The following is a 72,089-nucleotide window of genomic DNA, read 5'->3' as shown; positions in this document are numbered from 1 at the left end:
CAGGCGTCTTTACTTGCCAAATCAAGCGTTTCAGGGCGCTGGGAGCTTGTTTGACGGAGTTATAGCAGATTCATCTGTATTCAAGCCAAAAATGCTTTCTCAGCTTAGATTTTGCTCAAAATGTATGAATTTGACCTAAACATGATGTGGAAACATGGTTTCACTTGTTTCATCACTCATTTCAGTCAGACGTCTTTACTTGCCAAATCAAGCGTTTCAGGGCGCTGGGAGCTTGTTTGACGGAGTTAGAGCAGATTCATCTGTATTCAAGCCAAAAATGCTTTCTTAGCTTAGATTTTGCTCAAAATGTATGAATTTGACCTAAACATGATGTAGAAACATTGTTTTACTTGTTTCATCATTGTTTTCATTAAAACATGTTTTCTTGCCAAATCAAGCATTTCACGGCGCTGGGAGCTTGTTTTAGGCAGTTATAACAGATTCATCTGTATTCAAGCCAAAAATGCTTACTCAGCTTAGATTTTGCTCAAAATGTATGAATTTGACCTAAACATGATGTGGAAACAACGTTTCACTTGTTTCATCACTCATTTCAGTCAGACATCTTTATTTGCCAAATCAAGCGTTTCAGGGCGCTGGGAGCTTGTTTGACGGAGTTAGAGCAGATTCATCTGTATTCAAGCCAAAAATGCTTTCTCAGCTTAGATTTTGCTCAAAATGTATGAATTTGACCTAAACATGATGTGGAAAGATGGTTTCACTTGTTTCCTCACTCATTTCAGTCAGACGTCTTTACTTGCCAAATCAAGCGTTTCAGGGCGCTGAGAGCTTTTTTAAGGGAGTTAGAGCAGATTCATCTGTATTCAAGCCAAAAATGCTTTCTCATCTTAGATTTTGCTGAAAATGTATGAATTTGACCTAAACATGATGTGGAAACATCGTTTCACTTGTTTCCTCACTCATTTCAGTCAGACGTTTTTACTTGCCAAATCAAGCATTTCAGGGCGCTGGGAGCTTGTTTTAGGCAGTTATAGCAGATTCATCTGTATTCAAGCCAAAAATGCTTTCTCAGCTTAGATTTTGCTCAAAATGTATGAATTTGACCTAAACATGATGTGGAAACATCGTTTCACTTCTTTCATCACTAATTTCAGTCAGACGTCTTTCTTGCCAAATCAAGCGTTTCAGGGCGCTGGGAGCTTGTTTGACGGAGTTAGAGCAGATTCATCTGTATTCAAGCCAAAAATGCTTTCTCAGCTTAGATTTTGCTCAAAATGTATGAATTTGACCTAAACATGATGTGGAAACATGGTTTCACTTGTTTCATCACTCATTTCAGTCAGACGTCTTTCTTGCCAAATCAAGCGTTTCAGGGCGCTGGGAGCTTGTTTGACGGAGTTAGAGCAGATTCATCTGTATTCAAGCCAAAAATGCTTTCTCAGCTTAGATTTTGCTCAAAATGTATGAATTTGACCTAAACATGATGTGGAAACATGGTTTCACTTGTTTCATACTCATTTCAGTCAGACGTCTTTACTTGCCAAATCAAGCATTTCAGGGCGCTGGGAGCTTGTTTTAGGCAGTTAGAGCAGATTCATCTGTATTCAAGCCAAAAATGCTTTCTCAGCTTAGATTTTGCTCAAAATGTATGAATTTGACCTAAACATGATGTGGAAACATGGTTTCACTTGTTTCATCACTCATTTCAGTCAGACGTCTTTACTTGCCAAATCAAGCGTTTCAGGGCGCTGGGAGCTTGTTTGACGGAGTTAGAGCAGATTCATCTGTATTCAAGCCAAAAATGCTTACTCAGCTTAGATTTTGCTCAAAATGTATGAATTTGACCTAAACATGATGTGGAAACATCGTTTCACTTGTTTCATCACTCATTTCAGTCAGACGTCTTTACTTGCCAAACAGGCGTTTCAGGGCGCTGGGAGCTTGTTTGACGGAGTTAGAGCAGATTCATCTGTATTCAAGCCAAAAATGCTTTCTCAGCTTAGATTTTGCTCAAAATGTATGAATTTGACCCAAACATGATGTGGAAAGATGGTTTCACTTGTTTCCTCACTCATTTCAGTCAGACGTCTTTACTTGCCAAATCAAGCGTTTCAGGGCGCTGGGAGCTTTTTTTAGGGAGTTAGAGCAGATTCATCTGTATTCAAGCCAAAAATGCTTTCTCATCTTAGATTTTGCTGAAAATGTATGAATTTGACCTAAACATGATGTGGAAACATCGTTTCACTTGTTTCCTCACTCATTTCAGTCAGACGTTTTTACTTGCCAAATCAAGCATTTCATGGCGCTGGGAGCTTGTTTTAGGCAGTTATAGCAGATTCATCTGTATTCAAGCCAAAAATGCTTTCTCAGCTTAGATTTTGCTCAAAATGTATGAATTTCACCTAAACATAGTGTGGATACATGGTTTCACTTGTTTCAACATTGTTTTCATTAAGACGTGTTTTCTTGCCAAATCAAGCGATTTAGAGCGCTGGGAGCTTGTTTTAGGGAGTTAGAGCAGATTCATCTGTATTCAAGCCAAAAATGCTTTCTCAGCTTAGATGTTGCTCAAAATGTATGAATTTGACCTAAACATGATGTGGAAACATGGTTTCACTTGTTTCCTCACTCATTTCAGTCAGACGTCTTTACTTGCCAAATCAAGCGTTTCAGGGCGCTGGGAGCTTTTTTTAGGGAGTTAGAGCAGATTCATCTGTATTCAAGCCAAAAATGCTTTCTCAGCTTAGATTTTGCTCAAAATGTATGAATTTGACCTAAACATGATGTGGAAACATGGTTTCACTTGTTTCATCACTCATTTCAGTCAGACGTCTTTACTTGCCAAATCAAGCGTTTCAGGGCGCTGGGAGCTTGTTTTAGGCAGTTAAAGCAGATTCATCTGTATTCAAGCCAAAAATGCTTTCTCAGCTTAGATTTTGCTCAAAATGTATGAATTTGACCTAAACATAGTGTGGAAAGAAGGTTTCACTTGTTTCATCATTGTTATCATCAAGACGTCTTTTCTTGCCAAATCAAGCGATTTAGAGCGCTGGGAGCTTGTTTGACGGAGTTAGAGCAGATTCATCTGTATTCAAGCCAAAAATGCTTTCTCAGCTTAGATTTTGCTCAAAATGTATGAATTTGACCTAAACATAGTGTGGATACATGGTTTCACTTGTTTCAACATCGTTTTCATTAAGACGTGTTTTCTTGCCAAATCAAGCGATTTAGAGCGCTGGGAGCTTGTTTGACGGAGTTATAGCAGATTCATCTGTATTCAAGCCAAAAATGCTTTCTCAGCTTAGATTTTGCTCAAAATGTATGAATTTGACCTAAACATAGTGTGGAAACATGGTTTCACTTGTTTCATCATTCATTTCAGTCAGACGTGTTTTCTTGCCAAATCAAGCGATTTAGAGCGCTGGGAGCTTGTTTGACGGAGTTAGAGCAGATTCATCTGTATTCAAGCCAAAAATGCTTTCTCAGCTTAGATTTTGCTCAAAATGTATGAATTTGACCTAAACATGATGTGGAAACATGGTTTCACTTGTTTCATCACTCATTTCAGTCAGACGTCTTTACTTGCCAAATCAAGCGTTTCAGGGCGCTGGGAGCTTGTTTTAGGGAGTTAGAGCAGATTCATCTGTATTCAAGCCAAAAATGCTTACTCAGCTTAGATTTTGCTCAAAATGTATGAATTTGACCTAAACATAGTGTGGATACATGGTTTCACTTGTTTCAACATTGTTTTCATTAAGACGTGTTTTCTTGCCAAATCAAGCGATTTAGAGCGCTGGGAGCTTGTTTGACGGAGTTAGAACATATTCATCTGTATTCAAGACAAAAATGCTTTCTCAGCTTAGATTTTGCTCAAAATGTATGAATTTGACCTAAACATAGTGTGGATACATGGTTTCACTTGTTTCAACATTGTTTTCATTAAGACGTGTTTTCTTGCCAAATCAAGCGATTTAGAGCGCTGGGAGCTTGTTTTAGGGAGTTAGAGCAGAGTCATCTGTATTCAAGCCAAAAATGCTTTCTCAGTTTCGATTTTGCTCAACAAGTATGAATTTGACCTAAAGAAAGTGTGGAAACATGGTTTCACTTGTTTCATCAGTCATTTGAGTCAGAAGTGTTTTCTTGCCAAATCAAGCGATTTAGAGCGCTTGGGAGCTTGTTTGACGCAGTTAGAGCAGAGTCATCTGTATTCAAGCCAAAAATGCTTTCTCAGCTTAGATTTTGCTCAAAATGTATGAACTTGACCTCAACAAAGTGTGGAAACATGGTTTCACTTGTTTCATCATTCATTTCAGTCAGACGTGTTTTCTTGCCAAATCAAGCGATTTAGAGCGCTGGGAGATTGTTTGACGGAGTTAGAGCAGATTCATCTGTATTCAAGCCAAAAATGCTTTCTCAGCTTAGATTTTGCTCAAAATGTATGAATTTGACCTAAACATATTGTGGAAACATGATTTCACTTGTTTCATCATTCATTTCAGTCAGACGTGTTTTCTTGCCAAATCAAGCGATTTAGAGCGCTGGGAGCTTGTTTGACGGAGTTGGAACAGATTCATCTGTATTCAAGCCAAAAATGCTTTCTCAGCTTAGATTTTGCTCAAAATGTATGAATTTGATCTAAACATAGTGTGGATACATGGTTTCACTTGTTTCAACATTGTTTTCATTAAGACGTGTTTTCTTGCCAAATCAAGCGATTTAGAGCGCTGGGAGCTTGTTTTAGGGAGTTAGAGCAGATTCATCTGTATTCAAGCCAAAAATGCTTTCTCAGTTTCGATTTTGCTCGACAAGTATGAATTTGACCTAAACAAAGTGTGGAAACATGGTTTCACTTTTTTCATCAGTCATTTGATTCAGACGTGTTTTCTTGCCAAATCAAGCGATTTAGAGCGCTTGGGAGCTTGTTTGACGGAGTTAGAGCAGAGTCATCTGTATTCAAGCCAAAAATGCTTTCTCAGCTTAGATTTTGCTCAAAATGTATGAATTTGACCTAAACAAAGTGTGGAAACATGGTTTCACTTGTTTCATCATTCATTTCAGTCAGACGTGTTTTCTTGCCAAATCAAGCGATTTAGAGCGCTGGGAGCTTGTTTGACGGAGTTGGAACAGATTCATCTGTATTCAAGCCAAAAATGCTTTCTCAGCTTAGATTTTGCTCAAAATGTATGAATTGGACCTAATAATAGTGTGGATACATGGTTTCACTTGTTTCAGCATTGTTTTCATTAAGACGTGTTTTCTTGCCAAATCAAGCGATTTAGAGCGCTGGGAGCTTATTTGACGGAGTTAGAGCAGATTCATCTGTATTCAAGCCAAAAATGCTTTCTCAGTTTCGATTTTGCTCAACAAGTATGAATTTGACCTAAACAAAGTGTGGAAACATGGTTTCACTTGTTTCATCATTCATTGGAGTCAGACGTGTTTTCTTGCCAAATCAAGCAATTTAGAGAGCTGGGAGCTTGTTTGACGGAGTCAGAGCAGATTCATCTGTATTCAAGCCAAAAATGCTTTCTCAGTTTAGATGTTGCTCAAAATGTATGCATTTGACCTAAACATAGTGTGGATACATGGTTTCACTTGTTTCAACATTGTTTTCATTAAGACGTGTTTTCTTGCCAAATCAAGCGATTTAGAGCGCTGGGAGCTTGTTTTAGGGAGTTAGAGCAGATTCATCTGTATTCAAGCCAAAAATGCTTTCTCAGCTTAGATTTTGATCAAAATTCATGAATTTGACCTAAATATATTGTGGAAACATGGCTTCACTTGTTTCATCATTCATTTCAGTCAGACGTGTTTTCTTGCCAAATCAAGCGATTTAGAGCGCTGGGAGCTTGTTTGACGGAGTTATAGCAGATTCATCTGTATTCAAGCCAAAAATGCTTTCTTAGCTTAGATTTTGCTCAAAATGTATGAATTTGACCTAATAATAGTGTGGATACATGGTTTCACTTGTTTCAGCATTGTTTTCATTAAGACGTGTTTTCTTGCCAAATCAAGCGATTTAGAGCGCTGGGAGCTTATTTGACGGAGTTAGAGCAGATTCATCTGTATTCAAGCCAAAAATGCTTTCGCAGCTTAGATTTTGCTCAAAAAGTATGAATTTGACATAAACAAAGTGTGGAAACATGGTTTCACTTGTCTCATCATTCATTTGAGTCAGACGTGTTTTCTTGCCAAATCACGCGATTTAGAGCGCTGGGAGCTTGTTTTAGGCAGTTAGAGCAGATTATGCTGTATTCTGCCAAAAATGCTTTCTCAGCTTAGATTTTGCTCTAAATGTATGAATTTGACCTAAAGAAATTGTGGAAACTTGGTTTCACTTGTTTCATAAGTTATTTCAGGCGTCTTTTCTTGCCAAGTCAAGCGATTTAGAGCGCTGGGAGCTTGTTTTAGGCAGGTAGAGCAGATTCATCTGTATTCAAGCCAAAAATGCTTTCTCAGCTTAGATTTTGCTCAAAATGTATGAATTTGACCTAAACAAAGTGTGCAAACTTGGTTCCACTTGTTTCATCATTCATTTCAGTCAGACGTCTTTTCTTGCCAAATCAAGCGATTTTGAGTGCTGGGAGCTTGTTTTAGGCAGGTAGAGCAGATTAAGCTGTATTCAAGCCAAAAATGCTTTCTCATCTTAGAATTTGCTCAAAATGTGTGAATTTCACCTAAACATAGTGTGGAAACATGGTTTCACTTGTTTCATCATTCATTTCAGTCAGACATCTTTTCTTGCCAAATCAAGCGATTTAGGGCTGGGAGCTTGTTTTAGGCAGTTGCAGCAGATTAAGTTGTATTCAAGCCAAAAATGCTTTCTCATCTGAGATTTTGCTCAAAATGTATGAATTTGACCTAAACATAGTGGAAACATGGTTTCACCTGTTTCATCATTCATTTCAGTCAGACATCTTTTCTTGCCTCATCAAGCGATTTAGAGCGCTGGGAGCTTCTTTTAGGCAGTTAGAGCAGATTAAGCTGTATTCAAGCCAAAAATGCCTTCTCAGCTTAGATTTTGTTCAAAATGTATGAATTTGACCTAAACATAGTGTGGAAACATGGTTTCACTTGTTTCATCATTCATTTCAGTCAGACGTCTTTTCTTGCCAAATCAAGCGATTTAGCGCTGGGAGCTTGTTTTAGTCAGTTACAGCAGTTTTTTAAGCTGTACTCAAGCCAAAAATGCTTATTCAGCTTAGATTTTGTTCAAAATGTATGAATTTGACCTAAACATAGTGTGGAAACATGGTTTCACTTGTTTCATCATTCATTTCAGTCAGACGTCTTTTCTTGCCAAATCAAGCGATTTAGCGCTGGGAGCTTGTTTTAGTCAGTTACAGCAGTTTTTTAAGCTGTACTCAAGCCAAAAATGCTTATTCAGCTTAGATTTTGTTCAAAATGTATGAATTTGACCTAAACATAGTGTGGAAACATGGTTTCACTTGTTTCATCATTCATTTCAGTCAGACATCTTTTCTTGCCAAATCAAGCGATTTAGCGCTGGGAGCTTGTTTTAGGCAGTTACAGCCGTTTTTTAAGCTGTATTCAAGCCAAAAATGCTTATTCAGCTTAGATTTTGTTCAAAATGTATGAATTTGACCTAAACACAGTGTGGAAACATGGTTTCACCTGTTTCATCATTCATTTCAGTCAGACGTCTTTTCTTGCCAAATCAAGCAATTTAGAGCGCTGGGAGCTTGTTTTAGGCAGTTAGAGCAGATTAAGCTGTATTCAAGCCAAAAATGCTTTCTCAGCTTAGATTTTGCTCAAAATGTATGAATTTGACCTAAACATAGTGTGGAAAGATGGTTTCACTTGTTTCATCATTCACTTCATTCAGATGTCGTTTCTTGCCAAATCAAGTGATTTAGAGCGCTGGGAGCTTGTTTTAGGCATTCAGAGCAGATTAAGCTGTATTCAAGCCAAAAATGCCTTCTCAGCTTAGATTTTGCTCAAAATGTATGAATTTGACCTGAACATAGTGTGGAAACACGGTTTCACTTGTTTCATCATTCATTTCAGTCAGACGTCTTACCTTGCCTCATCAAGCGATTTAGAGCGCTGGGAGCTTGTTTTAGGCAGTTAGAGCAGATGAAGCTGTATTCATGCCAAAATATATGAATTTGATAAATTGATAAATGATAAATATAATCTTGAAACATGGTTTCAGTTGTTCCATCATTCATTTCAGTCAGTTGTCTTTTCTTGTCAAATCAAACGATTCAGAGCGCTGGGAGCTTGTTTTAGGCAGTTAGAGCAGATGAAGCTGTATTCAAGCCAAAAATGGTTTCTCAGCTTAAAGTTTGCTCAAAATGTATGAATTTGACTTAATCCTAGTGTGGAAACATGGTTTCACTTGTTCCATCATTCATTTCAGTCAGACGTCTCTTCTTGCCAAATCAAGCGATTCAGAGTGCTGGGAGCTTGTTTTAGGCAGTGTGGGGTAAATTTCTGTCAATAAAAGAGTAAAGTCAGATCTGTCTTTTCTGTAAGTTTAATCCAACCATCTGCAGATGGACTCACCACACAGTCAAATTCATGAGCTGAGTGAATGAGCCCAGAGTAAAGGAGTGTTCACAATTTATACACAGATATCAACAAGGTCAGGGGAAGAGACAAGCACTCTCGGCGCCAGCAGTGATTAAGCTACACACATATGTATATACGGCTATCCCAATCAGACAGGCTTCGACACAAGACATAAAGTTAAAACTTCATGACGCATGACCTGGGACTCTGTGCAAAGCATAAAACTATCAGACATAAAACATGAGACAAGAGGGCGACTTTCTAGCTTAGTTTTGGCTGGTTCGTGACTCTATTACAATCATATAGGGCAGAGGTTAGGTTCATACATTTGCATAAGATATCAGTCACATGAAGCAAGTTAGATAAATGTTTTTAAGAAATCATATTCAACAAAATAGTTAAAAATTCATCAACCCATAATGAAAAGGAATTTTTCCATCACAATTCCTCCCTTTGAGCATACTATGCTCACTACAGACTAGATTTAAAAAAATTCCTTCGCAAGTAATAGTGAAGGATAAAAAAAAATCAAGTCAGCTTGGAAAACAGATTCTTTTCACAGCTCAAAAGACATGCTCAAACATCAGTCATGATTATCCTACAATAAAGCACTTTGGTGATTACATTGGATTATATAGTTGCAGGGGTAAATATTGAAACACACATTTCAGAGAAGCACAGTTTTCTACCCATTTCAGTTGCATCTTATGCTGTGGTACTTAAATCATCCACCTCGCTGTAAGGTGGAATCCACTCCCGTGACTCCTCAGCGAACGGAGGGGCACCTCGAGGTGTGTGCAGGGCAACAGTCACACAAGAGTATTGACCTACTGTGGTTCTGATCAGAGATGTGAACATGAGTTTAAAGCATGGGAGCACACAACACAGATTACAGCAACAGTCAGAACAGGAGACAACAGTTTCAGCATGGCGGCTTTCCAGCCCCCCTCCATCAGCCAGGACCAAATGTCCCAGCCTCCTCCCCCTCCTTGGGAGTCTTTGCTCTTCTCCTCATGTAGCAGTTCGTTCAGATGTGAGACAACATGTGTCATGTTGTCCGAAATGTCAGGAACATAGGTGCAGCAGTCAGTGCCTATAATGTGACAGACTCCTCCTTGGGAAGCAAGAGTCATGTCAAGGGCCATCCGGTTCTGCAGAGCCACATTTCTGAGGCCCTGTAGTGCGGGGGAAAGTGTTGCGAACCCAGTCTCAGTGAGGGCTGTCAGATTTTCGAGCTCCAAGGCAATAAAGCCCGGACACTCTCGTTGTGGAGCGTTGGGCTTTGTGTGGGTGTAGTGAGTGTGATGGTAGGTGAGGTTTGGCACAATAGTAACAGAGGGCAACAATTTTGTGAGATAGCAGGACCCGCACCAACCTGGCCTGAGGGCTTGGTAGACATGGGGGCCACACACCCACACGTGCTGACGCAGTGCCCCGAAACCGTCGCTGGAAGGTATGGCTACGACTGGATTGTCGTCGCCATCGCGGTACAGGCTGGTTGTGCCAGTGAGGTTGAGCCGCCCCAAGAGTGGAGACTCGCATCTGCACTCTGAGGGCTGGGTGCTTTCCCAGACCTCGCCGCAGGTGGCTGCAACGCACTGCCTGCACGCAGATGTCCCCAGATAGTGATCATCAAGTGTCCAACATGTTCTGGTAAAACACATCTCACCTCTCTGTTGTGTTGGGTTTGTGGTCATGACAGATTCATAGACTCCGGGTGGTGTGTGTGTCACGTTCCAGAACCTCACCACATTGTAATTGACGATGCTGATGCTGAGTGCGTCTACCCAGTCGTCGTGGCTGTTGGTGAAGGCAACCATGACCCCCCATGTCTTGGTCTCGGAGATGTTTAGTGGCCACGGTTTAGCTGGAATGGCGGTGCCCACACCGTGGGGGATCTGTGTGCAGACGTAGCAACTTTCATTGGTTATTTGTCTCACTGCTGTTGTGACTGCTCGATACCAGGCGTTCTCCGGTTTGCTGACTGGTTTCGGGTGGCTGGTGTCGAGCTGCAGGTGTCTTTTGTCTCTGCCGTTGCGGCCTCGGCCATCGGTGTGAGCGTTGAACTGCGGCAGCAGCAAAGGCAGGATGATGACGACAGCCAGCTCTGATTCTCATGTGCATGAGGACGGTTGGCAAGGCTTTGGTCCATGACAGACCTGTTTCTTCGCAACATTTAGCAAGCTTGTTTTTCAGGGTGCCATTTTCTCTTTCTACGGCACCTCCGCTTGCTGGGTGGTAGGCGCAGTGCTGTTTCAGGTCAATACCTAAGTAGTCCCCCACACTTTTCAGGGCTGTATTTACAAAAGGTGTGCCATTATCACTGGAAATTTTAGCTGGAATTCCCCAACGTGGGATGATTTCTGTGATTAAAGCTTTTGCAACTGCTGCCGCATCCTGTTTGGATGTAGGGAAAGCTTCCACCCACTTAGAAAACATGTCGACCACCACGAGACAGTATTTCTTTCCCTCACTAGGTGTTAGTTCAATGAAATCCATTTGTAAATGATCAAATGGTCTTTTAGGGGGTGGATGGGCGCCCTGTTGCGTCCGAAGACCTCCCCCTGCATTGTTTGTGGCACAGATCACACACCTTTTGCAAAAAGTTTGGGAGTAGGCTGAGAAGCCCTTTGTGAACCAATATCTTTGTATCTCACTCATCACTCCCCCTTTTGACACATGATCTCGTCCATGTGTCAAGCATAGTGAGGAAAAAGATATTTGGGCAAGCACGGTTTGTTGTTAGGACCATACCAAACATTCTCTTTGACAGCGCAACCAGCTTGCCTCCAGTTGGCCTTCTCCTGTGGAGTGGCTTTCGCTTGTAGTTTCTGCAGATCTGCGAAAGGTGTCAGTGGTGAGGCAGGGATAACAACACATTGTTTTGTTAGTCGCTGCTTAGCTGCTGTCTTCGCAGCAGCGTCTTCTCTGGTGTTTCCCTGTGAAATGAAGTCGGGTTTGTTAGTGTGAGCTTCACATTTACAGACAGCGATTTGTTTTGGTAGCAGCAGAGCATCTAGGAGGGAGGCAACCAATGTGTGATGTGCAATTGGCTTTCCTGAAGCCATCAGGTATTTTCTGTTTGCCCAAATTTGGCCAAATGAATGACAAACTCCCCAGGCATAACGACTGTCTGTGAAAATGTTAACAGACTTGTCCTTGGCCAACGCGCATGCTTTTGTTAAGGCTACAAGCTCTGCGGCTTGAGCGGAGTAGTTTGAGGGGAGAGGTTCAGCTAGAACAATGTCATGTAATGTTGTGACTGCAAAACCTGTTTGGTTCTTTCCTGTCCCTGGGTCCCTTGATGCTGAGCCATCCACAAACAGTTCCAGGTCTGCATTCTGAAGTGGCACTTCCTGCAGATCAGATCTGGGAGAGCAGACTTCATTAATGATAGCAACACAGTCGTGCGCCTCTCCATCATCAGCTATGGGAAGAAGGGTAGCAGGATTAAGAACTGTACATCGTTTCACAGTAATGTTTGGGAGCTCAAGCAGAATGGTGTTGTATCTCAGCCACCTAGCAGCTGAGAGATGAGAGGTTTTCTGCTTGAGCAAAATCAAGGAGACAGCGTGGGGTACCTGCAGTGTCAGATCAGAATACCCTACAATGCCATCGCTGCTTTCTCTGCAGCAGCCACAGCTCTGAGGCAGGCAGGCAAGCCTGGCACCACTGAATCAAGTTTTGATGAAAAGTACGCTACAGGCCTGTTGCGGCCCCCGTGGTCTTGTAGCAATACAGAAGTCATGTACCCACCCTTTTCGTCGAATGTCTGGGTGAAAGGTCGTGAGCAGTCGGGCAGGCCCAGAGTCAGGGGAGACTGCAGGGCCAGTTTGAGGTCAGTGAATGCTTTGTCAGCGTCAGTCGTCCACTCAACTTTGTCGTTCGCATTGAGGCCTTTCCCATGGGCAATTGCTGCCAATGGTGCGACTATTTCTGCGTAGTTCAGGATCCATTGTCTGCAATATGACGTCATACCCAAAAAACTCATCACTTGCTTTTTGGTGAGAGGCCTCGGAATAGACTGGATTGCAGCTATTCTGGAGGGAGAGAGAGTCTTCCCTTCCCTTGTGATCACATGACCTAGGAAAACAACTTTCTCACAGACAAACTGCAGCTTTGACAGGCTTGCTTTGTGTCCGTTATCAGCCAAATGGGAGAGCAAGGCCACTGTGTCTGCTACACAGGCTTCTCTGGTGGGAGAGCAAATCAGCAGATCATCCACATAAATCAACAGTGCACTATTGCTGGGCAGCTTTAAAGAATCCAAATTGTCGCGCAGTGCTGCGTTAAAAATTGTTGGTGACTCGGACAGGCCCTGGCACAAGCGCGTGAATGTGTAGGTCTTATTTTCAAACGTAAACGCAAACCAGAATTGGCTGTCTGGGTGAACAGGAATGCTGAAGAAAGCATTGGCTAGATCAACAACAGAGAACCACTTACTGCCGGGTGGAACTTGTGAGAGAATGGCGTGAGGGTTAGGGACGGTTGGCGCGCATGCATGAATGGCTGCATTTACTGCTTGTAGGTCTTGTACAAACCTCCATTCGTCGGGCTGGCCCACTGGTTTGATCTTTTTGACTGGGAAGATTGGCGTGCGCACGGGTGAATTTTCACACGGAACGATGACGCCGGCCTTGCGGAGTGCCTCAAACACTGGTTTGATGCCCTCCACATCCTCTTTTTTCAGGGGATACTGGTTCTGGCACGGCCTGTGGGAAGATTTTGGAGTGATTATTACAGGTTCTGCATTTTTGATAAGCCCAACATCATGTTTATGCTGTGCCCATAAGTGTGCTGGCATCTGGCTTAACTCTGGTACCTCAGTGATGTCATCAACAAAAAATCTTTCATGACAAGCATCTAAAGGATCAAAACAACCCTTATTTGACCTGACAAATTTTGACAAATCCCATTTTGTGTCAGGTATGAGCTCGTCAGATCATACTGCAGTTACTACAGCTGAAAACTGTTTTCTGTATGTCCTCAAACTGCGGTGATACTCAACATGTGGACCTGAGAACTGTCAGGTCGGGGTTTAAAAGGGGAAAGACTATGGAGAGGGAGGTGGACCCAAATGCAGTTAATGGAGGCAAGATAATGAGAACAAAGGGCGAGCTTTATTTAAAGCTGTTACCAAAAAAAAAACAAAAGCAGACAAAAGGTCAAAAGGCAAAGTAGCAAACAAAACCAACAAGGCAAAGTAGCAACAAAACATCAAGACAAAGTAGCAAAATAAAACAGTTCAACAAGGTGCAAAAGAAAAAGGCAAAGTATAAATCAAACCTGGAAAACTCAAAACCAAAAACATACCGAGCATGGACAGGAGCATGGATCAGGAGCATGGATCAGGAACATGAATCAGGAGCATGGATCAGGAACATGAATCAGGAGCATGGATCAAGAAACAGAGAACAGCAAACAGAATACAATGACCAGACAAGGAGTGAGGGGAACACAGAGACTAAATACACAGACACTAATGACATGACGAGGAACAGGTGAGGAGAGAGGAGGAAGGAAGCCAGGTGTGATAATGAGGGGGAGGAGCACAGAGGAACAGACCAGGAGGGAACAAGACAACAGACAGAGGGAGCCAGAGGGGAGAACACAGGAGAACTTAAAGGACACATGAGGGCATGGAAAAATCAGAACATGAGACACAAGACAAGGAAAAACCAAAACACAGAACACAACAAGACATAGAAAAAAAGGACATGAATCAAAAACCAAAACCAGATACAAGGACAACACAAACAGGAGTCATGACAAGAACAAACGCTGAGAGTGGGAATCCGTCAAAGTTACAGAAGCAACACACATTTTGTCATTCCAATACAACCACACAAGCCTCAGTTTATCTTGTCCCTGTCTCTCCCTGCACCAGTTTTTTTCAAAGCTCATATCAGGACCAAGGGAGATGTGTGCTGTGCACTGAAGGTCTTGTGCTCTCACCATGTCTGCGTGTGTGTTGTGTATGTGTTGCGTGTGTGCGCTGTGCATGCTCTGGCTGTCTGCAGGAGGGTGTGATTTACAGAATCAAGAGCTGTGAGGGGGAGCTGCCAGTGATATGAGTAAAAAAGATCTTCTTTACCATACTTCACGAATGTGGCTGCTTCCCTAACCACCACTAACCCCTCCGGAGTCGATCTTAAACCGATACCCAAAGCACACATCAGATCTCTCCCCATGAGATTCACGGGACAGTGTTTAGAAAGCAGGAAAGAGTGTTTAAATCGGCCCTGTAGCTCATCTTCGCATGCAAGTGGAGTAGTGTACCTTTCTGTCATTGGGGAGCCTGAAACTCCTACTGTTTTAAGATAGCGTGCACTCATCTTCGGTGTAGGGTTTAGCGCATCATGTCTAATGAGAGATCTCGTTGCCCCTGAATCTACCAAAAAGGTGACGCGTGTTTGCCCTATTGTGAGAGTGTACGTAGGCATGTTTTGGTATGCTTCAGAGGAAAATGAAGCATAGAATGCAGTTAGCTTTTCTTCTGCTGTTTTTTTTTTTATTTTCAAGATATGTGATAGCTTGCAGTGTAAGGGCATACATCTCTTGTGGTGTGTGTGTGTCAGTGTTGGTGCTCTCACGTGAAAGATGCGTAGGTTGCTTCTCCTCCCCAGCCTGTGCGTCAAAACCAGATTCGTCCGTCACTGTACTCGGCTCCTCAGCTAGTCAGTCGTCCGTTGCGTCGTTCTCTGGGCAGTTGTCTTGCCAATGTCCCATTTTTCCACATCTATGACAGGCGCCAGGGCGTTTTTTGAATCTGCCCCGGCGTCCCTTTCCTCGTCCTCGTCCACATTCGCGACCCCTCGCTTGGTGCTTGTAGCATGCCAACTACATACAGTGGTGGTGTGTTTAGGCTCTCAACCACCAGCGATCGCCTCGCTCTGCCCCGCCCTGGGTGGAATTCTCGCCGTACGACGGGTGGTGGGTGTCGTAGGAAGGCGGGCGGCGCGGAGGACATCCCAGCTGCTAGTCCGTAGTCTCCGGGCGCTGGGACGGTTGGTTGTCTGTAGGCTGCTGGCTCCCAGTTCACGTCCGGTGGCCCTGGAGTCCTCTCGTGGCGTGCAGATGGTGCAGGTGGTGCAGACGACTTAGCCGGAGCCGAGTCCAGATCGGGATCTAGTTTGAGTCACTGAGACTGAGAGGTTAGAGGAGCTGGCCCTGCCTGCCTGTTCTTATCCCTGTGAAAAGCTTCCTCCTGGCAATTTCCTCTGGCAAAAGCTTCCCAGTCTGGTTCAAATGTCTGTTCTTTCCCCTCTTCCTTTTTTTTCCTCCTTGCTTTCCCTTTCCATTTGTTTTAGTTTGCTTTTTAAGGTGGCAAGTTGTTTGGTGCTAAAACTGCCAGCACTTGGAAACCCACACTCTTGGACCCACAAATCAAGTTGATCCACACTCTTCTTACCGTAATTAGCATTCATATACTGAATGTGAGGGGAGGTCAGCTTGAGTGGATAATCGTTGTCCCCCTGAATTTTGCTGTTTCCTGAACCCATTTTGGTTTTTATTACCCCCGAAATGATTATAAAAAATTTCTAAAGGAAACAAGGCGTTGTTAAAATTATTTTTCTTTCACCCGAGTGGATATGAGACCAAGGAGCGGTAAAATCAACAAAACCCAATCCGCAGAATTTGTAACTTTGGGAAAAAACCCAATAGAGACAAACAATTGACACATGCAACCGAAAACTCAACAACTAACACAGAAACAAATGGAGACCTACAATTTACACATGTCAACGAAACCTCAACAACTACACAGAAACAAACTGGGGATAGACAATTGACACATGCACACTCCCTTTCCGTCCGGCACCCCCTTTTTTTTTTTTTTTCCTTCTAATTTCTAAAGTCACTCAGAGGAGGGAAAGAAAGGAAAAAGATGCATAGCGAAGAAATTAAATGTTAGTTCTGTCTGTGTCTGAGCAGGCACTTGGCACTGCGACCCACTTTGAGAAATTACTTTCCCCCTAACGAGAGAGAGGGACAAATCCGGGCATCAATTTCCCACGTGATTTGCTGTACTCCCAAGAAGGAAAAACTCAGTGCTCGCTGGCTCTCAGTTCCTCTCTATCACAAACCGGAGTTCTCTAGAAAAACTCACAGGGACTGAAACCCTTTTGAAGCTTCCTTGATTCTACAGTGGTTCGAAACCCAAACCTGCCCTGTTGACACGTCTGTCACGCCCACCCAAAAGTGGCGAGAATCAATTCAAGTACGTACACACACACCGACGGTCTGTTGAATATTGGCTTACCGAGAAGACTAAATGAGTAAAGTCAGATCTGTCTTTTCTGTAAGTTTAATCCAACCATCTGCAGATGGACTCACCACACAGTCAAATTCATGAGCTGGGTGAATGAGCCCAGAGTAAAGGAGTGTTCACAATTTATACACAGATATCAACAAGGTCAGGGGAAGAGACAAGCACTCTCGGCGCCAGCAGTGATGAAGCTACACACATACGTACATACGGCTATCCCAATCAGACAGGCTTCTCATCGACACAAGACATATAGTTAAAACTTCATGACGCATGACCTGGGACTCTGTGCGAAGCATAAAACTATCAGACATAAAACATGAGACAAGAGGGTGACTTTCTATCTGAGTTTTGGCTGGTTCATGACTCTATTACAATCATATAGGGCAGAGGTTAGGTGTTCATACATTTGCATAAGATATAAGTCACATGAAGCAAGTTAGATAAATGTTTTTAAGAAATCATATTCAACAAAATAGTTCAAAATTCATCAACCCATAATGAAAAGGAATTTTTCCATCGCAGCAGTTAGAGCAGATGAAGCTGTATTCAAGCCAAAAATGATTTCTCAGCTTAGGTTTTGCTCAAAATGTATGAATTTGACCTAATCATAGTGTGGAAACATGGTTTCACTTGTTTCATCATTCACTTCAGTCAGACGTCTTTTCTTACCAAATCAAGCGATTCAGCGCGCTGGGATCTTGTTTTAGGCAGTTAGGGCAGATGAAGCTGTATTCAAGCCCAAAATGCTTTCGCAGCTTAGATTTTGCTCAAAATGTATGGAGCCAAAAATGCTTTCTCAGCTTAGATTTTGCTCAAAATGTATGAATTTGACCTAAACATAGTGTGTAAACATGGTTTCACTTGTTCGATCATTCATTTCAGTCAGACGTCGTTTCTTGCCAAATCAAGCGATTCAGAGCGCTGGGAGCTTATTTTAGGCAGTTAGAGCAGATGAAGCTGTATTCAAGCCAAAAATGATTTCTCAGCTTAGGTTTTGCTCAAAATGTATGAATTTGACCTAATCATAGTGTGGAAACATGGTTTCACTTGTTTCATCATTCATTTCAGTCAGACGTCTTTTCTTGCCAAATCAAGCGATTCAGCGCGCTGGGATCTTGTTTTAGGCAGTTAGGGCAGATGAAGCTGTATTCAAGCCAAAAATGATTTCTCAGCTTGGATTTTGCTCAAAATGTATGAATTTGACCTAAACATAGTGTGTAAACATGGTTTCACTTGTTCGATCATTCATTTCAGTCAGACTTCGTTTCTGCCCTGCAGGTTCTTAATATTGAGGTAAATATAATAAATGAAAAGATATTTCACTTTCTTTAGTTCACCGAAGTTATTTTAGTGCAGCTAATCTAAGTTATATTGGACCAGTCCTTTTTTTTCTAGGTTACACCTATTTTGGAATTCCCGTTTTTCTTCTCGAGTTAACTCTTTTTTCCTTCCTTTAAGGCAAGAAAATACCTTCAATTACACAATCAAATCAAAGTGGACCACTATCATTTCAAATCACATTCAAAAGTATGAACTCAATATACAAATAAAAGTTTGACACTTTCAATTCAAGTTAGAATCCAAATGTGAGTTCAAGTGTTCAGTTCAAAACTAACTCCGGATACTCATACAGAAGTATACAGAAGTATTTTCTGGCCAAATCAAGCTTTTCAGGGCGCTGAATTTGAGCACCAGTGCAAAGAGTCAGTGCATATTTACTAACATAAAGTGCATGTCAGGCAACTGCCTTCTCAATTCTACAACAATACTGCTGTAAATAACATACAAACAGTACGTAAACAAATCATATTGCAACAGACAAGTGAAATGCAGTCCCAAAACGGACAGAGTAATAAACAAACAAAAAACCAACATTCTTGCACAATTTTTAGTCCAATCTGTTAAGCATCTCAGTTCAGAAGCCCTGTTTTCAATGTCAGCTGTAAGGGCCGCCAACTGCTCTCTCTTTTCCTTTGCTCACCTTCTCGGGGTGTTTGACTTTGTGATGAGTGCTGCCATCTTGGTGCCGGCAGAATTTTCAGCTTTTTCAGCCATTTGGTCTACATCATTTTGAAGACTCTCACACACTCCCTCCAATGATCTTTGTTGCCTTTTCAGATCCTCCAGTTCCTCCATCATGTTCTTTCTTTTTTTCTTTTGGTCATCTTTTTCCCTCTTACTCCTCTCCTCTTCCAGGTATGCTCTGTACCTGGTGCGTGCTGTAGCACAGTAGCTGATCATCTCTTTGGTCAGAGGCACTTTGGTCACTCCTCCAAACACTCTGACATGGTCACATATAAGCCTCTGTGCAATGATTCCCTCCTCAGTTAAGTTGCAGGTCTCCACCTCTTTATTTGTGGAGAACCCACGTTCAACTTCCGCTTGCCCATGGGACAAGAGCAGCAGATTTTTGCAGAATGTCCAGAGGTCGGGGTAAGACCCACCCATTCTCTGATGCAAAAATACATCAACTCTGCATTCTTCAGAAAGACTGAAGGAGATGAAGTCCAATCCTTTGGCATCACTGTGCAGGAAATTTTCGAACTGCTGAGATATTACATCACCTGTAATTAGATTTGATGCAGAAGAGAAGAATGTCAACACAGAATCACAATAAGAATAAGAAAGTACAGTAGCTTGTAACCCAATAATCCCATAATACTAGATATGTACAATCAAATCTCTTGAGTATAATTAATCTGGGGTGTGCTTCCCAAATCCATAGTTGCTATCCAGTTAGCAGCTTAGGTGGTTGGCAATGGGAAATTGCAACCGACAAGTAGCTAACGTACTTAACAGCTACTGTATGGTTTTTGGGAATAAACCCCAGGCTAATAGGCCTACTAAATCCATGTGTTAACAATATTCATGTTGGAAAAAAATGGAAAAACATAATCAAGTATTCCATAATTCTAATCTATTCTTACTCCTACAGTTTACCATGAGATATCCCGCCTGCCAACTGTTTGTCCTGCGCAAACTTCTGGATGAGTGCTTTTATCTTCTCCAAACAGTCATCTGGCTTTGAGTGCATTTTCTTTGGGTCCAAACACATCATATTGTGCACAACTGAGTACTTCAGAGGGCACTTATCCAGTGTCTTCTGGCAGATGTTCGAAAGAACAACCTGGCAGTCTTTCCTGAACTGAAGCACCCCAAGATCACTTACTCTGCCTTTGGCCCCTGACAGTTCCTGACAACAAAACATGGCTTGTCAAATTTCTATGATCTCTCCAAACACTAAGCAAAAGAATAACAAAACCTCAATTGTAAACACAGCAAGTTATTCACATTTGTGCACCTCTATCTAAAGATATCAATGAATTTTCAGGAGGGTTAGGGTCAGCTGTTGCACCCATTCCAATGTCCACTTCCTTTGGACTCAGCCAGAGTTTTTGATCCGTTACATCAAGCCTAACAAGTTTGAAAGGAGTGAGAGGCAGGGCATCTCGCTTGATGAAGCGTTTCAGGAGATTCTGAAAATAAAATTCAGTTTAGTTAAGGTGTGTGTGTGTGTGTGTGTGTGTGTGTGTGTGTGTGTGTGTGTGTTTGACATTTATTGTTATTGCTACTGTTGTTGTGAATGATTACCCGGATCAAATTTTCCAAGTCCTCCCAGAGGAAGGGCATCATCGGCACATCCATCTGATATTTCGCCAGAAATGGCTGAAAGGCTCGTGATATGGCCACGAAAAAATGGAATTTGGCCAGCAGAAGGGGATCCATTTGGGCTTCACAAATGCTGTCAAATGATGATGTCCCTGGGTTCTTCACCTTCTTTGACTTCACAAGCTCCACATACTTCACGATGGAGGGCCAGACTTCTAACGCTCTTTCAACAGCTGGCAAATTTTCTAACCACCTATGTCCACAGAAAGGCAAGGGGAATGTTGAGGTTGCTGTTGCAGAAGTGAAATCTTCTCTTCTGGCTGGTGCGGAGTGGAAGAGAAAATGAAGTGCTTTCAGCACTTTTTCCACCATCCACAATTCAAAACCACCCTTAAACGCATTGTGAAGGGTGTGTAAACTACAGCTTCCGACAATTTGAATTTGTGTTCCAGCAAATTGCTCAGCATGCTCTTTTTGCATTCACAAATTTCCAAATAACAGAAGGTCCATCCATTGACAAGGAGAGCATATTCCTGAGATTTAGTTCCTTTGTACATTCCTAAAATTATGAAAAAAACACATTATGCAAACTGCCACACACACAGGCCCAGAGCCAGCCCCCCACCCTGCCGTCCACCGGATAGCCCCCACACATCACACACTATATTTCTATAAGTGACAATAAAATTGCTTATTAAATAAAACAGGGGACATTCACAATAACTTAGAATAGGCTATACTATTATTCAATTAAAAACCAGTTCCAACATCAGCAAGTTGCTTTTACACACATTTATCCACTAGAGGTCATAAATAAAAACTGTTGCAAATGTATTTGTTAGCAAAAAATTATCTCATTTAGAAACATTAAATCACGTGCTTGTCTTAATTTGTTAGGTTGTTGGCTTACCTTGAACTTTTCCAGTAGATCTTCAGCAGTGGAGTGACCCATATACTGTGATCCCAGATACCCGGACTGCACTCGAGATCCATTCTTGTCATTCACCCAATATCTGACATGCAAATCTAGTTGTTTGTTTTTTGTGGTCCTATTCGTGCTTTCGTCGAACATGATAACGAAGGTCCCTTGATTCACACTTGACAGAAGTTCCCTTTTTATGTACGGGGCAAGTCCAAACCGAGCAAGATAACATGTTTTGTCCTTGCCACAACTGAATGTTTTTGCGCATTCTGAATCAGGGAACATTGCCTTGAAGACTGTGCTCACGTCTTCATTTGAAGTATATGAGTGATGTCGGCTAACTGTTTGTAAAACCTACAGCATCTCGGCCTTCAGTGTAGTGGTTCGGGCGAATGTACCGAAAGCATTACTTGTACTGTGCCCCGAAGACACCAACGCGGGCGTAACGTTAGCGTTTGGATTTACAGTAACGTTAGCCGATGCTGCATACATCTGAATGGGGACAGAAGTTGCCTGACTTTCGGCATAGCGCCTGTGCTTCTCGCCTTTCATGTGTGCGTCAAGGGCTTTGCAGCCCATTGTTCCCAGTTTCATGTTTTTTTTGCAAAGTCTGCAACGCGCTTCGTATTTACCGTCTTGTTAAACAGGGACGAGCATGGGAAAATATCTCTCCATATTCTTTCATTCAGCACAAATGAAATTTAATACCGTCCTGATGAAATTTAATGCCACACTTCGAAAATTAGCGAAATTTAATACATTCTAAGACCTTAAAAAACGTTTATTTTATCTAAGACATTTTAATACTTTTTAAGGATCAGCGGAGACCCTGTCTGACGCGGTTTCTCTGAACCAAAGAGAAGACCACTCACTCTGACGCTGTTTCTTTGAACCAAAGCACATATACTTTTTAGACCTGCTTACAAGTTAACTTATGAACTTTAACTTAACATTTTAACTTTCAAGGACAGTACAGGGCAGTTAGAGAAGATGAAGCTGTATTCCAGCCAAAAATGCTTTCTCAGCAAAGGTTCTTCTCAAAATGTGTGAATTTGACCTAATCGTACTGTTGAAACATGGTTTCACTTGTTCCATCATTAATTTCAGTCAGAAGTATTTTCTGGCCAAATCAAGCTTTTCAGGGCGCTAAACTTGTTTTAGGCAGTTAGAGAAGATGTAGCTGTATTTCAGTGAAAAATGCTCTCTCAGCTAAGATCCTACTCAAAATGTGCGAATTTGACCAAATCATACTGTTGAAACATGGTTTCACTTGCTCCATCATTCATTTCAGTCGGACGCCTTTTATTGCGAAATCAAGCTTTTCAGGGTTCTAGAACCTTGTTTTCGGCAGTTAGAGAAGATGAAGCTATATACACGCCAAAAATGCTTTCTCAGCTAAGTGTAGCACCGGTATCACACCACTTACTGCGCCACTGGGCTAGTTCTAGGTTCTAAGGAGTGGGGAGCAAAAATTACACCAGAGACCATTGCTTTAACTGCAAAAGGCCGGCAATTTAATGAATGCAAAAACACATATAAAGTACAGTACACAAATTTAAAAAATGCCCTGCAGGTTCTTAATATTGAGGTAAATATAATAAATGAAAAGATATTTCACTTTCTTTAGTTCACCAAAGTTATTTTAGTGCAGCTAATCTAAGTTATATTGGACCAGTCCTTTTTTTTGGAATTCCTGTTTTTCTTCCCGAGTTAACTCTTTTTTCCTTCCTTTAAGGCAAGAAAATACCTTCAATTACACAATCAAATCAAAGTGGACCACTATCATTTCAAATCACATTCAAAAGTATGAACTCAATATACAAATAAAAGTTTGACACTTTCAATTCAAGTTAGAATCCAAATGTGAGTTCAAGTGTTCAGTTCAAAACTAACTCCGGATACTCCTGCCACTCTGGCAGCGAGTCACCATATGCAGAAGATTTCTTCACTGATGTGGTGGTGAAGATGAATGTCCAAAAACAAATAACAATCCAGTCAGTTCTCAGTTCAGTTCAAAACTAATTCCTGATACTCCTACCACTCTGGCAGCGAGTCACCATATGCAGAAGATTTCCTCACTGATGGAATGGAGAAGGTGAGGTGAAGATCCGGGCCTAGCTCGCCATCTTGGATCCCGTCTGTGCATGTGCACGCCCGCACAGTACAGACCAGTACTCGCTCCGACCAAGCTTCAAACCAAGCAAAAAAAAAAAACCTGACCTGTGTAACAGGTCACAAACACGATGAATCTCTTTTTGAAGCCAACAACTATTTCACAGCCTCCAAGTTGTAACATTACTGCTACAGTGCTATTTTCCATCTCAAAATGGCGGCGGAGCGGTCTCTTAACTCGCGGCTCCGTCTCCCACACAACTACTGCAAATATCTTCCATTTACACAATGCACACACTCTTATGATACTCACAGTATTCAGAAACCAAAAATATGAACTGGTTAACATTTTATGGCAAAGCATTTGCTTGCTAACAGCTACGTTTTTAGCATTTGCTCTCCGCCAGAAAAGAAAAGTACAATACGGTAAATATGCAAGAATATAAACACAAAACTCACCAAAAGCAATGTGGCTTAGTTTTCATAAAATCCCCCGTCAGTTCCCGACCAGCCAAGTTACGGTTTTCAACTGCAAAAATCTACTTTTTTCGCTCTTTTCTCTGCGTATTAGCCACCGCTAGTCCTCTCTTATCATCCTCCTCTGTTCTCAGCCTCAGGTCTCTACTGCAGCATCTCAAGTGCTGCGTATCGCGTCACTCGTCTCTTAAAGGTGCAGCGACATGAAGTTTCTGTCAACACACTTCTTCAACATTAAATTATTGTTGTATTAGCAGTATTAGCATTTAATAAACTCTGAGAAATTAATTTACTTATTAATTTACTTACTTACTTATGTCATATTTTAACATGAGTTACATAAGATTCTGCACAAAATATGTGAATTTGACCTAATCATAGTGTTGACACATGATTTCACTTGTTCCATCATTGATTTCAGTGAGACGTCTTTTATTGTGAAATCATTGTTTTGGGCAGTCAGAGAAGATGAAGCTGTATTCCTGCAAATGCTTTTTCAGCTAAGATTCTGCTCAAAATGTGCAAATTTGACGAAATCGTACTGTTGAAACATGGTGTCACTTGTTCCATCAGTCATTTCAGTCGGACGCCTTTTGTTGGGAAATCAAGCTTGTCAGGGCACTAGAAGCTTGTTTTCGGCAGTTAGAGAAGATGAAGCTGTATTCCAGCCAAAAATGCTTTCTCAGCTGAGATTCTGCTCAAAATGCATTAATCTGAAGTAATTATAGAGTTGAAACATGGTTTCACTTGTTCCATCATTCATTTCAGTCAGACGCCTTTTATTGCGAAATCAAGCTTTTCAGGGCGCTAGAAGCTGTTTTGGGCAGTTAGAGAAGATGAAGCTGTATTCCAGACAAAAATCCTTTCTCAGCTACGATTATGCTCAAAATGCGTGAATTTGACCTAATCATGATGTTGAAACATGGTTTCACTTGTTCCTTCATTCATTTCAGTCAAATGTCTTTTCTTGCAAAGTCAAGCTTTTCAGCGCGCTAGAATCTTGTTTTGGGCAGTTAGAGAAGATGCAGCTATATTCCAGCCAAAAATGCTTTATCAGCTAAGATTCTGCTCAAAATGTATAAATTTGACCTAATCGTAGTGTTGAAACATCGTTTCACTTGTTCTATCACTGATTTCAATTAGGAGTCTTTTCTTGCGAAATCAAGCTTTTCAGGACGCTAGAAGCTTGTTTTGACCAGTTAGAGAAGATGAAGCTGTATTCTAGCCAAAAATAATTTCTTAGCTACGCTTATTCCCAAAATGTGGGAATTTGTCCTAATTGTACTGTTGAAACAATGGTTTCACTTGTTCCGTTATTATTTTCTGTCAGACGTCTCTTCATGCCAAATCAAGCTTTTCAGGGTGGTAGAAGCTTGTTTGGGGCAGTTAGAGAAGATGAAGCTGTACTCCAGCCAAAAATGCTTTCTCACATAAGATTCTACTCAAAATGTGTGAATTTGACCTAATCATAGTGTTGAAACATGGTTTCACTTGTTCCATCATTCATTTCAGTCAGAAGTATTTTCTGGCCAAATCAAGCTTTTCAGGGCGCTAGAAGCTTGTTTTGGGCAGTTAGAGAAGATGAAGCCATATTCAAGCCAAAAATGCTTTCTCAGCTAAGATTCTGCTCAAAATGTGTGAATTTGACCTACCGCTGAAACTTTTCACTTGTTCCAGCATTCATTTCAGTCAGACGTCTTTTCTTGCCAAATCAAGCTTTTCAGGGCGCTAGAAGCTTGTTTTGAGAAGTTAGAAAAGATGAACCTGTATTCCAGCCAAAAATGCTTTTTCATCTAAGATTCTGCTCAAAATGTATGAATTTGACCTAATCACAGTGTTGAAACATGGTTTCACTTGTTCCATCATTCATTTCAGTCAGAAGTATTTTCTGGCCAAATCAAGCTTTTCAGGGCGCTAGAAGCTTGTTTTGGGCAGTTAGAGAAGATGAAGCCATATTCAAGCCAAAAATGCTTTCTCAGCTAAGATTCTGCTCAAAATGTGTGAATTTGACCTACCGCTGAAACATGGTTTCACTTGCTCCTTCATTCATGTCCGTCAATGCAGTCAAGCCACCCTCCACTCCGAAATCCCAGGTCAACCTAGCCACCACTTAATTTGCTGTGCCTGTATATCTACGATATTATGGTAATGCGGTGCCATAACAGAATTCAAAATAAAAGCAGAAATTTATCAAGGCAGTTTGCAATTTCACACAAATACAATCAATCAGTCTGTTAATTGATTGATGAATTATTCAAACGATTAGTTAATTACTTAATTGAGCATTTAAGGAATTAATTCATTGATTATTTATTTATTATTTAATTCATATTACCATCCTTATTCTGATCACACTGAAGCCTTAGAAGATGTGGGCCATGACATTTCATCTGTTTGTACAATTAGTCCAACATAAAAATAAACACAATAGCTGGAGTTTCTGACGAGAATTTCAAAATAAAAGCCCACGTAATACTATTTTCAATATTTCTCTCAAATTCAGATCCACATTAAGAGGAAACTGCCAGTTTCCACAGATTCATTTCACTTCAGACCGATAGAACTCAACCTCAGAGACTCATAATTCCAGGAAGTTCTGATGTAGATTTTCAAAATAAAAGCCCTCTAAAATGTGATATGGTTGCTGATATTTCCCTTTGATTTCAGATTTACTTTAGAGGAAAACTGCCTGTTTTCACAGACTCATTTCACATCAGACTGATAGTAGTCAACGTCAGAGTTTACAACCAGATAATTCCAGGAACATCTGGTGTGGATTTTCAAAATTAAAGCCCTCTAAAATGTGATTTTTGATTATATTTTCCTTTGATTTCAGATTTACTTTAAAAGAAAACTACCTTTTTCCAATGACTCATTTCTGTTCAGATTGATAGTACTCAACATCAGAGTTGCAACCAGACAATTCCAGGAAGACAACAAAGCAAACTCTTTAAAGGAAGAGGGACTAGCACTGGTAAAAGACTGTAAAACTATAAGCACACAAGGCAGAAGATAAAAATCTGGCCAACATGGGCCAGGTGAGGGAGCACATGTGGCAGAAGGACAAGGAAGAAACACTTTGCGACTAAAATAACCGGACATGATAGTCTTCCGGGGTGGTTGGGTTGGTGAAATTGGCCCTGCTGAAAGAGGTGTTCATGTCAATCTGAATCAACTCTGAGGTTGAGTACCATCAGTCTGAAGTGAAATTAGTCTGTGGACACAGGCAAATTCCCTCCAATATCAATCTGTATTTGAGGGAAATATTATAAATATTTTGCATTTCACCAGGCTTAAATTTTGAAAATCCACATCAGATATTCCTGAAATTATCTGAGTGCAACTCTGACGTTGAGTACTATCAATCTGAAGTGAAATGAGTCTGTGGAAACAGGTACCATTCTTTTAAAGTAAATCTGAAATCAAAGGAAAATATCAGCAAAAAAGTTACATTTTAGATTTTAGATTTTAATTTTGAAAATCCACATCAGAACTTCCTGGAAATATATGAGTGACACTCTGAGTTACAGTACTATAAGTCTGAGGTGAAATTTGTCTATGGAAACAGGTAGAGTTCTTTTAAAGTACATCTGAAATCAAAAGGAAATATTATCAACAATCTCCATTTTCAGAGTGCTTTAATTTTGAAAATCCACATCAGATCCTCCTGGAATTAAGTGAGTGCAACTCTGACACTGAGTACTATCAGTCTGATGTGAAATGAGTCTATGGAAACAGGTAGTTTTCTTTTAAAGTAAATCCGAAATCAAAAGGAAGTATTATCAACAATCTCAATTTTCAGAGTGCTTTAATTTTGAAAATCCACATCAGACCTTTCTAGAATTACACTAATGACTCTCTAAGGTGGAGAACTATCAATCTGAACAGAAATGAGCGTGTGGAAACAGGTAGTTTTCTTTTAAAGTAAATCTGAAATCAAAAGGAAATATTATCAACAATCTCAATTTTCAGAGTGCTTTCATTTTGAAAATCCACATCAGAACTTCCTGGAATTATGTGAGTGCAACCCTGACATTGAGTACTTTCAGTCTGAAGTGAAAAGAGTCTGTGGAAATGGGTAGTTCTCTTTTAAAGTAAATCTGAAATCAAAGGAAAAACTCATCAAAAATCACATTTTAGAGTGCTTTACTTTTGAAAATCCGAATCAGATCCTCCTGGAATTATCTGAGTGCAGCTCTGACGTTGAGTTTTATCAGTCTGAAGTGAAATGAGTCTGTGGAAGAAGGTAGTTTTCTTTTAAAGTAAATCTGAAATCAAAGGAATATATCAGCAACGATGTCACATTTTAGAGGGCTTCTATTTTGAAAATCCAAATCAGATCTTCCTGGAATTATCTGAGTGAGTCTCTGAGGTTGAGTTCTATCGGTCTGAAGTGAAGTGAGTCTGTGGAAACTGGTACTTTCCTCTTAATGTGGATCTGATTTTGAGGGAAATATTGAAAATATTTGACTATTAAGTGGGCTTTTATTTTGAAATTCTTCATCAGAAACTCCAGCTATTGTGTTTATTTTTATGTTGGACTAATTGTACAAACAGATGAAATGTCATGGCCCCCATATTCTAAGACTTCCATGTGATCAGAATAAGGATGGTAATATGAATTAAATAATAAATAAATAATCAATGAATTAACTCCTTAAATGCTCAATTAAGTAATTAAGTAATCGTCTTTGCTAGGTTGACCGGGGATTTCGGAGTGGAGGGTGGCTTGACTGCAGTGCGCTCAACATGGCAAACAGGCGTGATTGCAGCAACCGACTTTTGATAAAGTTGACTGTTCTGTACAGTCTTAAAATCTGCAGGCATTGTTTTTGTGGCCAGTGCCTCTCTGTGGACACTGCAGTGGACAGCTGTGACCAGCGGAGCAACGTCTTTGACCCTTTTCACAGCTACAGTCAGTCTCCCCACCATGGCCCGAGCTCCGACAGTGCTTAGTCCCACACACGTTGCCCATTCTACTTCATTTGAAACTATGAATTCATTCAGCATGTCGAAATGGTTTTCACGGTAGCTTGTGAAGGTAACGGTTTGCAAAAAAGAAAGTCCTCGTGTACTTCTCCATCATATTCATATCTGACATACGCCATTAAATTTGCCAAGCTTGCGATGTCTGTGGAGTCTGTGCAGAATCAATCTGGAGAGCATAAAAATGGCTTGCTTGTACTCTGGTCACTAGCTGCATAAGTACATCTTCAGCCATATTGTCAATACGGCGTTTGACAAAGAAATCACATCAAGTTGTTTAGCTGCTTTCTCTCCAACCATCACTCCAACCATCTCTTTGGCAGCGGGTAAATTCAACTCCTCCCCGATGGTGTGTGGTTTCCCGGTCTGGGCGATCAACTTTGCCACTCGGTGGGAAACCTCCACCGCTTTGGCGGTTTCTCTCCCAGTGATATAGGTGGATTCAATTGCCTTTCTACGGCTCCGATACTCTCTCAGCTTGTTTTCGAAAAAAATCTCGAGGCTTTGAGGAATATTGTCCATGTTTTACTTCTAGATGGCAACGGAGTTTGCTTGGTTTCAGCGCCTCGTTTGCCAGCACCTCTGAGCACAACACACAGACAGGCAGCGGGTTGTCCTCTGATCCTACACTATATGATCTATACCACGAGATTCAGCCCAATTCACTGAACACAAGGATATAAGGTTTTTGAATGTGGGACAAAGTATATGGGAGTTATTAGCCAAAACGCACTTCCCTTGATTGTAGCGCCACCTAGTGGTGGAAATTCAGGACAACAATCAATTATACAATTTTTCGCCAGGTGTGACTTATATTCCAAGTTTGGTGAGTTTTGAGGTATGTTCAGGTAGTGAAAAATGCGATCTTTTGGGACAAAGAAAAAAAATATATGTTCGGCCCTAATAATTAATGCTACAAACAGCGATGAATGGGCCCTCGCACGTCGGGTTGCAGCGCCGCCGGACTGTGCACTCACCTGCTACTTGCATGTCAGGATGGGGAGAAAATAAGCAGTAAACCTCATGAAAATCAGACGATGTTTGTCTGTCTTCCTGTGTCCAGTGGGTGGCGCTATGGGATTGCGTGCTCACCATTCATGTGATGCTGGGGATAAAACAAGCAGTAAACGTCATGTCAATCGGATAATGTTTGTCTGACTTCCTGTGATATGACACAGTGTTGATGCACAGATCTATTCAGGGTGACTTTTGGATTATTTTGTGCTTTGTTTGCTTGCATCTATTGTATAAAGCTGTTTCTGCTGTATTTTATGTGTTATGATGTGGTTAAATAAAATCAGATATGCACCTGACTTCCTGTGTGCAGTAAATGTGGAAATATAAGGAATACACCTGTGACTCTGAAATGAACACTGCCACCGAGTGGAATGTTTGTATCTAACAGTTGCCTCTCACAATAACGCATCAAATCTCACCATAATGCAAGGCAAACCACATACTACAGAAATAAATTATGTGGAAACCTTTTCCTCTTCAATGCTAAAGGAATACACTGACTGAATGGGAATGTCTGGTGTTGAATTTGTAGGAAAAGTCTGTAAAGGTACAAGGCAGACATATTAAGCAACATGGAACCAAAATGTCAAGTTTTCAACCTTTTGTATTGTCATGTCAACTGGATAAATTCTTTAACACCTCCTCTTGGCATCAACTCACCCTTAACTTATTGAGTTAACATGACCTTTATGACAATTCTAAATTTTAGTAAATTTATTTCAGTCACAGTTACACATTACAGGTGTAACATTTCCACATTAAACATCTGCACTTTTAACATGTTTATTTCACTCCCAATTACACAAAAATGACTTGCCTTTCTGTCATTACAATGGCTTTTATACGTACAAGCACATTTGCAATATTAAATAATTGATTCACACAAGATTATTTGCATTTTTCTTCATTGGATTTACCATTCATATTGACTAAAAAGGCAAAGGCACTGATACTGGCTATTCCTGGTTTCAACTGGGATGACGTTCGCTTCCCTTCTGATTAGATACAATGAACATGAAAGCCTGCCACATTCACAGGGCAGACAACACGCAGATGGAACTCTTAGTAAATTGGTTTACTTGCAATTGTTTGCTGTGGCTAACTACCACTGACTTATCCATTATGCGGCGCTAAACATTACCCATCAATAATGCCATGTTGTACTGTACTTCTGAAGATTTTTGTCATCACTGCACATAAATGAGCATGAAATAATGCTTCAGTTTCCTTATTTCAAAATTGTCTTTGTGGCCATGAATCAGTGTCAAGCTTTTGGTTTCATTTCTGCTTTGGTTGCTTGCTGTTATTGTATAAAGTGGTTTATGCTACATGTATGATACATGCTGTATGAAGTGCAATTCAATAAAATCTGATAGATATGAGGCTGCCATCATGAGTGCTATGCCATCTAGTGGACGTCTTGTATAAAACACCCCATACATTGCTGGCTTCTTGCAATGGAAGTAAATCAAAATTGTCATACTGCAAAGCACACAGGTATAACAAAGGCAGATAATTCAGATAATTTTCAGCTTGAAGGCTATGATACACATGCATACCAAGTTTCATTCATGTACCTTCATATAGGAAGCCTAAATTGAGTGAGATAAAACATACTTCCTCTGTCCAGTGGATGGCGCTATGGATATGACACAGTATTGACACCACTATATTCAGGGCGACTCCCTCTGTATTCCTGGGATATTTGGTGGAGATTGGGAATCAAATGGTGAAGTTACGAGGACTTGATGCTTTACGGCGAAGGACTGAAATTGACCCCACCACTGTGGCCAGGAAGTATGACGTAGGATACAGAGGTCAAATCTGTAGCAGGAGATAATTTAAGTACGAGGATTGGCAATATTTCAAAATGGAGGCCAAAATTTAAATGGCGGACTTAGTATTGATGCAGAGTTGTATTCGGAGAGACATCCTCTACACTTATGAGCAGTTTGGTGTGGATAGGAAATTGTATGTTGAAGTTATGATGACTTGATGCTTAACGGCAAAGGAAGTAAATTGTTTCCACCGTCACGCCCACCAGGTTTGACAGAACGTAAAGATTTCCATAACTTTTGATCTTCAAGGCATGAAGATGATGCTCAGTGAATGTGAAGACTGTGGTGTTTAAGCTCTTGGACAAGATGGTTTTCAAAGTAGGCATAAATTAGGCAAAATTGACGCCGCAAATCAAAATGGCTGTCTTCCTGTTGGAGTAACAGGCTGGGTGCAAATGGGTGTTTTGTGTGTCTGGTCATGATGAATGTGCGTACCAAATTGCATCCATCTACGTGCATGTGGGAGGCGGGGGAAAATCGGCCAAAATCAAAATAGCTGACTTGGTATTGATGCAGAAATGTGTTCATGGAGACAACCTTTACACTTGTGAATAGGACATTGTATGTTGAAGTTATAAAGCCTTGATGTTTGACAGCGAGCGAAACAAAAATGGTTTCCACAGTAGAGATTAAACACCACAGGCTGCACACTCACTCAGTATCATCCTCATGCCTTGAAGATGAAAAGTAATGGAAATCTTTTGGCTACGTCATACCTGGTGGGCGTGACAGTGGAAACCATTTTTCTTCGCCGTGAAGCATCAAGTCTCTAAAACTTCAATGTACAATTTCCCATCTACTCCAAAATGCACATACATGTAGACGGTGTTGCCCCGAATACGTCTCAGTATCACTACTAAGTCGGCCATTTTTTATTGTGGCCGCCATTTTGAAATATTTCCAATCCTCGCACTGTAATGACATCCTCCTACAGATTTAACACGACAGACTTTACAGTCAGTCAGTATCATCCTCAGACCTTGAAGATGAAAACCTGTTAAGAGCTTTTGCCTGCATCATACCTGCAGGCCATGGTGGTGCCGTCAATTTAAATCCTTCGCCATAAAGCATCAAGTCCTTGTAACTTCAACATAGAACCCCTTCTACACCAAATCTCTCAGGAATGTAGAGGGAGTCGCCCTGAATATATCTGTGCATCACAATTGTGTCATCATCATAGCGCCACCCATTGGACACAGGAAGTCAGACAAAAACATCATAATGTAATGCCCTGCCTCGCACTTGCAGATACAGGAATGAAATTCAGTGTGCATATTTGTCATGAGCAGACGCACAAAAAACCCTTGTGGACCCATACTGTCAGTCCAACAGGAAGTTGTCCACTTTGATTTGAAATGCCATTTTATGCCTCCTTTGAAATCTGTCTTGTCCTAGAGATTAAACACCACAGTCTTCACATTAACTCAGTATCATCTTCATGCCTTGAAGAGCAAAAGTTATGGAAATCTTTCCGCTAGGTCATACCTGGTGGCCGTGATGGTGGAAACCATTTTTTTCCCTTCACCATAAGGCATCAAGGTTTTATAATTTCAACATACAATTTCCCACAATTTTTACAGTTTTTCTCCCCAGCATCACATGCAAGTAACAGTTGAGTGCGCAATCCGATGGTGCCGCAGCCTGATACACCTACTGGCCACAGTTGTGCCGTCCATTTCAATCCTTCACCATGAAGCATCAAGTCCACGTAACTTCACCATACAATGTCCTATCTGCACCAAATCTCTCAGGAATGTAGAGGGAGGCGCCCTGCATATATCTGTGCATCACAATCGTGTCATCATCATAGCGCCACCCACTGGACACAGGTAGTCATACAAACATCGTCCGATTGATGTGACGTTTACTGCTTGTTCTCTCCCCATCGTAACATGCAAACAACAGGTGAGTGCGCAGTCCGTCGGCGCCGAAGCCCGACATAGGCGGATGGTGAGGGCCCGTTTATCGCTGCTTGCAGCTGTCATTAGGGGGCCAAGCCCGAGGTGCTGAGGGAACGTGTATGTAAGTATACACGTTTCCTTGGACCAGTGGTGCTAGGAACCCCATTGTAATTGTAAGAATTTTTATTTTTCTCCAGCTAAAAGTGGTGCTGCAGGCTAAACCGTGTAAGGGAGTGCAGTGTAATTTGGAGGGTTGGTCCAGACTCCTGCAAATTTCTCAGACACAAAAAACTACATATATCCGCCTGCAGAGGGTGCTATAACCTCAGCCAATGCGGTTTTGCCTATAACTCCCACACTGTATGTCTCACATTCAAAAACCTTGTATCCCCCACATTCCCTGAATGGAGCTGAATGATTTGCAATAGGCCATGCCCACTTCCGCCAATTAAGTTTTTTCTCTAAATCCCAAGCCAACTTCTGTGGGCTCTGCAGTGCATGTGGTCCAAGTCGCGCAGGGGGGCTTGGCCCCTGTTCATAACTGCTCGCAGTTCTAGTTATTATCATTATCATTATTATTATTATTATTATTATTACTATTATTATTATTATTATTACATTTCATCTGAAAAAAAGGAAAAAATGGGCAGATAGAAAAATAAAAAATAAAGGCAAATGAATACTTCTGGTGTAGTTGGTAGGAATCATAAGGTTTGTTATGTAGGTAGCTACAGTAGTTGTAGTTGTTCCTATTCTTGTCAAATCAAGTTTCAGCAGTAAAGACTTCATCACAATTGAACATAATGTCATGTTGTAGTTTAATATCAGTGTTTCAATCATGATCACAAACCTATGAGGTAATGGCATTCTACAACATTAGTCATTTGTTAGACAATCATCTTTTTCAAATATCAGAGGAACTCAGAGGACAAATCAGAGTCGCACAGTTTTACTTTGCTTGCTTTCAATCTGATCAGTAAAATCCAGGAGTTATAATGATTTCACTCCAAGTGTTGTGATTTGTTGTGTAAGTGTACCAAGGTTTTATCAGTTTTACTTTTTCCCCTTGCACTTCAGTGACTCAAGATTACTGAATTCAACCACACCTAACTTGGTGAACTTAGTAGAACTGATAATCATTGGTGCGTTTTCCTTCCTTCAAGAACCATTGTTTTAAGGAAATATATTGTTTATAATGGTATAAAAATTAGAATTATAGGTTGTAGTACACAGGAGTACAATACCCAGTAAATGACCAAAGTAATGAATTAGCATGATTTATTATTATATGCAATGTTTGTGGTCAGGGAAACCATTTTATCTGTAAGGTGTCCAGACCAGCAACAGGTCCTGGATCTCTACACCACCACAGATGTCAGACTGATGTCACCGTTGATCTCCAGGGTGTTAATGTGTTGGAGGGGATTGAAACGATGCCTAAAGGTGTGTGTCTGCATCCCATTGGCCACAATCCTGAAGGAATGACTCTCACAACAGATAGTCAGCTGAAAGAAAGAAGGGGCATTTTAAAATCAAACTTATTGAAGACCCTCATTGAAACAGTAAAACTGAAAAACTTCCCACAGTATATTTTTTTAAATAGTAACACTCAAAGTTGCCCAGGTTCCCATAGTCCCATATTTTGCAAATTGCAGACATGTCATACTCAATTGTGAAGCACGTACACAGCAGAATATAGCATTTCATTAAAATGATGATTAATATTATTCACTTCACCCACTGGTACTTTTAATGTTGGGACTGATCGGTATGTTTACAACCAAATCTCTGTTAAATCATTTAAAATATTAAATACTATTAAAAATGAAGACTTTTTATACCCTCTCTGTAGCGAACGCTGAAACATAAACATTTTTTGTGTGTATTTATTTATTTTACATTTAATATTTATTTCATATTTTTTGGGAAATATTTGTATTTGAGAATATTTTGATTATTTTCTGCATACTTGATATATACTGGAAAATTGTAAAATTAACGTCACTTGACCACGTCATCAGTTAGGTCATCACATGGTCTCGTGCATTTGGTCAGTAAGTTTCTTTTTTGGACAAAGACAGCGTGTGCATGAGCAAGCGGCACATGAAAAGACAAAGGACTGAAATAGTGGAGAAATGGACATTTAGCAACTCCTAACCTTCTGGTTGGAGGGGCACACGGTATGGACATTTGATTTAAATAATTTGTATGTGTGTAAGATATGTTTTTGCTTTAATATTTCTGTAATAAGTTTGAACTAAGTGATTCATGAAACATGACGGTTTCACTGATGTATATTTGCCACCGTGTATTCTATTGCAGTGTTCACGGTGGTCTTGGGCGTTTTAAGACAAATATGCTGTAATAAACGTTTGAACCATCAGTCGGAGCGTTGCGCATTCATCCACCAGTAAAGAAAAGTTGGGAGCAGCTACAGTGAACACGTTAACCACGCGTGTGCAGCTCAGCCCGAGGCCAGAGAACATCGAGGGATTTCACGCGCTGAAGGCATGCTGTGAACTCGTCAAGCCACTTCGAGATGGACGAGAGAGGGGAAGAAAAGACCGTCGCGGCCTGAAGATGACAGCTCGTCGGCACGAATGAAGACATCGAAAGCTTCAAGAAAAAACAGCTCGTCTGCCGACCTCGGAAAGCTACGCGGAGCCTTGCAACTGCGGTGAATTGCAACACATGGCGTCGGCTCTGCCTCGAGGACACGGATTGAGACTGTGCCGTTTCCGCAAATCGCCTCAAGAGAGCAAGAACGTGCCGTGGTCGTGAGTGGATTCAGCAAGCCCTTGGCTCTCAGGTTTCAACAGTGAATAAGAAACGAACATTGTAACTTGTACATATTTAAATAATTGTGAAAGGCCATTGTGTGCATATTTTATGTGAATGTTTTAAGCCTTTGTTAATAGGTCATTTTACATTCAAGCCTATTCTGTTTTTCTTGTTTGGCTTAACATATGTGTGACGAATATTTGAATTTAATTGTGAGGATTATTTGTAGTATAAGTTCTACAAAACGGTTTAAGATTTAATTACTACTTCATAGTAAATTACAATAGTTAAGAAAATGGATAAAGATAAAGAAAGGGCTCTTGTGCTTGAGGGAGTAAAACAGGCTCTTGAAGAAGAGAAATTAGAATTACAAACCAAATTAGAAACTGAAACAGATGCAGAAATAAGAGAAGAAATAACAAACCGTCTGACTGAAATTGACATTAGTCTGCAAACTCAAAATGTAGAGAGCGAGGAACCAACTTTTCAACCTGAAGAAACAAATCAACCTGAGCAATTTAGGCGATCAGCAAGAGAGCGAAAACCAACTGAAAAGCAGCTGGCCTATATTAAAGATGAGAGTGATAAAAAGGAAAGAAAGTTTATGTTAACTTATGCAAGCTTTAAAGGTGAGGTTCAGTACACCAGGAGCAAACTTAAAGAAGAATGTGACAAAGAGAAACTTGAAGCTATGATCACTACTTTGGAAGAATATGAGTCACACTTAAAGCAGGTGTATGAGGGCTTACGTTCATTGACAACACCAAGTCAAGATATAAGAAGGCGAATGGATAGCTGTACTTCAGTAACTAAAGAAGTAGTTGCTCTACTGAAAATGCGTTGCTCAGAAGTAGGCAAAGAGTTTGATGCTGCTGCAAGAAATGAATCACTCGTTAAATTACTTCAGAGAGAAGAAGCGAGATCGATATATGGATCCACTGTATCAAGGGCTGGTGCAGATAGTGTAGCAGAAAGTCAGGTGTCAATAAAGAGAGCAGAAGCAGCAGCACGCTTAGCGTCAAAACGTGCGGAAATAAACAGAGAAAGTGAAATTGCTGCTCAAAGAAAAGAAGTGTTTGAACAGCAAGAAAAATTGAAAATGCTGGAAAATCAAAGAGATCTGGAAGCTATGCAAGCTGAATATGATGTTTATGCAGAGGAGGAAACAAGAATGAATACGGAAATAGGAGAAAAGAAAGAAGTAACTCTGCCTCCAAATCAGTCACAAGGAGAAAAGAAAGAAATAACTCTGTCTCCAAATAAGCTCCGAACATGGCATAATACAGCTTCACATGCTCAGATTCCCCAGGGCAAATCAGACACTCCTCATTCTGAAAAAGAATCAGAGCAAAAATTGAGTGAAACTTCACTAGTACAAGCCTTCAAAGACTCTCTGATAATGACAAGACTTCCGGCACCTGAGCCATCCGTGTTTACTGGTGATCCTCTCAAATTCACTGAATGGAGAACCAGCTTTAAAGCGTTGATTGAGACTTCCTGTACAAACTCAGCACATAGACTGTTTTATCTCAGAAAATACATAAGCGGAGATGCACTGTCTGTGCTAGAAGGAACTTTTTACAGAAGTGATGATGAAGCATATACACAAGCATGGGATGCACTGAACAAGCGCTATGGCCACCCATTCATAGTGCAAAGAGCCTTCAGAGGTAAACTTAGTAGCTGGCCCAAGATAGGACCAAAAGAGCCACTAAAATTAAGAGAGTTCAGTGATTTCCTTGTGTCATGTAAAAATGCAATGCCTCACATATCAGGTCTGAAAGTGCTGGATGATTGTGAGGAGAATCAAAGGCTGCTCCAGAAACTTCCTGACTGGGCAACAGCACGATGGAATCGAATTGTCACCAAAGAATTGGATGATGGCAAGCCATATCCAAGCTTTGAAGAGTTCTCCAAATTCTTAGCAGAGGAGGCTCGCATTGCCTGTAACCCGGTGTCCTCACTTCACGCCTTGAAAGGGACAGAGGAGAAAGCAGGCACAGAAGTGAAACGCATCAAAGCCAGAACCCTAGTAACAACAACAAAGGTTGCTCAAGGGAAAGCTAAGGATTCAGGTGAATCAGCAGGCTCGACAGTTAATCCATCTGCAGCTCAAGCTAAGAAGCAAATAAAATGCATATGTTGTCAGCAGAACCACTTTATTTACAAATGTGAGAGGTTTGCTGCTCTGACTCTTGATGAGAAGAAAGCGTTTGTCAAAACCAACAATATGTGCTTTGCTTGCTTGAGAGTTGGCCATGTTGCAAAAGATTGCCGGAAAAGGGCTACTTGCAATGTTTGTAGAAAAAGCCATCCAACTCCATTGCATGACGAACCGGCTCAAGAAGAAAAGCCTGAAGCAGGTCAACAGCAAGACAGTTCCTCTACTGCTTTGTGTAGTGTGAACATGACCAATTCTGACCACACATCAATGATAGTCCCAGTGTGGCTGTCTAGTGATGTCAAAAATAGCCCAGAAATATTAGTATATGCTTTGCTAGACACACAAAGTAGCAATACATTTGTTTCTGAAGATGTGTGTGAAAAACTTGAGGCACACACTGAACCTATTAAGCTCAAGTTGTCAACAATGACTGGCAGGTCAATAGTGAATTGTCACAGAGCCATTGGGTTAAAGGTCAGAGGATACAGTTCCAAAGAATGCATTGAATTACCACCAGCATACACTCGAGAAGATATCCCGTTGGAGAAAACCAGCATTCCAACTCGGGAAACAGCCAAGGCATGGACACACTTGCTTAGTATAGCTGATGAGATGCCAGAGTTACTAGCCTGTCCTGCTGGACTGCTAATAGGCTACGACTGTTGCAGAGCTCTGAAGCCTAAGGAAGTTGTGTCAGGAGCTGAACATGAGCCATATGCAGTGAAAACACACCTCGGGTGGAGTGTGGTTGGTGCCAAAACGCCTACTACTGGTGCACTAACAAATGCTGGATTCTGCTATCGCATCTCTGTGAAAGAAATTCCACCTATTACTCCTGCATGTGCAATTAAGGCTCTTGAGAAAGATTTTCAGGATACAAATCCTACAGATGGAACAATCTCTCAAGAAGATATTCAGTTCTTGCAAATACTGAATGAGGGAATTCATCACAATGACAATGGTCATCTAGAGATGCCTCTACCCTTTAGAGAGCGACCTCAACTGCCTAACAACAAACATCTAGCAACAGTTAGGCTGAAACATTTGAAAGGGAAGATGGATAAAAATCCCAAATACAAGTCGGACTATGTACAGTTCATGGCCAATGTTTTCAAAGATGGTGATGCAGAGGAAGTCCATGCAACACCTAAAGAAGGGAATACCTGGTACATTCCACACCATGGTGTGTACCACCCGCGAAAACCAGAGAAGATAAGAGTGGTCTTCGACTGTTCGGCCAAATACGAAGGCACTTCATTAAATGATCACCTCCTCACGGGACCTGATTTAACCAATGCCTTGACTGGAGTGCTGTGTCGGTTCCGACAATATCCAATTGCAATCAACTGCGATGTGCAGAAAATGTTCCATCGCTTTCATGTTACTCCAGAAGATAGGGATTTCATGAGGTTCCTGTGGTGGGAGAATGGGAACACAACATCAAGGCCGAGGACAAACACTGAACGAACTCAGAGCCAGTGGCTACTGGATAATGGGTGCCAGCAAGGTTGTGGCCAGGCACATCAAGAGTTGTGTGACATGTAGGAGAGTGCGGGGCCGAACTGAAGAACAGCGCATGGCTGACTTGCCTGTTGATAGACTAGAGCCGTCTCCTCCTTTCCTTTACACAGGCATTGACTGTTTTGGCCCTTTCTACACAAAACAAGGAAGAAAGGAGTTCAAACGGTATGGGTTGTTGTTAACATGCTTAAGCTCACGGGCCATTCATATTGAGATGCTCGAGGACCTGACAACCGATGCATTTCTAAATGCATTGCGATGCTTCATAGCAATAAGAGGAACAGTCAGACAAATCAGATCTGACCAAGGTACGAATTTCTTAGGGGCAAAGAATGAGATGAGAAAGTGCTTGTTGGAACTTGACAAGGAAAGGATCGCGACTTATCTCGCAAGAAAGGAATGTGACTTCCTTATGAATGTTCCCGAAGCTAGTCATATGGGAGGCATATGGGAGCGTCAGATACGCACAACCAGGAGTGTGATGAGCTCTGTCCTTGCTCAGGCAAAAGGTCGACTGGATGACTCCTCACTAAGAACTTTCTTCTATGAGGCCATGTCCATAGTCAACAGTCGCCCACTGACAACTAACACGCTCTCTGATCCCAAAAGTGTTGCACCATTGACACCCAACCACTTGCTTACATTGAAACCTACGGTACCTCTTCCACCTCCAGGAAAGTTTCTTCCAGAAGATCTGTATGCAAGAAAAAGATGGCGCAAAGTACAGTATCTCTCAGAACTGTTCTGGAGCAGGTGGCGACGAGAATACTTAGCCAACATCAGCCTTCGACAGCAGTGGCATACAACCAGACGAAATGTGCAGGTTGGAGATGTAGTCCTTATTAGGGATGAAAACACACCTAGAAATGAGTGGCCACTAGCTAAAGTTGTTGAGGCACAAGAAGACGATGATGGTCTCGTAAGAAAGGTGAAAATACAAGTAGGTCAAAGTAAGTTAGGACCTAAAGGTGAGCGCTTAACACAACCTTCATTTCTTGAGCGCCCAGTCCAGAAATTAGTTATGTTAGTTGAAAATAGGTCAAAATAGCTTCACATTAAAATAAGAATGAGAATAATCAGTCTCCTAATTTAGCAATCTATTCATTAGAATTTATGGGTAAAAATTTAGTTTCAAGTTATTGGAAAATTACAAGTTTTATTTCTTTGAATATGGTGAAAGTAAACCTTTTGTAATTTTGGTGGCAGTGTAGCGAACGCTGAAACATAAACATTTTTTGTGTGTATTTATTTATTTTACATTTAATATTTATTTCATATTTTTTGGGAAATATTTGTATTTGAGAATATTTTGATTATTTTCTGCATACTTGATATATACTGGAAAATTGTAAAATTAACGTCACTTGACCACGTCATCAGTTAGGTCATCACATGGTCTCGTGCATTTGGTCAGTAAGTTTCTTTTTTGGACAAAGACAGCGTGTGCATGAGCAAGCGGCACATGAAAAGACAAAGGACTGAAATAGTGGAGAAATGGACATTTAGCAACTCCTAACCTTCTGGTTGGAGGGGCACACGGTATGGACATTTGATTTAAATAATTTGTATGTGTGTAAGATATGTTTTTGCTTTAATATTTCTGTAATAAGTTTGAACTAAGTGATTCATGAAACATGACGGTTTCACTGATGTATATTTGCCACCGTGTATTCTATTGCAGTGTTCACGGTGGTCTTGGGCGTTTTAAGACAAATATGCTGTAATAAACGTTTGAACCATCAGTCGGAGCGTTGCGCATTCATCCACCAGTAAAGAAAAGTTGGGAGCAGCTACACTCTCAATGGTCTGAAAGCTAGCCTAACCATGCATTTAGCTCAAGTGATGAAAGTACAATGATGTCTACAAATTGTTCTTGGAACCCACTACTGTACTAAATGCAAGGCTATTAATACTTGCAATACTCGTATGCAATGTGCAATATTCTCTGGATACAAGTGCAATACAAGCAGGTCCACCTACCTTCTCAGAACTATCTATACGCAGGCCCTGTGTATGTATGTTTGTACTAGGTGTGAGTCTGTTTAAGTATGTTTTTAACTTAATTACGCTCTACCTTTCAGATTATCTACATATTTATTTTGCACTTTTTCAATGCATTTGCTCACCACTCAGGCAATGATGTATTCTATTACTAGTGACACTCCACCTCCACTAGTTCAGTGTGTGCAGTATGTAAAGTAAATGCAAGGGTACCGTGAAAGGCTGTCCCCTATGGAAGGGCATCCCTCCACTGCGTTCCTCAGAGCCCCACTGCACCCCCTGCTTGGCATTTCGAACCACAATGTTCTCATCAAACCGTGGATTGTAATGCAGAGCAATGCCAGAGTGATGGCAAAGATTCACACTGAACCTGAGAAGACAGAAGAAAGAGTGAGTACAACATAAGCCTGGACCTCCTGATAAGGAAATGCTTTATGGATTTTTATGTCCACAAAGAGGAACTGCTCTTATGTCACAGATTAGAGTCAGTTTATAGGTCACAGGAACTACTACCTAGCCTCTCGTAATATTCACTGTCATTTTGGCCAACTCTAATTGGACACAGTTTGTGTAATAAAATGCATATATAGAGGTAGTACCAAATGGAATGGAATCAAAGGAATGTGATGAAATATAACTCTAGGTTTTCTACATCATTTGAAATACATTAATCCACAGTGTAATAATAATAATAATAATAATAATAATAATAATAATAGTAATAATAATAATAGCAGGGGATGCCAAAGTAAGAAATATTTCACTGCTGGAAAGATGGCCCTTGCATCAAAGTGGCCTGTCTCTGCAGTAGAAAGAGATATTTTTTAAATTGGTGCTATATGACCAAAGAAAACAGAACAATGGCTGTGGTATTCCCTTGCCAAAAAGGTAGAAAACCTACAGCAACCACAATGCAATGCGCCACACTGGACCAATAAACATTCCTGCCGATTGGTGCTTGGTTTTAACTAGTCGTCTGTTTTGAAACAGGAAAGAGTAAGTAGTCTGGCGGCTGGTAACAAACAATATTGTATTACAGCAAAACAGTCCACTTAAATATGTTTCTGAAAACATTTTAGACAGAAATAGGTGGAGTAGCAACACAATCTTGATTTATAGTTTATCTGCATGGCACATGGCCCTCACTTGATACAAAAGAGACAGGATGCCGGCGTACAAAACTATAAGCCTACACAGACAGCGTTTATGTTTCATTTGGTGGATTTCTGGCAGAAAGAGTGGGGGGCAGACAAAATGGAGAGAAGTGTATTTGAATATACCACCAAAATTGAGATGATAGAAAACGCTGAACAACAGCTGCAAAGTTCCTGTTTCAGTTTCAAGTATATTTTAAAATATACTTGAAACAGAGGTTATATTCTGTTCAGAGAATTAGATCAGATTAGATTAGCATTGTTTATCCCACAACGAGACAATTCACCAGAACAAACCCTGACAAAGAACAAAAGGACAAAAAGCACCACACATGATGAGATTTACTCAGTTGCACACGCCATGAGAAAGGTAAACCAGATCCACCACCTTCTGATGAAAAATATAGACCATCAGAATATGAGATTCTACCATATGCATTTTCCTCAATGCTTGAGGAAGTAGGGGACATGCTGACTGCATATACTGAGTGCTCCATATACAAGCTTAATCTGAGACTTTAGCTGCAAGACCTCGTGTACAACAGGCCAACTGCAGAGAGGTTGGCCCGTATCAGGAACTTTAGTCTACAGAATCAACATCCAGTCTCATGATTCCTACTGCAAGTGAGTGAAAAAGTCACACCTCATGTGACTAGCCCTTTTAGAGGCTGGTGGACCAGCACGAATGTGTAGCGTGATGTCTTGCTTTTCATTTCGGTGTCCATTTCAACAGGTTAGACAGACAGACACACTGGCTGCGTGAGTCATGCTTCTCATGTGCAAGCAGCAGCACTTCATCTGGAGATGTTTACAAAATAGACTTGAAAATGACCTGTAGATGGGTCATGTTAACATCATGCCAGTGTTTAACTACAGTTTTAATGTCTGTACCTGTAGAATATGTCACAGACATGAAGAGAATACACACAGGTCAAGAGCAGTTCTTTTCCTGTGCACTCTCTTTTTGCTTTCTCTCCCATCCTCCTTCTCTTTCCACCTCCCGCATTCTCACTCTTTCTACTGGGGTAAAGGAATATTGTACCATCATATTTATTGATAATTATCAAAGGCAAAGGGCATGTAAACAGACAGGGCTGGCAGGAGTCGTGTTGCAGCAGTCACTCCACAATGCAGCCACAACACACTACACAAGCATCCAGTGTGGCCAGCCTGTCACACAGAGATTCACAGACTGCTCTACGTACACAGTCCTCAGTTTTGAGGTGTAAAGTTATGTTCTGTAAAGTTGGTTTCAAAGTGAAATCCAGCAACAGTTGATGAAGTAATACCTTGTGGCACTAGGGTGAACAGTCCCCTGCACAGTGATGGTCCTGCCAGGTTTAAGTCCACCACTGATGATGCTCTTGTATGGAATGGCCTGAACAGAGACACAGTAGGAACATTTATTATAGAAATGCATTCAAAATCCTGTTTTAATCCAAAAGTGTCAACATGATAACTAACTACTGACGGTTTGCTCTCACTTTAAATAGTAACACTGTTTGACGTTGAATCACTAAGTTAGAGGTAAGATCTTTAGCCAGAGCCCGAGCCCGTCGGGTCGGGCTCGGGCTTCTCTCTCGCTGACTTTTTTTTAAATAAATATATGTTTATAAAAATGTATACTAAAACGATGTGTGGATACTAAACTAAGGAATACTTGTTGTAAATAAATAATTTGGATAAAACAGAGAAGGCGGCGCTGTAAGGTAATTGCTATATAACTACTACTTAACAGGAGGCGCAGAGCAAGAGCACGCTTTGCGCACGGCTTTGCGGACATTTCGTGAACGTAAAATACTATGGGATAAATTGAAATTTCGGGTTTGCTTCGGGCTCGGGCCTGCAAATCAAGTTAATTGGTCGGGCTCGGGCTGGGTCGGGCTTTAATGCCTGCGGGCCTGGGTCGGGTCGGGCTGGATTTTTTAGGCCCGATCTTACCTCTACACTAAGTAGGATATGGCCAGAAAAGCTCAGTGCTTCAGAGTTCAATCTGAGGAGACATGTTGCCACTTTTAAACCAACAATTTTCTACAAACCCTGTGATAGAAAATTAATTGTTATGCTCTATCCTGGGCTTAGATCCATCTTCTCTCCAAGTTTTGTGGAAATCAGTTCAGTAGTTTTTGACGAGTGAAAACAGTCGGCAGTTAATATTATACTCTGTATATATGAATTCATTCTAGTAGAATGTACATTTTTTGTATTTTTGTTTTGTTTTTGTTGTTCTAGCATATATATAGTTTATTATTATTATCATTATTATCATTATAATTATTATTATTATTGATGTTGTTGTTGTTGTTGCCACTATTATTATTATCATTGTTATTATTATTATTACTACTTTATGAATATTCCTGACTTTATGTGGGAGCAGCTGTAATGAAAGCAATTTCCCCTCTGGGATAGATAAAATATTTCTGATTCAGATTCTGATTGTTACTGTTTGTTTTTCTTGCAATTTGTATGAGCTGCCCCCAGATCAGCATCGTAAAATGTCTGTAGAAATGTAACTTCACACTGCTTGATACTAACAGGCATTGCAGGAGGAAATCCAGGCTGCGAGGGGAATCCAGGCTGCGAGGGAAATCCAGGCTGCGAGAGGAATCCAGGCTGCGAGGGGAATCCAGGCTGCGAGGGGAATCCAGGCTGCGAGGGGAATCCAGGCTGCGAGGGGAATCCAGGCTGTGGTGGAAAAGTTGGACAAGCAGGAAAGGCAGCCTGCTTGGGATAGGCAACATGTGAAGGAAACGCAGGCCAGGAAATTCCAACGGACCAAAACAAAAGGAAAACCCTTAAATCTCATGAATGTAATTAGAATATTAAATATTTCTGACCTTCTGAATATTTTTATAGAGTGCACTGACATAAGAGTACAGGAGACACAGCTAAATGGCATTTATGCATTGCATTTATTTTGCTAGCATCCTCACCATTGCGTTCAGGAAGCCAATGGAGGAAATTTCTACTTTCCCGTCTATAGAGATGGTGTCCACCTGGTGAAACGGGATACGATGTCTGTACTCCATAAAGAAGCAGCCATTGACACTCAGCTGGAGAGAGAAATACGGAATGTCACATTTCTGAGCATTGAAAAATATTTTTGCATGCACAAAAATCTGATATTCTAGCAAAATTGTTACCATGAAGAGAAAGCACCTAAAAAACATTTTAAGTTATTTTTCATAAACTTAAATAATTCCACTCTATCCAGTTACCATTCTCCTCGATATGCTTAAAGGTTAAAAAACACGTTTCCTCTGGTCTCTACATATATAAGCTGGTCCTCCCTGAGCCTGCCAACTCCCAGAATGAGGAAAACAAGTGATTACTGCATGGTCTCTGCAGCCCACCCACTGGTAACATGGCACTCCTACAGGCTGTTCTGATTCTGCTCCTTTTTGTTACGTAACGAAAGTCATTATCATAGGCCGACCTCCTACATATGTCCATGTAGTGAAAAAAAAATGCTTTACCTTGTCACAGTGTCACAACTCTCACAAAACTCGCCCTACACACCTGATAGGAATCTCGGGTGACTGTGATAAGCAGGGTGAAGGTGGAGCCAGCAGGAATTGGAGAGCTGCGGTTCCTCTCTTCAGTGCCCCAGGTACCATACTGGAAGGTGTTGGCAACCACATAACCGGGGTGACTGTCATACCGTGGGTTAATATGGAGAGCAATATCTGCATTGTGCCTGGAACCACACTGTAAATTCACATGGAACCTGGAGAAAAACGTAAGTCACCATTTAATGGCGGTTGTGGCTCAGGGGTAGAGTGTGTTATCGGAAGGTCACTGGTTAGATTCCCCTGGCCTGCATGTTGCATGCAAGTGTCCTTGGGCAAGGTACTGAACCCCAAACTGCTCCTGATGTGCTGGTAGGCATCTTGCATGGCAGCCACTGCCATCGTTGTATGAATGTTTGTATGGATTACTGTAAGTCACTTTGGACAAAAGAGTCTGATAAATGCTCTAAATGTAAACGTTCAAAAGAAACTGTCATCATTTTGTTTTTATTAAAATGTGTGTGAAAATGGCCAAAATGTGTTTTTTTTTGTTGTGAGCAATGGGACCCAAACAATGAATTGCAGCATGTGACCTTTAGATATACTGTTAAGTTTTCTACCACGACAGATACTCCAGAATAATGTTTTGATCCCTGCTATTTTTGTATCTCATGGCCGACACAATTAAGGCACATATCAGTAAAAAATCATGTGGTTGTTCACAACCAAGCAAATATTATGTGCTGATAAAGTCCATTTAATATAGCCAAACAAACAAACAGAACAATCAATTTAATGAGTTTAGATTCCTGTCAACAATTAAACTTTTTAATGGGGAGCAAACGCAGTCAACATGTTTGTAAGTCCTCAAGGATATACACAATGCTTCTTGGTGACAAAAATTGAATCTTACTTACCAATATCTGAGTTAAAAAGAAAAGGCTAAAAAAATTACATCAATTGAAAATGAATTAATTCTGTATTAATTCAGTTTATTTCCCCCCATATCATTCTATTTCCTGACTTAGTTTTCAATATACATTGCTGTGGCCACTGTATGAGTTAAGTGTTACACCTTCTCATTAAATTCTACACAGTAAGGCTGGGTGATATGGCCTTAAAACATGATTGCAGTAATTTAGGCTGTCTCACCATACACAATATACTTACAATGCAATGCAATACAATATAGTGTACATCACAGGCCCTGCCATGTGACTTTTGCGCACATGTACATCGCGATGACGATGCTCAAATGATATATCGTGCAGCTCTATTTTTAGTCCACCAGTAAAACCAAAAAAGAAGAGGAGGGGGACTATTTAAAGCAGTTGGCTTGACCATAACTTCCTCAGCTGACCTTATCATTTTTGTTGTAGCAAAGCCATCTAATTACATCATCATGTGATGCAGTGGGGACTTTTTCCCAAAAGATAACATTGTGAAAGACATATCTGTAAGAGTTCACTGAAGACTCAAAACCCCCGCAGATTGGCTTGTGTTACTGAGTCTAGAAGAGCCACCTGATTACATTTCATCCCCATCCAAGTTAGCTTGGCACTAAACCAGAAGTTAGCCAACTCGGTTGGTGGAAGTCTCGAGGGTGCATGCTCTTTGGCACACCAGCTGGACAGCCACCGCCACAATTAAGTCTGATTCTGTGGGAAACACTGTCCAGTTAATTATTTAATAAAAGAAAAGTTTAGTAAGAAGGTTTCATGAAACGTTACACTTGGTGCTTCTACTACTGAAATTATGACAAGAGCAGTCTGACCTATCAGCTCCAGGCAGGACTCGTCCACTGATGCTGATGGACTTCCCCTCCTGCAGACCACCATGGATTGATCCGGTGAAGGGGATTCTCTAAAAAGGACAGGACATAATTAGTAAAGAACTGCCTATCATTACTAGAGGACCAGCAATGGAAAAAGGTATCCTCTAGGATGGAAATGGAACAACAACATTATTATACATATAGAAGCCTAAGCCTCAATCATATTACTAATATTACTACTACTACTACTATTATTACTAAAACTGTTACATCTAATATAGACATGCCAGTCAATGTTAGTGAAGAATTTGGAACTCACTCATATAAACCCAGGAACTGCAGCAAACATACTAAAAAAAGCTAATTACACTGAATCAAATGCAGAGGAGGCTCGTCCATAGGGGCAGAGGAGGTTGGTCCTCCTCTATTTTTGAGAGGCAAGAGGAAGATCAATTTTATTTTTAAGAAAGAGTAACTGGTTGAAAAAAATCATTACCAAATCTCAGTATCATTTATAAGATATCATATATCTATCATAAAAAAAAGTTTCTTCTTTGGAAGAAAATCCACTTAAAACGGTTCACCAGCCTCAGCTGCAGACGGAGGAGACAGAGCAGTCTGTGAGAGAAGCAGGGAGCAGGAAGGTGGGGGCTAGAGGAGGACAGAGGCCCTCCGTGGGAGGGATCTCCTTCCATTCACTCAATACATTTAGGATTTTTTCATGCTCATCTATGATTGGCTAAGACACATAAAATGACGCACCAAGGGAGGATGTCCTCCCTTACCAATCAGCAATCAGAATACAAGATTGACAGCAGGTTGGTCCAATAACTGTTCCCAGATTTGATTCTCACATTTATTACAACCGTAGACAAAAAATACTTATATGTATTTTACAGCTGTCACTGCCAGCGATGCTCAGACAAGAAATATGGAGTTTTCTGCAATATTGGAATCGGTTTCAAAGGAAATATAAGCAAATTTCTGAAAGAAAAAAAACTGTTTGGAGAAATCAGAGAGAAGCAGTCAGAAAGATAATTCACAGTTTTTGTTTCGTTCGTCCTGCTGGAGGACATAACGTTAGCGGCACGACCGGGACACAATACAGAGCAGCAACACAGTTGTTTTGGGCGATTGTGATGAGTGATGAGAGTGATGTCCTGTGCTGTCATGAAGTATTATTGACCATTTATTGATTGCTGCGGTAGCACAGGGGTTAGAGCAGATGCCTGCTACACAGGTGACTGGGGATTGAAACCTGGAAGGGGTACACATTGATATATTTTTGTCTTGTACATCAGCTCACTGTACATCTCATGGTCCTGATGTCCTGAAGTCAACAGCCTCTCTGCTCCTCTCTCATGGTCCTAATGTCAACAGCCTTTTGCCATTTAATAACATGTTTTTTAAAGACGTCTTGTAAGTCATTGTTTTATTGCTTAATTTTCATTGAATATAAGGAAGTAGGGATAAGTAGTTGACTTGTATAAAATAACATGACACAGTTTTCCTCCTGTCCTCCACAATTTTTTCAGTCACCAGCCGCCACTGATCAAAGGGTATTTCTGGGTACAGATCTGCTCTTGCAGCTACACATACAAACATGGCTAGCCAGCTAAGCTGCTGCTCTTTGCCCATGTAACAACCTTGTTATTAAATCTCTCATGCTCTCTCACCATTTTGGAGTAACTTGTATGTGTATTTTGTTTTAATTTGTGTGTTTTAACATCATTATCTCTATACTTACAGTATTCATAATTAGTCTCACGATTCTCCTGCGGGTTCCTGTGTTCATTTCTTTAGTCAAAAATAAAGGCATTTATGTGTTTTTATTTGCACATGGTAAAACTGTTTATTTTCCCCCCATATCATTCTATTTCCTGACTTAGTTTTCAATATACATTACTGTGGCCATTGCATGAGTTAAGTGTTACACCTTCTCATTAAATTCTACACAGTAAGGCTGGGTGATATGGCCTTAAAACATGATTGCAGTAATTTAGGCTGTCTCATACACAATATACTTACAATGCAGTGCAATACAATATAGTGTACATGGATATTTTGAAATATCCTCAAAGGCACGTCACACACTAACTGAACAAAAAAATAATCCAATATGACAATATTTCAAAGCACGTAATAAGAATAAAGAATAAATAAACACAATACTGTAGGTAGAGGTAAGATCGGGCCTAAAAAATCCAGCCCGACCCGACCCAGGCCCGCAGGCATTAAAGCCCGACCCAGCCCGAGCCCGACCAATTAACTTGATTTGCAGGCCCGAGCCCGAAGCAAACCCGAAATTTCAATTTATCCCATAGTATTTTACGTTCACGAAATGTCCGCAAAGCCGTGCGCAAAGCGTGCTCTTGCTCTGCGCCTCCTGTTAAGTAGTAGTTATATAGCAATTACCTTACAGCGCCGCCTTCTCTGTTTTATCCAAATTATTTATTTACAACAAGTATTCCTTAGTTTAGTATCCACACATCGTTTTAGTATACATTTTTATAAACATATATTTATTTAAAAAAAAAGTCAGCGAGAGAGAAGCCCGAGCCCGACCCGACCCGACCCGAACGTAATGATTGACATTTTAGGCCCGACCCGACCCGAATTTCGGGCCGGCTCGGGCTCGGGCTCGGGCTCGGGCTAAAGATCTTACCTCTAACTGTAGGGGTGACTATTGGCACATGATCAATAATCATGTGGATATCATTTAGAAGTGGATAAAGACAAACAGCCTGTAAGAAGAGGAAGAAGTCTGGGAACCTATTTTTACTGTAGGGCAGCCTTTACAACCCGGAAGAGACCTTATCCAATCATTTGACATTGATACTGGTGTTATAGAAATATACTGCAGTCATCACTCTAAAGCTGACAAAGATTAATAACACAAATTTCCATGTAAGGAGTGTTAAGTCTGTCAGTGTATGATTAAACAAATCCCATCTGTTTAAACAAGCCTTTGTGTAAGCTATATTCTTCAACCGTTACTTCATTCTCATCCTGTTTGACAACCTTTTTATTTATTTATTTTTTCCATTCAGTTCAAATGTGTTTTTGATTATGGTATCAGATTATACTTGCGCTGTCATTTTATCATTTCATTTCATATCATATCATTTATTTGCCCTCACTTCCAGCCCGCATAATGTCTGCCTCCCTCGGGCGCTCGGTTGATTTTAGAGCAAATGGTGATGATACGTTAAAGATCCTACAAAGTCTGTACGGAGCAGCAAGACGCTTCTGAGAGTTCACAGTCACTTCGGTAGAACTGTGCTGAAGGAGCCACTGCAAGTAACGGGAGGGACCTGAGATCAGCCCGGGCTGGGCAGAAACAGCTCTCTTTACTGTTCTGCTAACCATCATGTTCTCTGAGGGAAATGAAGACTTGAAGAGATCGAGTTACTCACTGGGCTATAAAACGGTGACTGCTGATTGAAAGCCATTGTCCAAACTGGATGCGTGCAGGTTTTCTGAGTTGCGAGGTGTGCGCTCTGGACTCAAAATGGACACAAAATGGGAGACTTACGAGTGGCGCATTTATCACGCAGATAGGTTTCGATTTCCCTTCAGAAGGCGGCGTTTAGCCTGAATACCGCCAGCCCTGCCGATATACAGTTTACACAATGACCCAGACAGATAGGGGGTTTCTGTCGACGTGGAAGATTTTCACAAACGCACATGTTGGTGGTTCAAACTTGCAGATCTGAAATATTATTTTTCTGCTCTATCATCTGTCCACATTTAGAAAGAACAAAGCTGGTGTTCAGGGTTAATTCCACTGTCTGTGCCTGCCTCTGTGCTTAGTCAATAGAGCCAACATTAACAAGTATTTAACATTATAACCTATGAGTGAACATGAACAGAGCGAGGTGGGTTCATTTTTATCCATCAATGTGAAAAGCAGCATTACTGTCTTGTTGGGTAAGTTCAAATAACTGCCTAACTATGTAGCTTTGGAAAAGAAATGAAGATACTCTGAAAAGTTAAATTTGCAGTATTTAAGTGGTAGTAATACAAACTATGTATGTATTACATATACTTAATAAATAAGTCTTCCTCAGGAAAATAACCTTTGTAGAACACTGTCTAAAGCTAGAAAGGTGGCAGGGTCTGCCGCACGTAAACAAAATATAACAGAATGAAATTATGTTGTCCTTAAACTCTTGCCAAAAAGCAACCTAGGCTTTTTTGGTGAATGTATATGAGTCAAACCTTTGTGTAAAAGAATAATTGTTAAGATTTACTGTAGTTTCGTTTTCAGCTCAAACTCATTTTCATTGGGAGCGTCTATGGCACCTTTATGCTAGCATCAAGTCGCTGTTTTTAAAACACTAAGAAGGCTCATGAGACACAACATGAATGGCAGCCCAGACATGTTGATCCCCGAGTGCAACCTAACAGGAAGGAGAGTAAAGTTGGACCGCTCCTAGAGCTTTGTTCCATAAAAATGCGATGATGATTCATTGCTTTGTCATCAGCGAAAAACAATATTAACCTTCAAGTTGAAAAAGCCTCATATAAGAAACAAAACTAAAATTAAAGCTGCAAGCAGCGATGAATGGGCCCTCACAGTCCACGTGCGTCGGGGCATGCCGCTGTCAATTCATGCTGCCCTCGGGCTTGTCCGTACAACACCTTCCATTGAGGAAGTTTTTCCTTTATAATTTGGTAGGCTACTCCTGCCGGTATTAAATAATGCACACTGAAGTCAGAAAAACTCCCTGCAATCTACATTAAGAACAAATAATGAGAGGAGTATACTCTGTGAACTTAAAGACTCTTAAACAGAGGTTTGTATCCATTAGAAGGCACTGCCCTCTGGTGGAGAAAACCTGTCCACCCAAAGGAGAAGACAGTCAAGCTGTTGTTTCAAAATGAGGTACATGATTATAGAGCTGCACACTGCATTTTGTGTGTTGGGGCTCCTTCATGCAACACCTTCCATTGAGGAAGTTTTTCCTTTATAATATGCTGGGCTGCTCCTCCTGCCAGTATTAAACAATGTATGCTCAAATCAGAAGAACTTCCTGCAATCTACATAAAGAACAAACGATGAGAGGAGTACACTGTTTGACCCAACAGACTGTTAAACAGAGGTTTGTATCCATTAGCAAGGCTGAATGGTCAAATTTTTTTCAAAAGCTGAAAAGGCAGATAGGCTGAAAATTAAGAGGGCTGAAAGAGCTTAAAAAGGTGAACAGCTTCTCTGGCTGCACATACGCAGGAGCAGTAGCACAGCCACAGTTGAAAATGTCCCCATAAGAATGAATGGCAAAACGCCTCCCAAACTCCTGTAATGTAATGGTTATTGCCAAAATATATATTGAGTAACAGGAGACATTGCTGAACTCTGTGATGTGTTTTGTATTTCTGTAGAGTAACAACTGAGGGCGGCAGAATGAGAGACAAAACAGGTGCTGTCTGCTGTCCTCCAGAAATGAAGGCTAAAAATTAACATTGCGACTTATGGGACAGTTGCTGGAGTGCTTGTCGCTCAAGGACTTCTACTTACAGCTGCTCTCCACTCTAGATATGATGTCACACACTCTAGCTCACGCAATACACACCCATTATAAAATCAGAAGACAAGCTGAAAATCCTTACAACAAAAACTGTGATGATATCAAAACTGTAAAAGTTTTTAAAAAGCTGAATACATGCCCAATAGTTCAAGGTCTTGGGACTTGAAAAGTTGGAATGGTGTCTGTGGCTCAAAGTATGAGAGACAAAAAGAGGTTGAAAGTCCATGAGTTTTGAAGAGGATTTGAAGATTCCCCCATTTAATTCCTTTCACAGTAAAGAGACTGCGACCAGAGCGCCACCTATCGGCCGATTTGCAACAAATTTTGCACAAACCCTCAGTGCGCCATGGCACACAATTAGCAAATGTGTTGTGTTAATGGGACTGTATTTGGTGAAGCTACGAAAGACTGTGTTTTGAACACAATTTGCAGGAATTTGTTTTATATTTTGGGCGTCTTTTGGTCTGTCAAAATTCTTTTGAAAATCTTTTGTCAGTAGGGTCCACAGATGCTTCATGGAAAGTTTGATGCGAATCAGTCAAATTGCCGAGGAGGAGTTCGAAAAAGTTTTTGATTTGTTGCAATTTTACAAATGGAAAGTTACTGCAAAAGTGGGTGTGGCCTACACCACACAATTCACCTGAATACAGGGAACACATAGATTTAAGGTTTAACAATGTGCTACATATTATGTGGTAGTTAGGGGCCAAAAACGCTTTTGCATTGAAAATAGCGGCACCTGCTGGTCATTTTTGGTGTGTGAGTTACAGGGGCCTTTCTATAGCTCCTCTATGAATTTCATCTCCATAATAGTCATGGTGTGAGCACAGTGCCAGATATTAAATTATCCAATTGGGGGACCTTGGGGTTTTAAAGCCTAACCCCTAACACTAACCCTTAAGACATGCAGAACAACCACAGAGCCACTACTGTACTAATCATGAAAGAATATAGTCATATTTTATATCAAATTAAACAGCAGAAGCTGGGCTACAATGTGTAAAAAACATGTTTACATGACACAAACACAGCCCAAATACTACTCAAATTCAAGCTGCAAGCAGCGATGAACTGGCCTTCGCCGTCTGCGCATGTCAGGCTGTGGTACCGTCGGACTGCGCACTGACCTGTTACTTGCATGTCACGATGGGGAAAAAACAAGCAGTAAACGTCACATCAATCGGACGATGTTTGTCTGACTTCCTGTGGCCAGTGGGTGGTGCTATTGCTATGACACAGTTTTGATGCACAGATATATGCGGGATGCCTCCCTCTACATTCCGGAGAGATTTGGTGCAGATAGGACATTGTATGGTGAAGTTACGAGGACTTGGTGCTTCATGGCGAAGGATCAAAATGGACGGCACCACCACGGCCAGCAGGTGTATCAGGCTGCAGCGCCGTCGAATTGCGCACTCAACTGTTACTTGCATGTGATGCTGGGGAGAAAACAAGCAGTAAACGTCATGTCAATCGGATGATGTTTGTCTGACTTCCTGTGTCTAGTGGGTGGTGCTATGGATATGACACAATATTGATGCACAGATATATTCAGGGTGACTCCCTCTATATTCCTGAAGAATTTGGTGAAGATGGGAAATTGTATGTTGAACTTATAAAACCTTGATGCCTCACGGCGAAGGAAAAAAATTGTTTCCACCATCACGGCCACCAGGTATGACCTAGCGGAAAGATTTCCATAACTTCTGATCTTCGAGGCATGAAGATGATGCTGAGTTAATGTGAAGACTGTGGTGTTTAATCTCTAGGACAAGATAGTTTTCAAAGGAGGCATACAATGGCATTTCAAATAAAAGTGGACAACTTCCTGTTGGATTGACAGTATGGGTCCAAGAGGGTTTTTTTGTTTTTGTTTGTGAATAGTCTTAAACCAAAAATCAGGACAAAGGTACAATTGACGGTTGGGTGGTCAAGAAAACCAAAGACTGAATTGGTAGAAATAGCACAACAACATTGGGACTGGGATAACACAGAACAAAGAATATGTAGAATGCATGAAATTCTAATTGTTTCTCAAGTGTCTCACTACACAGTCAGGACAACCAGAAGAGAACACAGTGGCAGAGGAAGTTTCCAAAAAGAGAGTGGGTGCCAAAGATGCTGGCCCTCGAACCATGAGCAACACCACAGGCCACCTCTCTCTAACCATGAGAATTGCGTCTTATGTGGTGAGCCAGGCCATTGGGTAAGAAACTGCCGAAACATGGCAGCCCCATGTACCCTGCCCAAGGCACCTCCATTAAGCAACCAAATAACCAGCCCCACAGTATAACCAGTAGAGCTGTCAGGACAGTGACAACATTGAAACAGGAGAAACTGTAACCCAAGCTCTGCTAATTAAATTAGCAAAAACAAAAGAAGTACCTGATTTAATGATAAAGGTGAATCAACATCATTCCTGGTAGATAGAGGAGCTTCTCTTGTTCCACATTAAAACCAACAAAATCTTCACATTTGAAAGTATCTGAAGTAACAGTTGGGCTGTAGGGGTTGGAGGTATTCTCATTTGTCTACCTATCTAAGTGTCTATAGGCCCTTTCACTGAAATAATGTGACATTTCACTACTTCCCACTCCTTTCCTCTGTCAGATACCACACATGTGAATCTGTTAGGGTGAGATTTGTTATGCAAACTAAAATTGCATCACAATTTACACAGCAGATGACATCTTTTAGAGACTAATCAACATAAAAAAGAACTGTGTTAGCTACTCTGATAGATCACAATGAACCCATAGGTGAAGAGAAAGGGAAAGTCTATGATAGAGTAGTGTCTAGTGTGCCCCTGTCAGTATGGGATGTATTGTCACTTACTGCTCCACACATCACATTGAAAAGATGTTCGACACTATTGTCTACAGAAGATGATGGTGATTCCCATAACTGCATGGATGTCATCTTATGTTCTTCTAAACCTCATCCTGGCCTTTCAGAAACTCCTCTTTTCAAGTCTAGTTCAATCTTCAATCTAGTTTTCCACACTGATGGCTCTGCTCATAGAAAATATGGTGTGCCGTGTGCAGGGTATGCAATTTGTGATTATTTTTCAATAACTGATAGCACTGCCCTGCCACCCTCAAGTTCCCCCCAAGTGGCTGAGTTGTTCCACTGAGAGCCTGTCATCCAGTAAAAGGCAAAGCTGTCACTAAATACACAGACTTCAAATATGCTTTTGAATTTTTACATGATTCCCTTCATCTATTGCTCTTGTTGAATGTGAAGCTCACACCAAATGGACCCTGGTTCAAGAGGCAATGCTCTAGCTGACCATGCAGCCAAAGCAGCTGTCAAAATTGGTATTACTGTTCTTGTAAAGCTCTGTCCTTTCCTACCCGCTAACAATCTTGCTTCTCCTAACGATGTTCTCTAAAGAATCTGCTTATTTGAAGATATGTATATTAAATCTCTGTCCCTGCTCCTTTTAGCAGACTTAACAACAGATGAGTCAGCAGCACCCCAGTCTCCCCATAACTGTCCCCCTCCCTGTCCCAGTGAAGAAGGTGAGCAACATTGTGTTCAATGATATGCTAGTTAGCATCATGGCAGGGAGTCTGTGGGGAGTTCTCTGTCTCTTTTGCTCTTTTCACTATTACAAAAAAGAAAATGAAATAGTCACAGAAATTCAAACAAATTATTTTCTCAGATAATGATCAGTGAGGCAGAGTATATTTAAAACTAGACAATTCCCCGCCGGGGAATCGCAAGAGTGGGCTGTGCGCTTTGCCCTGGGCCAAAAAACTATGTAAGCTAAAGCAAAAGTTGAATCCCACATTGATAATTTGGACTTTTTATCTACATTTTAAACTTCGAATGGTGTGTCCAGGTTAAAGTATGCCAGAGATGTTGATGTTTGGAAAACAAAGTTTCATTTTTTTCCACCCAGCCCCATTAACTGTCAATGGGAAATAAGGATTGTCAATGCTATGATACTCTAATGCTACAATGTGTTCATTTCACCACCTACCATTCATATTCAGCGTCTTCATCTTTTCATTGTTGCAAACTAAAACTAAACTTGCAAATAATTAATAATTCAAACAGGCATACACCGACATCTTGTAACAGAGACGACATTTATTTCTCTCCAAAAAACAAGCACAGGAGGCCTTCTTCCTGGAGGTCTTCATCCTGTCTGAGAATTGTTGTTCTTCCTAAAATATTAAACATTCATTTAGTCAGATGGGTTGGAAGTGTTCTCTAAGCACTTAATGAAGATATAATGTTAAATCTCCCTTAGTTCTCTGCTGCTGGGTTGACATCTTCAGTGGAGAGTGAGACATGAATTAGTTTAAAATCAGTTACAGATTTCAAAGACTGATGTAAACATCTGAAGTGAAACCTGAGAATTTAATGAACTATTACTTCCCTTATTTTCTTCTGGGTTGTTGTCTTCACTGGAGAGTGGGTCCTTCTCACTGGATCATCCTAGAAAGACAATGACATCATCGTTGAGTTAAATCACTCAAGGCAAGTGAATCACTTTAAAAAAAAGAGACATACTTACTTTGTTATGCACCTGGTTTGACATGCAGCTTGGTCTGCATCTCAGCTGGACGTTCAGCTTCTTCCCTGACACTCCTACACTACATTAGCTAAGATTACCGTAGCTAATGTAGTGACAACAACCCAGCAGAAATAAATAAATAAATAAATAAATAAAAGAAAAAATACAATTACATTATACAAAATAATAAAAAAAAAAAAATACATGATTCATTAAACATACATCCTTAAATTACATAATTACATGATAACATACTTTCCAGGTCTGTCTTGATCTTGGGGTCAGCGTAAAATTTTTTCTCATCAAAGTCAAGGATGGTGAGACCTTGAAGAGAGGTTGTATGGCTGAGCGCGACGTACGAATTACCAGTTTCAAAAACATGCTTCAGACACACAACCACAGACGGCATGGTCATTCCTTGAACTTTGTGGGCCTTACAAGCAAAAGCTAATTTCACAGGGAACTGCCGGCGAACAACCCCTTTCTTGTTACTTAGGTTCTCCTCAGATCTTTCGATGTACACTGAGTCATCTGAGGGAAGATTTTTTTGCAGTATCTCTGTCCTGCTGTAGGATTGTCCAGCAGGAGTCCAATCATCTCTAACCCTTCCGGTTCTCTAATTACAATGTTAGAAATGGTTCCAAATGTACCGTTCACAAGGCCATCTTCCACATCTAAATTTCGGATCAACATAACGCGTACTCCTTGAGCAGCCATTATGTTGTTGGGCAAATCTTGCTTGTGTCCTTTAATATCCCCAGACACAAACGTCATGCAGCCAGTTCTGGGGTCTTTTCGAAAATCACAAGCTGCAATGCCAATCGCATCCTTGTAGGAAGCAGTTACGATGTCGGCGTTGTGATGGTCTACTTCTTTGTTTGTGGCGTAGATTTGTAGACTCAGTGCTGGGCAATGCTGACTATCAGCCACTGCCTGTGTAAGCAAGAGCTTGTCTTCATCTAACAAAGAATATTCCTTTTGCTTCACCCTGAGATGGTTCAAGAGTTCAGCAAAAGCTCTATCGTCTCTCTGTTGCATGATCTTTGTCAGGGTGACCATTTTCAGGTTATCCTTCCAGAGATCAAACTCAGTCTCCTCGTACACACACGGTGGCTTTGCTTTACCAAGGGGCGGCAGTTGATAAAAGTCACCTATAGCAAGGACAGACATGCTTCCAAATGGCTTCCGATTACCCCTGATCTGCTGAAATCGCCAATAGCTCTTTAGAGACCATGGATATCTCATCGATGATGAGAATCTCAGCGTTCGCCAGTGTTGCTCTGACTTCGTCAAGTGCATTCCTAAGACCTTGATAAGGTGGCTTCAAGGACCTTGGTAATTTGAGAATGGAGTGCAACGTGTTGCCTGATATGTTAAATGCTGCTGTACCTGTGAATGCGGTCAGCAGCACTGCGGGTTGGGACATGTCTGCGTGGCCCCAAAATCTCAGGAGCTCATGGAGAATTCTCGTGGTGAATGCACTTAATCACATGCGATTTGCCACATCCAGCCCCTCCCGACAGGAAGTAATAAAATGGTTCTGGATTGTGGTCCCAGACTAGTTCAAAGCACCACTGTCAAACACTGTAGAAAACGGAAGCCTGAGTTTCGTTCAGACTTTGGTACATTTTCCTAACAAAGTCTGGACTCAACTCTGGAGCATCTATTCTAGGCATAGAACTCCCCTTATCCTTCTTGGTGCTGAAATTCTGGGACATCTTCACCGTTTTGCTCCTGATCGCGAGGTTCACATTCAGCCAGGCACTCCAGCCGGTCAACTTCAACTTCGGGCACAAAAGAGTTCCAGGCATTTACGAGAGGACCGCACACCTGAAGCTGTTGAAACGCAGCTTCCATGTTTTTTCCTTGGCCCTCATAACGTTTTTTGTTGTGCCCCACTATTTCCTCTACTCTCATACCCCACTTCTCGCTACACTTATAAAACTCTTCATAAGTGAGGTACGCTTTATCTCTCAAATCGGCGTCGGATCGATGTGGGAGATAAAGTTTCAGCAATCTTCTATAAAACTTCTCTGGAGTTTTTTCCTCAGAGAAGCGAGTAAATCTAATGCTGCTTTTCCTACGGTTCTCTTTTGAATAACAATGGAATGGCATTCGGGCTTTCTGTTTCCTGGCCGTAGACTACCCTGTAGCCTGACGCGAACTCGGCCAGGCACATGCGTTCAAACTCTCGAGTGAGAGGTCTGTTGACGTATTTTTCAGGCAACCCCGACATCCATACATCCACTGATCCGGGTTCCATTCTTTCCAGTCTACTCATAGGGTGACTCATTTTCAGACCTTCCTCGTCGGTCTGAATAAACACCACAGATTGGGAGCACTTCTTGAGGCATAAGCTGCAGGTACGGGCTACAGCCTCTTGAGCGCTGACCTCTCTGTGTTTAGAGTAGGCCTGCATAATTTGTTTCATTTCGTTGCGCTTGTTAACATCAGATGTCTTAACATCTTTGATGACGTTCTTAAGGAATTCCGTCATCTCGTGCTCCAGTTTCGCTACATGACATCATGTACATGATGCAGCTGTAGTCGTCTATGACGTACTGGATGTCCATGTTTGCGTTCCACGCTCAAAGCAAATCAGGATTGTAGGCATTAACCCAACAATCATTTGGATGGTGCCTCAGCATCACGACATGGGTGTTTGCCAGGTGCTGCACGGCAGCAAAGTATTGCTCGTAAGTTAAGTTGCACTGGCAAAGAAAGTCTGTCAAACTGCTGAACGAAGCGCCTGGCTCCATAAGCAGATCTCTAACTGGTTGGAGCGTTTGTTTAGCCAATTTTTGCATTTCTGCGAGGGCCCTTTTCTGCTCCTCTATTTGGGCCTCGAAGTCTGCATCATCTTGATCCTCTTTTTGGTGGCAATTAATAGTGGGGGGCCTGGTGATGAATGTTTTATCCATCGGTAGTTTTGGAAAGCCGAACCTGCACGCTACATTTCCCTTCTTACAGGACTTTGAATGTTTCCTGCTGTCCACCTGAACCTCTCACACTATTTTGTGGAGTTCCAGATCTGTGTCAGGGTCGGGCATTTTGCAACTAATGCATCTATCTATAAATTCCATGACGTGTCTATCGGGGTCCTTTTCAAATTTAGATGAATCTTTTATCTAAATGAGCATGTGGATGTGCAGGCTTCCCCTGGCTTGGAACTCAATGCGATAAAAATAATCTTCTACTTCACCCATCGGTTGTGAAGGAGAGAGGATGAGGTTCGTCATGAGAGCCTCTACTCTCTTTCCAAACATGCGCATTACTGTGATGGGGTTACTTCTCAGGATGTCACATTTTGTTTTCCAATCCAAACCTGAAAACAGCCCTTGTTCACCTTGCTGAGCTTTGATGGCCTCTATGAACTCAGGCCATCTCATCTCAGCAGCGGAGAACATGGCAAAAAATGTTGGTTTTCCAATTTGATGAACCATGGCGTGCACATCTTTAAGCGTTTTATTGCAATAAGCTGGAGTGCCTCTAAGAGGCTGCATGAACCTGGTTGCATCTTGGCTCATGATGAACCATTCTACCTCATCCTTGTCCTGGAGCATGACATTGTTAATCCTACGGCCGTCTTTGGTTTTCGACTTTCTTTTACGCATTTGTATAGACATACTATTTGTCGCGAGGTGAGTCTCTGTAACAAACTGTACAAAGAAAAGATAACTCTGGTCACTTGCAAAACACGTATCTGCAGCAAAGAGCCTAGAATTAAAGTAGAGGCTCGGGGACAGAGAGACTGTTCTAGCTTCATCTAATGTGTTCTCTCCTGTTGGAAATTGTACAGGAAAAGCCATGGCCTCTTGGGTATGGTGAAAAAACCAACTGGTTTGTTGCCTTGCGCGGGTGCAACACTAAATACTCCATCGCCATATGAAAGGATTTCCTGTGTAATGTCGGGGGGCTGCATGCAAGTGTCCAGGGAGAGGCCTGGTCTCAGCTCCTCCTGTTCTTCTCCTGTTCTCAGCTGCGCTTCTGCTCTGGGCCTTGGGAGACTGTTGACAGTCGCTTCCACCTCTGATGGAACCATACAACAGCTCCGTGAACTGCTCTCTGTTGGCCATTTGGCAGAGCAACAATTTTTGCAAATGGAAGGATTTTTGCAATCAGTTGCCTCTCAAGCAAATTAAGTGCAGCCAATTTTGGGGGGATGGGCGCCAACTCCAAATTGTTTTCGACTGCCATGCGTGGTATGCATCCTCTGCCAAGGTGGCTGTCGCAGGTGTAGCATATCCACTCATGCAGTCTCTCATGTGGCACAGAGCAAGGGGTAGAGCAGTCACTGTCACAAAAGTGAACAAAAGTTTCCTTTCAAGCATGCTGCTGCCACTTTTGCGTGTTTACTATATTTCTGTCTTTTGCATTCTTTGACCTGATTAGGAATCATGGTTCTGTTACAAACGGTACAAATGTATGTGGGTCCATGTCTAATGGACTCACGAAAGGCAGCTATGGCTGCTTCCATGACCGGATCAATCAGGGGCTGGGGACGGTGGGGCACAATTTGTCTGTATTTTCTCCTGATTCTAAGCGCTCTCTGCATCTTGCGGAACATGGCATCTTCCTCATACCTATCTCTAATGTGTTTCTTTTGTCTGGTGCGGAATGTGGCATCTTCCTCGTACCTATCTCTAATGTGTTTCTTTTGTCTGGTGCGGAATATGGCATCTTCCTCAAACCTATCTCTAATGTGTTTCTTTTGTCTGGTACGGAACATAGCATCTTCCTTGTACCTATCTCTAATGTGTTTCTTTTGTCTGGTGCGGAACGTGGCATCTTCCTCGTACTTCTTTGTGATGTAAGTCTTCCGTTGTCTCCTGAAAGTAGCATTCTCCCTGTATCTTCTGACAAGTTCTTCCTTCTTCCTTCTTCCTTCTTCTTATCTTGAACATTTTCATAGACATTTTCATACATTTGAAGAACAGTAATCGCTGATTCTGATGGAGACTGTCTTGGGCATATCTTCTTTGTGCTTGGAGTTTTTTTCTTCCAAATTCTAGACAGCTGCTGTACTTTTTCCTTTTGTATTGGATTTTTTTCCTTATTTCTTCACTGGACAGTAATGCTTGTTAGTTTTTGCTGGCTTTCCATATTGCTCTTCGTCGCTGTTGCTTCGGCAACTTTGTGAAACGCTCTGCTGCTGGTGGTGCAGGAGCCGTCTTGAGGACGCGCTCTGCTGCTGGTGGTGCAGGAGCCGTCTTGAGGACGCGCTCTGCTGCTGGTGGTGCAGGAGCCGTCTTGAGGACACGCTCTGCTTCTGGTGGGAGAGCTGTCCTGGATACTCTGTGTGCCAGAGATGCCTGAGGGCATTCTCTTGAACCAATGGCTTTGAATGACACTGGCACAAACTCACGACTGGCAGAAGGGCCGCGATTTGCAAAGAGTTTGTGCAGGTGTTCAGCCAAGTCACTGATCTTTGAGAAGGTCTTCATAATTGCAGTTCCATGGGGGTGAGGTAAGTCCATCACACTTCTTGAGTGTAAATCAAACATACCATACCTGCCTGATTGGTCACGGAAAACTGCAATACACTCTGGACTCTTCTTTTCCTGGATCAGCTGTTGTTTTACACCTACATAAAGTGAATCTCCCTTTCCCAGCACTCTATCGAGGACAGCAGTGTTAAACTGACAGCCCTCGTTCAGATAAGCCAGAAAAGTCAGGGACATGCAGGTACACTGGTGGTTCCTGGAGAACTTCCTGTACCTCATATCACTCTGACTATGACTAGCCCTAATACTAGCATTAAGTGGCACCTGAAATATAAGATAAATTATCTTTATCGTAAAGGATTACTTATTAGCATAATCATAAGCCTAGTTAACATTATTAGTTGTAGTAATTAACTGTTACATATACTACAGTCATAGCAGGGTGACAGTTTAAGCAAATGTGACTAAAAACATTTTACCTACTGCAGCTTTAAATATCCGATTATACAATATCATTTCCACCAAATTTTCCTGATCAATTTACCATATAGATAATCTTACATGTACACAAATGATTATTATGCTAATTATACTTGACTTGAACACATTACTAACACAGATTATTCCATATTTCAAATTTAAATGTTTTGAGACCATCATAAACCTTTGTCACCCCTCGTCATCTTGACCAAAGTTTGAAGGAGGCTTTAAAGGACCTTTAACTCTAATACATCCCTTGTACGTGTGTCACACCATTTACACATGAAAACATTAATATATAGTAATTAATACCCTCCTTCATTTCCTTCCTTCCCTTCCTTCCCTTCCTTTTGCATTTCAGTTCAAAGTAAACCACACTTTACCTCTAACAAACATTTTGTTAAACCCACAATAAACCCAAATGTAAATATCCTTACCTCTTTAGAAGGGGAATGAGAGGCGGCAAGTCCGTCATCGATAATCCAGGGCCAGCAGGACGATGAGGAAACTGGTGTCCCGACGGTCTGTGATAAGTCATAACACCAGTTAATGTCTAGACATGAGGCAACACAACGCAGCAAGTTGATACAAGAAAAGTTTTCCAAATGTATTTCAATTACTCACTGACATTTGTGAACTGCAGCGAAAGATAATAGTAGCAGAGATGTTAAATGAGCCAGTTTAATGTAGTTACAGCATTTTACGGTAAACATTCTCTGTGTGTCTGTTGTGGAGTAAATACCTTAACTGGGCAAGGAGAGTGACAGGCCGCAGCTTTAATGGTCTGGGATGGTCCAGCCGGTGAAGGGGTCTTCATCCTGGCCACCTGAGAACAAATAACAATTAAATGAAGACTTTAACGACATTATGAACTTTATTCAATAGGAATAATCTTTACCTTGGCAACCGGTGAACAGCAGGGGGTCGCCGGATCACCCAAACTACAGGATAACCTGACTGGAGGGGATCCAACCAGCTGCTGACACATGAGAATATATGTTAAACTTCACGTGTCTCAGTGAACACAGTGTGTTCTGAGTGAGATTGTGTCTTGTGTCAGAGAGTAACATACGTTGGTCACTGAAGTTTGTGTGTGTGTGTGGGGGGGGTGATCCATCCATGGTCCTGGACCGAGGAACCGGGCTGGAGGGGCCGTCGTCCTCCAGTCTCCGTGACAGCCTGGCTGGAGGGGATCCAACCTGCTGTTGACAGATGACAACAAATATATTAAAATTCAGACAGAGTGGACAATGTAGTTATGTCTCCATGAAGACACTGTTTCAACTGTAAACATTGACTATGTGCGTCAGTTGTGTAACATACGTTGTTCACAGGAGACTGGTGGCGGGGGGGGCGTCTCTCCGTGGTCCTATGACGCCTGGCTGCCACTGGGGAGGCCACCTGCACCGTCAAATAAAACATAGAACCAGTAACTGTAGGGAACAATGGGAAACTTTATAATACAGCTGAGAAGTGATGTCACACAATTTACCTTCTTGCGCGCTGGAGGAGACGGAACGTCCACCACGTCAGACAGCTGAGAAGGAGACACTTCCTCCATAGCACAAAGGGTCGTGCTACTGAACCACCGTGGGTTCAGTGGAAGGAAGGACTCCTTCTCCTGTGGAAGACAAAACACCACAAAGACAAATGAATATTTGTCTGGTCAAATACACAAAGTTTAAATACTAACCAGTTAACTTGTTGTGAAAAAAACAAAAAAAGAGAGAGAAATAACTCACCTGCTGCTGAGCCACGCTGGCCTGACCAGGAACTTGCGGCTGGGAAAGCACATCACATATTTGATTAGATAGGTGCTTTTTAGTTATGACTGTGAACCCGTGAACCAAAATGTACACAAACACATGTAAAGACACATAATATAATAATACATTTTAAAAAAAAACCTTACTAACCTTGCTGCTCTGACCAACGACCTTCCACTGGAAGGGGTCAGGAGGCAGAGTACACGTACTACACGTACCTCTCCCTTCACAACCAGCTTAGGAGAAAACTTCCTAAGCGGCTGTGAAGGAGTAGGAGACACCGGGGGGGGTCTCGAGGAACTGCTCCATGGAGGTCCACAGCAGCTGGGTGAGGATCCCCATCCCCTCACGGTCGTTCAGGTGAACCTGCAGACATGACAATACAAATCCATTTACAGACAGTTCAACTTCAAAGGTAGCTCGTGTCGACTGTTTCATATCGACACACAAGAAATTATAGCAAATTAGACCTTTTCTATCACAAGTAGATATTCTACTTACGCCGTCTCTGCTCCACAGATCCAAGCACGTACGGGGGAAGTACTCCTCTGCAGAGAAGTACCTCACACCTAAAAACATAAAAAAGAAAGGCATTTTTAAGTACATTTCTTTTACTTGTTTTAATTGACAAGACATTTTTTTTGTTACTTACCCGTACTAGCTGTCACGCAATGGTACTTGTGGCGAAGGGCCCTCTGGTGCTCCTCATCCTCGTTCAGGCGGGAGGGGGGAGGGGGGGAGTCCACCACAAAGACCTGTAGGAAACAAAATTTTCTAAAACACCAATTGACAGTTTCATTCATCTTATTAAAGTAGTCAATGGACTTCTAGTTTTGTCTAATGGAGCTCCATCAGTCTGTTTCAATACAACAATATTAAGATGAGCTAACGGCGCTACTCGGCTCTGGTATATAAAATATTAGGCCGCGCTCGAAGCCAACAGCGGTGACTTTGAGCCAAGTACCTCCGGATTAATATTGCTGAAACAGACCGATCATTAGGGCCCAAGCAGGGAACCTGCAAGGACCCTATTGTTTTTGAAAGGATTTCTTTTTTTTTTTTTTTTCTTCGGACGAAATGATTGCATTTTTCACTGCCTGGACATACCCCAAAACTCACCAAACTATAAGTCACACCTGGCGAAAAATTTTATAATCTATTGTCGTCCTGAATTTCCACCACTAGGTGGCGCTGTTATTAAGGAAAGTGCGTTTTGGCTAATAACTCCCATATACTTTGTGGCACATTCAAAAACCTTATATCCACGCGTTCAGTGAATTGTGTTGAGTCTCTTTGTATAGGCCACGCCCATTTCTGCCTACCGTTTTTTTTCGCTACGTCGCAAAACCTGCTTTTTCAAACTTGTCCCAGGCAATTTAACCGATTTGCACAAAACTTGGCACACAGCATCTGTGGACCCTCCTGACAAAAAGTTATTAAAAGAATTTCGATAGGCCAAACAATACTCAAGTTATTAAATAACAAGTTTCTGCGGATTTCCTTCCAAACAGGAAGTGTTGGACATCTCCACAACGGTGAGTCCAATTGACATGAAACTTAAGATAATACTTTTATATGACTTACTGAGGATGTGTCCAAAAGTTTAGGCGATGACCACAAGGTGGCGCTCTTTAAATTCAAATAGTTTATATCTCCACATCGTTTGGCGCATTGATGCAAAACTTTGTATAATCATTGCCACTGACCACTTGAGGATATTTGGAAAAGGACTTATCAATCGACCACTAGGTAGCGCTCTGGTGCCAGTTTAATTTTATATTTGGCCCTGTGCCCACACCTTAACACTTATGGAAATGAAATTCATAGGCGTGGTATGGACTAGCCCCTGCAACTTACACACCAAAAATGACCAACAGGTGGTGCTATTTTCCATGTGAAAACGTTTTTGGCCCATAACTCACACATAATGTGTCAGACATTGTTAAACCTTATATCTACATGTTCCCTCCATACAGCTGAATTATTTGGTGTAGGCCACGCCCATTTCGAGCTAACTTTCCATTCGCAAAATTGCGACAAATGCAAAACCTACTTTTTTGAACTCCTCCTAGGCAATTTGACCAATTAGCACTAAATTTTGCGTGAAGCATCTATGGACCCTCCTGAGAAAAAGTTATCAAAAGAATTTTGATAGGCCATAAAACGGCCGAAATTTAAAACAACAAATTACTGCATATTGTGTTGAAAGCAGACAATCTTGCACATCTAAACAAAATACTGTCTGATTATCACGTAAATGTTCAGAATTGTGTTCCATGGACTGATGAGGCTTTGTGTAAAATTTGGCGCAAATCGGCCAATAGATGGCGATCTGGTCGCAGTCTAATTTGTTTGAATGGAAAGTAAATGGGAAAATCTTAAAATCCTCTTCAAAACTCATTGCCTTTCAACCTCTTGTTGTGCTTCATGCGTTGAGCTACAGATACTATTGGGCATGTATTCAGTTTTTAAAAATCTTTTACGGTTTCCAAATCATCACAGTTTTAGTTTTAAAGATTTTTAGGCCTTCTTCTGATTTTGTAATGGGTGTGTATTGCGTGAACTAGAGGGCGTGACATCATCGCTAGAGTGTAGAGCAGCTGGAGGAACTGGATGTTGATTTGGATCCCACATCTTTTACTTCACATAGACACTATATACATAGAAATGTAGGACATCTTGTTGGCTTTCAGGTGATGGTCCTATTTCAGATGTAAGACTTACACTTTTGGCTGTAGGAGTCCTAGAGCGACAAGCACTCCAGCAGCTTCCCCATAAACCACAATGTTAATTTTGAGCCTAGGTTTCTGGAGGAGAGCAGACAGGATTGTTTTGTCTCTCGCCGTCATTTTTCACTCTCCAGAAATAAAAAATGACATCACAGATTTCTGCAGTGCCTCCTGTGACTCAATATATAAATATTTTGGTGATAACCATGACATTTTTTTCGAAACTGTTCACCTTTTAAAGCTCTTTCAGCCCTCTTACTTTTTAGCTTTCATCATGCAACACACCCCATTAGTTAATCAGTTCTTCTCTGATTTGGCTGAATTCTCTCCCAAGAGAACCAGTGTGATTGATAGAGTGGTGACACACAGACTCCCAAGAGCAAGCACAGTAAGATGTAACTTCCATCTCTGTGTCGTGAACACTGTGTTTGAGCACGAATGTGACATCATCCAGTGTCTTGAATTCATCAGGGGAGTTTTCGCCTACCACTCTGCGGGAAGCTCGAGGGTTTGTGCGGCTACTGGATGATGATACTTTGAGCTTCTTCCTTAAACTATTTCATCACATTATGCCTTGTGTGGACATTTTCTTCAGCCAGCTCGAAAAGCGCACCATCAACTCAGTCTTTGTCCGGGGAATCATGCAGCAGTACACACACTTTTTCTGACTTCAGCATACATTATTTAATATTAGCGGGAGCAGGCCACCAAATTATAAAGGAACAGCTTCTTCAACGCAAGGCGTTGCGTGTAGAAGCCCTGACAGCAGCATGCCCCGAGGTGCATGGACTGCGAGGCCCTGTCCAACGCTGCTTGCAGCTTTAATTTATATTTATTTTTTATGAATGTATTAGAATATAATACAGTAACAAAACATCAATGTTAATTAGAACACTTAATTAATAATGATATTAATTGATTGATGTTGAATTATTATATTATATATTATTAAATGACATAAAACAATATATGTTTTATTGATTTTATTTGCGTACTATAATAAAATACATTAATGAAAATGTTACTATGAATTAATTAATATTATTGATAATATTAATACCTTAAAAGTGCTTTTCACTTGTGTGTGTGTGTGTCCATTTGTTTGTTTGTGTGTGTCTGACTCATTGATTAATCTGCCACTCTCCTTATTAGTGGTGCTGTGCTCCGCACAGCACCACTAATAAACATGTCGTTCAAATAGATACGGCATCACCATTTGCAGTAGCAGCAGCTGTCTGTCAGCCCCCTATAAAATAAAATAGTCTATAATCCATATTTATTTCAGAATGATTTTCATGTATTAAAAACAGTTCTGAAATTTAAAAAAAGAGCATATGTATGTGTATATATAATATAGTTTGAATTCAGCTATCACTAAAATAGAATGTTTGGTCAGTAGTTTGGGACTCTCAGGGGGCTTTGCAGTAGGAACAGAGGAGAAAATGTTTGGTGCATTCAGACTGTGTGACTCAATACAACTCTCAATACAATAAGAGAAATGTTCATATTTTCTGGGAAACAGAAGATTAGATCACAACAGTCATAAAGCCTCATATATGTATTTTTTCACCCCAAATCCAGAGCCACCACCTGTGAGTCTTCAGTTGTGGAGATAAATTAGACCTGCATATGGGACTACAAGGAAGACAGTGAGCAGGAACCACCTAACTGTCATGTTGTTCTTTTCACTAATATGGGAATGATAGTCAAAAATATCATTAAAATGCATAGTTTTATTTAAAAAAAACGGCATCACATTGTGTTGCCGTCCTATACAAGGGCCCAATTATATTTCTTTTCATGGGGCTCAAAATCCCTGGCGGTGCCCCTGCAGACAGATACACTCCATTCATGGGTGAAGCAATTATTTTCTGTAGCTTGTGATGTGGGGTGGTGTTAATTACTGCCTTTTGGGTCGAATCATTCAAACATACACTTAATAGCTGCTGGATTCCTCTGCTCCCTTTGCACAATGTCTCAGCCTAGTCGATTTGTATTTGTGTTGGTCTGAGGTTTGTGGTCTGCAAAATACGCAAAACTATTTTTAGAAAACAACATGGAAATCAGTAAAATCCATGATTACTTAGAGGGCAGAAAAGTTCACTGCACAATTTACACACTGCTGGGGAAAAGCTCTCATACTTTCTACTGATATCTTGGAATAATTGAGAATATACTTCCATGATGCTGGGCAAAAAAGAAAAAAGAAATTATGTGTATGAATAGAAAAGAGTAACAGCTGAAACTGACAGAAGTGATTGATTTGAGACCAATTAGTGACCATTTGTGTTCAAAGAGCCCACTAATATATGTAGATGATGGTTGAAGCAATCATAAATTTGCATGTTGGTCTAATGATGTTGGTCTCAATATACATGTTAAAATATGGATAGAAGTCTTTTTGTCCTTGATTCTTTATTCAACAAAGAATGTGCACCACAGTCTTGACAGTCTAGTCCACAGAGTATGGAACCAGCTGATATGACACATATCATCGTGTTTATACACTTAGTTTTGCACTGATGGGGTATTTTCTCTTACTTTTGGACCCCTGGCAATTTTTTTCACAAGAGTTACAACTGACCAATAAAATGAGTTTCTCAATTTCTTACGTAGGGGCTAAGACAAAAAAAAATGCCTTGACCTTCAGCTTACTTCCTGCTGGGGTTCTAGGGGAAGTTATTTGGTACAGAGGGTTCTGACCATGAGAACACAGGATGTCAGAAAAGGAAATGAGTCATGTGATTCACAGGGAGAGATTCTCTACTTCACTATGGACTTTGGACACAAATAAAACAATGTCTCTTCCCTTCTATGCAGCAAAGCTCTCGAAAACATTCAGAATGGATTAGTTCACTCTAAACTGAAAATGTGATCATCTATTCACCCCCATGCCGATTTAGTAAGATGAAGTCCACAAAACATTTCTGAAGCTTCAAAGCAAAACAGCGCTCTCCTAAACATCTTAAGTCGATGGAAACTTTAAAAGAGGATGATATTTACACCCTTTTGTAAGCAGAAATCTTCACTGCAGCGGCTAAACTAAAAGGATCTTTGAGCTTCTCCAGAATTGGATT

General features: G+C 41.1%; 1 protein-coding gene and 1 long non-coding RNA gene across 4 annotated transcripts; both read right to left on the bottom strand.

The window, feature by feature from the left end:
• Positions 1–18,397: 18,397 nt before the first annotated feature.
• LOC119005201 lies at positions 18,398–26,136 on the bottom strand. Of its 2 annotated transcripts, none has more exons than XR_005070411.1 (3): positions 23,871–26,136; positions 19,709–23,519; positions 18,398–19,332 (listed from the first exon to the last, which is right to left on the bottom strand). It is a non-coding gene; the product is annotated as an uncharacterized LOC119005201 (long non-coding RNA). The 2 variants fall into 2 exon arrangements; XR_005070412.1 differs by lacking the exon at positions 18,398–19,332 and having other exon boundaries at positions 22,791–23,519; positions 23,871–25,536; positions 25,900–26,136.
• Positions 26,137–34,431: 8,295 nt separating this feature from the next.
• On the bottom strand, positions 34,432–52,111 carry LOC119005155 (galectin-9-like). Of its 2 annotated transcripts, none has more exons than XM_037072702.1 (8): positions 51,954–52,111; positions 48,538–48,626; positions 46,774–46,981; positions 46,188–46,307; positions 45,790–45,978; positions 44,541–44,629; positions 42,311–42,467; positions 34,432–35,135 (listed from the first exon to the last, which is right to left on the bottom strand). In XM_037072702.1, the coding sequence occupies exons 1-8, from the start codon at positions 51,987–51,989 to the stop codon at positions 34,989–34,991; spliced, it is 1,035 nt and encodes a 344-aa protein (XP_036928597.1). In that variant the 5' UTR covers positions 51,990–52,111; the 3' UTR covers positions 34,432–34,988. The 2 variants fall into 2 exon arrangements, with proteins under 2 accessions (XP_036928597.1, XP_036928606.1); XM_037072711.1 differs by having other exon boundaries at positions 45,790–45,975.
• Between the last annotated feature and the right edge of the window lie 19,978 nt (positions 52,112–72,089).

This window comes from Acanthopagrus latus, chromosome 2, assembly GCF_904848185.1.
Source record: "Acanthopagrus latus isolate v.2019 chromosome 2, fAcaLat1.1, whole genome shotgun sequence".
NCBI classification, from domain to species: Eukaryota; Metazoa; Chordata; class Actinopteri; order Spariformes; family Sparidae; genus Acanthopagrus; species Acanthopagrus latus.
Note: the sequence above shows the minus strand (reverse complement) of the source record. Positions and strands in the feature narration are given on the sequence as shown.

Bases quoted from the DNA above. Each gene is read 5' to 3' on its own strand.
- LOC119005155 (XM_037072702.1), bottom strand. From the start codon at position 51,989: ATGGCTTTCAATCAGCAGTCACCGTTTTATAGCCCA. The intron at 46,982-48,537 runs GTCAGACTGCTC...GTTTTTCTCCAG, and splicing joins GTCCTGCCTGGAGCTGATAG to GTTCCATGTGAATTTACAGT. The intron at 45,979-46,187 runs GTGAGGATGCTA...GCCTATCCCAAG, and splicing joins TTGGCTTCCTGAACGCAATG to CAGGCTGCCTTTCCTGCTTG.